The sequence below is a fragment of the Eptatretus burgeri genome, chromosome 2 (genome assembly GCF_056783735.1).
Source record: "Eptatretus burgeri isolate ZD-2024b chromosome 2, Ebu_testis_v1, whole genome shotgun sequence".
In the NCBI taxonomy this organism is placed as follows: domain Eukaryota; kingdom Metazoa; phylum Chordata; class Myxini; order Myxiniformes; family Myxinidae; genus Eptatretus; species Eptatretus burgeri.
In genome coordinates this window covers 153,720,877-153,792,965 of record NC_140962.1, presented here as the reverse complement: position 1 = coordinate 153,792,965, position 72,089 = coordinate 153,720,877, and the positions used below count along the sequence as shown (strand labels likewise).

Here is a 72,089-nt window from a genome sequence, read left to right as displayed (position 1 = left end):
CATCTTATACCGGGTGGTTGGTGCTAAAGTTCAATCGCACAACAAAAGGTCCAGATTTTTTTTATTATTTTTAATGATATTTAAAATCATTCTTGTATTAACAAGGACAAATGTGTCCAAGAGCCGCGTCCTAAAGGTTTTGTCTTCACCAGAAGAAGAACAAGAAGAGGAAGAAGAAGACAAAAAAAAACACAAAAAAAAACAACTTCTGATATTTCGTCACGTGCCTTGATTAAGCGAGATCACGTGCCAATAGCGAGACCCGTCATAGTGCATTTACGTATTCACGAAATATCGTGTATTTACGAAATATAGTGTATTTACGAAATATAGTGTATTTACGAAATATAGTGTATTTACGAAATTACAATACATTAAATGGAATAATCTTTAAATAGTAACGTGAACTTTTCGAAACTTTAAAGCAAACGTCCGAATATATTTAAAAGTTCATGATAGACGCTCTCAAAAGGCACCGTCAATGCGAGGATGTGTACAGGTGTTTAGTATTTAAGGAGATACGGATCCTGTATATGAAATAGTCGAGTCCTAAAGGATCTGTCTTCACCAGAAGAAGAACAACAACAACGCAGAGCTCTCTTCGAGCCACGTTCGTTACGCGAGACGTGGCTAAAATTTGAGGTAAGGCATTTTGTGACCTCTCGAGTTACATCCACCTCTGAAGGTTACGTTTCCATTCCCCGTCTGTCTGTCTGTCTGTCTGTTTGTGAACATGATATCTCAAAAATTTGCGGACGGATCCGGATGAAATTTGGTGGGTAGGTTGGGTGTTTGACAAGGACGAACTGATTCGATTTTGGTTGAGGTCCGAATCCAGATCCGGCCCGTTTAGTGGATACAAAAGGTAAACCGTTCGTCCCGGTACGAGCTATGTAGTGTACCGAGTGCTCTTGCCGTTCCGTGGTTCGAGACGTTCTACGATTTTGATGGAAGAAAGTAAAACACGTTGATGAACTGCGGGTTCAAAGTTCAACATAACTCACCGTCACCGGTCTCCGGGTCTCTCCCCTCCTCTTGACGATCAACCGAGTCCGAGTCTTCAACCTTCTTCCGCAGGACTGCAGCGAGTCCTTGACCCTCATCACCGGTCCTTCCCGATGCTCGCCCCGCACGGCACGACTCCATGTACCGACAGAGCTCCACGTACATGGTGTACGTGAACCTCCGTGCGGACAAAGAACACAGTTGATCCCTCACGGTCGGGGGCTCGGCCCGGGCACAGAGAGCTCCGAGGATCTCGATCCCGAGCTCGGTAACCGCGGCTCGTAGAGACTCCTCCGATAGACCCTGGATCTCCAGCCAGGCCGGGACAACACCGGGTCCACCACGATCTCTCGTCTCGTCCATCCTCCGTCACGATTCACCAAGTCCCAGAACCCGAGTTCACAATCATAAAATTCAAATCTTGAACGTTCTTCTCTCTTTTCGGTAAAAATAAAAATGACGTCTTCACGTCTCGGAGGATCAATGGATCTGCAGCAAAACGAACGGTGCACGAAAATACATCGATTTCGGGTGTGGACGAAGATCGTGCAGCGGTTACACGCTCGACCTACACCGTCATGGCTTTAACAACAGCATATATATAAATATATAAATATATAAATATATAAATATATAAATATATATATATATAAATATATAAATATATAAATATATAAATATATAAATATATAAATATATAAATATATAAATATATAAATATATATATATATATATATATATATATATATATATATATATATATATATATATATATATATATATATATATATATATATATATATAAATATATAAATATATAAATATATAAATATATAAATATATATATATATCGATTTCTATCCACATTTATATACTCGTATCGTGATTTGGTGTGCTTCATTGACACTATGCAAAAAAAATAAAACGGACATTTATTTATTCGGATGTAGCTGGAGCTGCTGGTTGCATCATTTCCTGGTGGCATGGCTGTGCCCCAGATACCAGTGTGCTGTTGCTCATTTTTTTGCCAACCTGAGTCGATCAATCCGGTGTTGATTCAACAGGGAACAGGGCTTTGAACTCAAGACCGTAATATCTTTGTGCAGCCACCCGAGCCGTGAAGCCAAAACCAGGACACTGAGCCAACAGGAAGTGGGTTTACCAATCAAGCCTGTGGTGAGATGTGTGCTTGGTGGTGTCATCTGTCTTACATATTTAGTTTGGTTCCGGGGCAGGGCCACAAGAGAAATTAGACTAGATTTTACATATGTTGCTGAGAGAGAGAGAGAGAGAAAGAGAAAGAGAAAAGAGAGAGAAAGAGAAAGAGAAAGAGAGAGAGGAGAGAGAGAAAGAGAAAAGAGAGAGAGGAGAGAGAGAGGAGAGAGAGAGGAGAGAGAGAGGAGAGAGAGAGAGAGAGAGAGAGAGAGAGAGAGAGAGAGAGAGAGAGAGAGAGAGAGAGAGAGAGAGAGAGAGAGGAGAGAGAGAGGAGAGAGAGAGGAGAGAGAGAGGAGAGAGAGAGAGAGAGAGAGAGAGAGAGAGAGAGAGGAGAGAGAGAGAGAGAGAGAGAGAGAGAGAGAGAGGAGAGAGAGAGAGAGAGAGAGAGAGAGAGAGAGAGAGAGAGAGAGAGAGAGAGAGAGAGAGAGAGAGAGAGAGAGAGAGAGAGAGAGGAAAAAAAAAAAAAAAAAGAGTTTTGAGTTTTTATATTCTTTTATTAAAAAAGTATAAAAAGGTGTCTCACCAATGAGACAAAGGCGTCAGCACAACACTTAACTGTTTTTCACAGCAAGCAAACAAAATATATAACAAACAAGAGGGTATTTATAAAGGTAGAAAAAAATATTTTACCAAAACAGATGAACAACCAATTATTAAAAAAACATTTTAGGTTGATTCCTACATTTTAAATCAGAAAGGAAATTCAAGTGATTCATTTACAACAAAGCAAAGAACATTTTTTACACACCATTTGTCAACAAAATCCTGCATTCTCCCATACTTGCAACAGAAAAAGAAATCAAGCTGGATGCGAGACACAACTAAAGTTCTAAAGGTTAATAAAACACAAGAACAAGCATCCGCAGATTCCACCTTCTTTTTCCTTGTCTTATAAATTGCCATTTTTGCTTCAGCAACCAAAAACCTGGCCAAAGCAGTCTCAGATTTGAAACTAGAGGAAATAGGGAAACCATAAATAAATTTCACCAAGGAAAAAGAAAGACCCATCTTTAAAATAATATCATGCAAAAACTGAAAAAGAGGGACAAGTCTTATGCAATCTACATATGCATGACAAAGCGTTTCATTGTTTTCACAAAATGGGCACAATTCTGGGATCTCATTGGAAAACTTGTGCAATAAGATATTATAAGGGAGGATGCAATGCACTAATCTCCATTGCAGGTCGCCCGAACGTTTAGAAATTGGGGGGGTATATAAACCTCTCCATGCAGGGACAAGAGGGGTCGAGGTTGGCAAATGTTCTTTCCATTGAATCCCGAAAGGACTTTTAACTGAATCAGCAAAAATATACTGAATACAAAAGGAATACAGGTTCCCCTTCTCAATGGAATTTAAAGGTACAGATTTGCCATCCCAGTCCAAAAGCAAAACAGGGAAGGCATATTGATTGGGCAAATCCACAATATCAAAAGACTCCTGAAACCCACTCCAAAACTCATTAATGCCTTTAAGATAGCAGAAAAAAGCTGACCAATTATCCGAATTGATTTCAACCCAGTAATGGTGGAGATTTCATGACCAGATTTCCATCTTTCTTTTGAAAAATCCAGCAGATTGTGCACAAGAAGTATATTGGACCCCACAAAATGTTGCACAAAAGCCCGAGAGGATGGGATTCCTGTAAAACAGGGATTGTAGAAAACTGGTTCATTTAAGAACATCGAGGCAGTAAAGGAAGTGACCTCACGTTGCAGTGATAAAGCCTGCCAAGCATTGATCACACTCTGCATATGCAGAGGAAGTGGTGACACGTCGATCTTCAGGAGGTCGAGCAAAAAAAGCTCACGGCCATATCCTAGCCGGCCCGCTTGCTTTAGCAAACAAAGGGTCAAACTCTCCCAAGGCATGTGGTTATAAAGCAACTTTTTCACCAAAAGAATGCGGAAAGTCATGATCCTGCTGGTGATGTCAACAAGCCCTTGACCCCCCTCATTCCGAGAAAGGCTGAGCACACCTGGTCGAAGCCAGTGCATACCACCCCAGAAAAAAATCGATTAAGTGTTTTTGAATATTTTTAATTAGTTATGCAGGTGGCTGCAAGACAATAAACCTGTGCCACAAGATGGAAGAGACCAAATTGTTAATAACTAAAACTCTTCCATGATATGATAATTTGCACAGAAGGCCCCTCCATCTCTGAAGTCTGGAGTAGACTTTGTCTGTTAGTCCATCCCAGTTTTTCTGAATACTTTGAGCATCACCAAGGTGTACACCCAAATGGTAAACACTATTATTCTTCCAGGATAAATTGCCAGGTAGTGTTGGGAAGGAAAAGTGCATTGCGAATCCAAAAAAGGAGGCATAACTCTTTGTCCAGTTTACTCTGGCTGAGCAAGCAAGGGTAAAATTATTCATAGTTTTAAGTAGTTCAGATACATCTTGACATTGAATTGGAGTGCAGATATCATCTGCATAAGCAACAACTTTTATAGCAGGTATGTCCGGAGCGACAGAGAATCCCACAAGTTTCTCACGCAATTTAACTAAAAGGGGTTCAATGGAAAGAACATAAAGGAGTCCGGATAAGGGACACCCTTGCCTTATTCCTCTGGTAACAGTAAAGGGAGGAATCAACTCATTATTTATTTTGAATAAACTAGAAATATTGTGATACAACAACTGAATATATGATACAAAAATACGACCCAAACCAAAACCCTTGAGGATAGCAAATAGATAACAATGATCTATACTATCAAAGGCATGCTCTTGATCAACAAAGATTAAGCCAGTACTTTTATGCAGAAGATCACACACATCAGCAATGTCACGAACAGCGCCAAGATTGTCATATATTGATCGTCCAGGCACACAACAGGTTTGATCAGGATGCACCAAAGAATGGACTACCAATTTTAAGCGAGAGGCAAGGACCTTTGAAAAAAATCTTGTAGTCGGTGTTCAGTAAGGAGACAGGACGCCAGTTTCTGAGTAACTGGGTGTCTCCCTTCTTTGGTAACAAGGAAACAACGGCTCGCCAGAAACTTAGGGGGAGCTCCCCAACTTGAAAACTTTCCTTGAGTACTTCCAAAAGTTCGGGTCCGATAATGTCCCAAAAGGTTTTGTAGAATTCACAGGGGATTCCATCCAGACCAGGAGCTTTCCCGGACGCCATACTGGAAAGAGCAAGACCCAACTCCTCCAGCGTGATGGACCTCTCCAAAGAGGCTCGCTGTGACTCAGACAACTTGGGTAAAGGTTCAATAAAGGCTTTTGCAACATTCAAATCAATCTTTTTTGCACAGAATAAAGAAGAAAAATAATCGACTACAATTCTTTTAATCATCTTAGGTTCACTTACTATCTCTCCTTCAGGTGATTGTACAGATAATAGTTGTTGTTGAGCTTTAGTTTTCCTCTCCAAAGAGAAGAAAAACTTTGATGAAGTGTCAAAAAGACTCAAATTTTTAATCTTAAGCCGCACTAAAGCCCCTTTAGCCCTTTCGTTGACAAGACTGTGAAGAAGTTCTTTTTTAGTTATAAATTCTTTACGTAATCCTTGATTTCTGTTCAACTCAAGAGGATTTCTTTGCAATTCTAAAACCTCTTTTTCTAGAATCGTTATCCTTGAAAGACTATCCCGAGAGTGATGAAGTTTATACTGCTGACAAAAGATTTTGATGTGGATTTTTACAATATCCCACCATTGTAGCTTGCTATGAAAAGTATTTTTCCTTCCGTAAAGAGAAGTCCAAAATATTCTCAAAGCATTGCAAGAAACCATGTCTTCCAAAAGACTAACATTTAGAGCCCAATAGGCACTCCTACGTTGAAGCTAGGGAAAAGTTAATTTTAAAGAAACTTGGTGGTGATCCGAAAAGCCAGAGGGAGAAATTGCCGTAGACAATATGAAGTTCCGAAAATCATTATTAACATAAAATCTATCTAAGCGAGCGAATGATACCCTGTTATTGGAAGCTTGACACCACGAATATTGCTTAACTTTGGGGTGCTGCAATCTCCAACCATCAACCAAATTATACTTTGCTAAAATGGTCGCAAACCCTTTTGCACTCTCAGGGTGAGGTTCTGAGCCATTACGGTCCAGAGCTGGCTCCAAGGTACAATTAAAATCACCAGCGAGGCACACGAGACCACTAAAATCAATCTGGGATAAACAATCATCAAGAATGGAAAAATATTCGTTTCTTTTTGCAGGATTACTTGGGACATAAGCATTTAATAGTGTGATTTTATAGCCTCCATAAGAAAAAAACCACAAAAGCCAAATGACCTTGCATGAATTCGTGAAAAACAATTTGGTCCGATGAAAGACTTGATCGAAACCAGAAAGCAACTCCTGCACTGCAGCAATCAAAGGAACTGAAAAACCAAGAACCCCTTATTGTGGTTTGCCACTCTGCAGAACAAGTCGGTCCACAACGCACATCCTGAAGAAGAGCTACATCAATATGCTTTTGATCAAGTAACAGTCGAACATGTGTTTTACGTATAGGGGCGCGGCCCCCATTTATGTTTAAACAAGCAAGAGACAGAACCATTTTAGTATTTTATAGGTGGGTACTGGTTACTGAAGTTCTTTCCTTGCCAGAGTTACATATTTCCTCAATCTGTGTACGTGGGATTCATTGGCGCCATAGGCTGCCGGATTTTTAGTAATAAGGGATGCGGTAAACATAAATTTATCGAGTTCTGGAAAGAAATCTGTTAGTTTAATTTTTTTCCGAAAGGTGTTATGGAGGAACTTGATCACCTTCGCAGGAGCAGGGGCATTTAAGCCCTTGCGGTCTTGTGAATCTCCAGCTGCACCATCCAACTCAGAAGAATCTGATATTGAACAAGTATCATCGGAATCACATGACTCGTGTTCAATTTCAGCTTCCTTTTTCTTTACAGATATAGCAGACATTGGAAATGGTTTCACGAAAAAGGAATCCTCAGGAAGCAGATTTCCTTCTAACTTTTCAGGTGTCTGCTTCAAAGTCACTGAGGTAATGGGTGTGGCTGTAGATGTGACAGGCAGTTCTATGGTACTCGGTGCAATTACAGTTTGGTGAGATTGTTCTGTGGTGTTAGGCACAACTATAGTTTGGACAGATGGCTCTGAGTTATTAGGCTCCACTGTAGTCTGAACTGCTGGTTCTGAGGTATTAGGCACGACTATGGTTTCAACAGTTGGTTCTTCGGTGTTAGACACAATCTCCGCATGAACATCCTGCTTCAGTGTATGACTACCTACTGTATGTCCAGAACAAGTTTCGTCTCCGCCTGGGACATCTACTGATGGTTTGTTTTGAAGCTCCATAGTCTCCTCGTCATCACATGTGAGAGGGCAGGCATAAACATCTGAAGGATTTTGGTTACTCTCTTTCCGATTGAGTGAAACCCTCTTCACAGCGACTGCTTCGGCGAATGAAGAAGGTTCGACTAAAACTGCACTTTGGTGCCTCCGTTTTCCTCGTGTCACCCAACCAGACTCATTTTTTGCATTTGTTTGATTTTCAGAGTTTTCCCCTGCCTCAGTAGACACCCCAATGACCTCAGGTTCATTTACATTTTCAACTTTACTTGATTCTTTTTCAATGCCCCTTGGGCATTCATTTTTAATGTGACCATACTGTCCACATTTGTAACACACTAAAGTTTGTGATGTAGCAAAGATGCGGTAAGTAAGCTTTTCATGTTCAATTTTTAACATCACGTCAAGCTCACGAATGTTTGGCTTCGGAATAATAAATAGTTGACGTCGAAAGGAAAGAATATGTTTTGTACTGTGGTCCTTAAAACGAACAGGAATGAAAGTTATTTTTGAAACAACAGTGCCATACTGTTCTAAAGCAGCCTTCACCTGCTCGTTTTTTATGAAGGGAGGAATATTTGACAGGAGTACCTTCATCGATGGAACATCGAGGGGTGATATGAAGAGGAATATATCCGGCTCCACAGTCAGTCCTGACTCCACAAGCTGCGCCACCATTTCCTCTTTAGCGACGAAGATAACAACACGCTGATTCATTCTCGATGCAGCTATTGCACGATGCATGCCGATTAATTTTCCGACACACAAAACAGCTTTTTCAACTGAGATTTCGGGTGGTGGCGTACACGAAAACCCATTTTTCCGACTTAAAGACTCTAACAGCTCAACGGTCGCCATGATTTAGGCGTAATAACACTCAATGCCTCAGGGTATAAAAAAAAAAAATAATAATAATAATAATAATAATAATAAAAACCAATACACAAGCAAAGCTGGCGAATGGAGGAAAATAATAATAATACTAATAATAATAATATGGACGCAGTCCAAGAATCGTTTAAAGGAGCCAAAGCGATGGCAAAAACTAACAAAACACATCGGATGGAAACCAGGCCTCAAAACCGGGAGGGGTTCTGAGAAACCCGAACACCACCTACCGTGCGCTCTCTTTCTCTCTCTCGCTCAATGGAAAAGAGAAAACAAGGAGAAAGGGGTCAAGAGAAAACGAAAACTAAAACATTTAGACGATGAGAAGAGGGAAAGGAGAAAGCAACACAGGCTCCGTGCGTACCGCCAGGAACTGAGCAACAGGTCTTCGCGATTGCACGCACGTGCCAAGCGAGCAACAGCTGTGGAGGGAGGGAGAGAGAGAGAGAGAGAGAGAGAGAGAGAGAGAGAGAGAGAGAGAGGAGAGAGAGAGAGAGAGAGAGGAGAGAGAGGAGAGGAGAGAGAGAGCGAGAGAGAGAGAGAGAGAGAGAGAGAGAGAGAGAGAGAGAGCGAGAGGAGAGAGAGAGCGAGAGGAGAGAGAGAGCGAGAGGAGAGAGAGAGAGAGAGAGAGAGGAGAGAGAGAGAGAGAGAGAGAGAGAGAGAGAGAGAGAGAGAGAGAGAGAGAGAGAGAGAGAGAGAGAGAGAGAGAGAGAGAGGAGAGAGAGGAGAGAGAGGAGAGAGATGAGAGAGATGAGAGAGAGAGAGAGAGAGAGAGAGAGAGAGAGAGAGAGAGAGAGAGAGAGAGAGAGAGAGAGAGAGTCATTGGTTGTTATCTCCATATACAGGCTCCATAAGGTGGAACAGAGCCCTCCCAGGTCTCAAAGTACCCACCCCATGTTGCGCCGCCAACCACCACCTCCACGTGCAGTCCCCAGATGGTGGGACGGACACACTCCAGGTCCCAAAGCATCCACCCTCGTGCATGCATGTGAAAGTTGCTGTTGTTGGCTGCTTTCTGCACGTGTGCGTGCGTGCGTGCGTATCATGTTCAATCACATATTAATGTGTGTCTTCGCTCCCAAAGCCACACCTCATCCAAGAACCATAAAAGCTTGAGGATTTTAGACATCGGGGCTGTTACGCATGTTGGGAACAACGCACAAGCTGCTCCGCGAGAATGAGCCTCGACGGGGACAAACCTCTGTGTGGACGAGCAGGCCGGTGCCACGATGTACTGGAGGTTTCTTGGATGCAGTGGCCAAACACACTGACTTACACTATCTTTCTCTCATATCCCTGCACCTAATTGATTTACTTGAGATGTACAAAGAGCTTCATAATTTCCCCTATACCTGTTAGAGCAGGGTAACTAATTTGCACCGCACAGTTTCCTCTCGTGCATACATTGCAAACACCTGCACCAAATCCTCCGACTGGAAATCCTGCATCGTGCAAAGTCCTTCCTCGGCCCACCTGAGCTCCTGACCACATAAAAAGCTTTCGTCCGCAGCCTAATGGAGTATTGTTCTCCCCTCTGGGCTGGTGCTCCTGCCTCCCACCTTTCTCGGCTTCACGCTGTGGAAACCAAGGCATTTCGGATCATTGGTATCTCCTGCGATGAGTCTGAGTCTTTTGAGCCTCTCACCGCAGGCAGGTCGGTGGTCTTTCTGTCTTTTACCATCTCCTCTGTGGTCTTGCCCCGCCTGCTCTGTCTGCGATTTGTCCCCACCATATTTCCGCAGGATGCTCAAGGTCCGCCAACAACCGCCTTCTGGTAAAACTACCAAAATCACGAATCACTGCTCACCTTCACTCTTTCATTCCTCTTTTTCCCACCTTTGGAATAAACTCCCTCACTCTGTTCAATCCCATTCTTCCCTCCAGGCCTTCAAAACAGCTGTTCCCCACCATCTCTTATCGTCCCCCATCGAAATCCTCGATCTTTTCTACCCCCGTTAATCCACCCCAAACGCACCTTCTTCAAATTCCCTGCCTTCCTTCCTGAAAGTCCCTGTCATGTCCATATTGCATTCCCCATGTTCCCCGCCCCATCCCTCTCCCTTCTGCAGATCTCCGAATGTCTCTGTTCCCCACTGTTTTATCCTTCCCTCTCCCACCCCTCTTGTCTCATGCCCCCCTTGCTGTGTGTTGGTGTTAGCTCTCATACGAGCCTCGACAAGGGATACAAAAAAATAAAATCCCTGGGAACATAAAACTAATTCATAATACAGTATCAACTTCTGTCAGTGAAGCAATGGGTTCAATGTTGGTATTCTTTGAAACCACCATGTCACTTGTTTCCTTCCTCCTCCCCCACCCTTATCTTGTGGCTGTTATATCATGATCCTTCACAAGTGGAGCATGGATTCCTCCACAGTAGTCGGGCCTCACAAGGTTATAATCCCATGTGCAAAAGTGACAATGCATCTTCATTGGATGTAAATGCATTCATTGTAGCTCGTTCCCATCACAACAATGTTTACATATCGGCCTTGAAACACAATGCAAGCTCCTTCCAGATTAATATCATGGATTTCTTTCCTCGTACTAAAGGGCGGGAATGTACATGACGTGGCAAAAGTCGACAGGACAACTTAATGGCTGAAAATGTAGTTGCTATTTCCAGCACAAAACTCGCAGTTTCCGTTGGTGGCACAAGAGGATAAAAAAAACATAACACGAGAACAGCACTCATAGAGCACATAGTCTCACCATCCATCCATCCATTGGGACCATGCTCTGTGCAGAGTCGATGCTGCCGAAGCAGTCTCCTGTGCTATTGGGCGTAATCCTGGATGGGTCGCCACTGCAGCGCAGGTTACTGAATGCCTTAATCATCGCAGCATACCACGTGACCTATGACATCAGAGTTAGCAATAAAATATACCCTATGGGGAGTCCCTCCAATGTTTGCAGTTTTGTATCGATCGGACAAGCAGTTGCAGAGAAAAACATTTTTAAAGCGAATATGTGTGTGTATATATATATATATATATATATATATATATATATATATATATATATATATATATATATATATATATATATATATATATACACACACACACATGCGGACACGGACGGACACGCACACACACGGACAGGGGCTTTGCAATAGTCTCGCATCTGTTTCAGGGTGAGACCAAGAAATTAAAGTAACTAGATCTTCACCATAATTGAATCAAGGCCTCCTTGTCACATACCCAATCTGTCCACCAAGTTTCTTCCGAATCCTTCCATAACATTTTGAGATATCGTGCTATATATTGTTTTTGGCCCCGTCTCTCAATGGTGAAGAAACACTTTAAAAATTCTAGTATCCGGATATTCACCAAAATCTTATCAATTCGTCCTTGTTACACACCTAACATGTTCCCAGATTTCGTCGGAATCCGCCCATAACTTTTTGAGAAATCCTACACAGACAGACAGACAGGGGTGAAAACATAGCCTCCGCCCACCTTCGGTGGCAGAGGTAAAAATGGTCAGAGTTATCTGCCATGAAGGATAACAAGGTGCAGACATTCAGGGCTTTACCCTTCGTCAGAACAAAATAGAGACAAAGGCAACAGGAAGTGGTTATACAGGTAGATGTTGGGTGACGTGGGTGGGCATGGGTGGTTATACGGGGTGGATGACATGACTCATCCTGTAATCAACCACTTCCTATAATGGATAACTCGATGAACTAAACTGCTAATTAATGCAAACCATTGCATTTACAGTTCCCATTGAAAGTGTACACCCCCCCCCCCCTTTTCAAAATTTTCACCTTTTGTTGCCTTATAACCAGGAATTAAATTGCATCAAATCAGACTTTTTACCAACTTTACTTTACACATCATAACGCACAACTACTAAGACAAAACAAATTCTACAAATTTCGGGAAATTAATGAAGGATACAAAACTAGAATATCTTGGTTAGATAAGTTTATATAATATAAATATAATCTTTTTTATTTTTATTTATTTATTTTTAGTCTACCTTGTCAAGGCTCGTATGAGAGCTAACACACAACGCACAGCGAGGGGGGCATGAGACAAGAGGGGTGGGAGTGGGAAGGATAAAACAGTGGGGAACAGAGACATTAGGAGATCTGTGGAAGGGAGAGGGATGGGGTGGGGAACATGGGGAATAGAAGATGGACATTACAGGGACTTTCATCACAGGGAAAGCAGGGAATTTGAAGGAGGTGGGTTTGGGGTGGATTAGCGGGGGTAAAAAAAAGATTGAGGATTTGGATGGAGGATGATACGAGGTGGTGGTGAACAGCTGTTTTGAAAGCCTGGGGGGAAAAATGGGATTGAACAGAGTGAGGGAGTTTATCCCAAAGGCGGGGAAAAAGAGGAAAGAAAGAGTGAAGGTGAGCAGTGATTCGTGATTTTGGTAGTTTTACCAGAAGGGGGTTGTTGGCAGTAGGGTAAATATACTGATTCTGGCTCACTTTCCCCCATGTTAAGTGAATGGGGATTCTCAGCGATTCATATTTTTTTCCCTAAAAAAATAAACCTTTTTATCCCAACCTGTTGAATTCTCTGCTGTTGAAATATCTAAAACATGGAAGTGAATGGAGATTTTAACAGCCTCCCCTTTTAGCCGAGGAGCACTTTTTTTCAAATAACCAATGCATATTGTTTAGCTCACTCATTGAACCTATAAAGATTTGTTCATTCTCAAATTCCTTCAATAGTTTAATTTTCTTTGCACAATAATCCCCATCTAAAATATTTAAAAATAAAACATTTGAATATTTATATTTTTCAAGATACCCCTTTTGTGTCATTATGAAATGATATACTTCTCTCATTGATCTCCTCTGACCACCTCCTGAGTCTCAGATTATTTTTTGCATAAGCCCCGCCCAATTTTCTTAAGCCACGCCCACGTTTCCTAAGCCACGCCCACTTTACTAAGCCCCACCCTCTTTTGTGAGGACCACCTACTCTTACATCATTTCCACTTAATCTCTTTTCCAAAGAATTCACCAGTAAATTCTAGAATGTTATGTTTTAGAAAATTTCTGTATGAAGGCCTGGGCCTTGTTCAGAGAATTTCCAAAGGAAACCACACCTACCAGGCCTTCTGTATAAAAGCTTGAAACCCAGACTTCATTTAAACATATTTTTACTTTTGCTGAGAATGGACTGACTGTGCTGAGCTTGAGTGGGATGACTTTGGAGTTCCTTGGAGTTCTATTACTTGTGTGGAACTAAACCTTCAAGTTGACGAACTGGATTCAAACCTCTTATCTATTGAGGTAAGATTTTATTTTCCTATTTACAGAGTTTGATTTAAGCATATAATCATTTAACAATTAAATCACTTAATTAATACATTATTATTTTCTCTCACAGGAAATTGTATCTGAAATACAAAATGAAAATACTGCTTTTGCCACAACTTGGGGCGAAATTGTCGGTTTTGTTGAAGACCTTGTGAGCGACCAAGACCCACAGAACGAGCTCGACCTTGATGACCCAACCAAAGAGTTATACCTTAGAGACCCGCAAAATCCTGAAAAAGAGTTTTACATCGATGGTACTCATTGTGAGTTATCAAGACAATACCCACTGAACAAGTTATACCTTGATGAAACAGAATCTGTTTTACCTCGGAGACTCACAAATTTTGAAAAAAAAATCAGTAAATGAGTTCTGCCTTGATGGTTTAAATAACTACCTTGGAGACTCGGGAAAAGGGTTCTGCCAAGATGGTTCTAAATATGGAGCCTACCTTGGAGACTCACAAATTTTGAAAAAAAAAAAAAATCAGTAAATGAGTTATCCTTGGTGGTTTTAAATATGAAACCTACCTCAGAGACCTCACAAATTTTGAAGAAAAAAAAAATCAGTAAATGAGTTCTGCCTTGATGGTTTATATAACTACCTTGGAGACTCAGGAAAAGGGTTCTGCCAAGATGGTTCTAAATATGGAACCTACCTTGGAGACTCACAAATTTTGAAAAAAATCAGGAAATGAGTTATCCCTTGGAGACTTTGTAAGTTGGTTTTGTTTTGGAGACTTGAAATGTGGGTTCTGGCTTGATAACTCAGAATGTGATACATATCTTGGAAACTCAACAGGAATGTGGTTATACCTTGGAGACTTGGAAAGTTGGGTTTATTTTGGAGACTTGAAATGTGGTTTCTACGAAGAAGAATTTTGGGGATCTCAACCTATCGATGTGGTTCTTTGTTGGATGGTGCTTGATGAGAGCAATATCAAGAAAGTTCTGGGAAGAAAGTGCAGGAAAGTTCTTACTCCCCCTTTCTACTTCATCAAACCTGAAAGCCTTAAAAGCCAGAATTGAAAGAAGAGAAAAAAAAAAACGAAAAAATATATATTGTTAGTTCTGGGAAGAAGATGCAGGAAGGTTCTTACTCCCCCTTTCTTCTTCATTAAACCTGAAAGCCTTAAAATACAGAATTGGAAGAAGAGAAAAAAACATAAAAAATATATTGTTGAAATACGTATTTTAAAAAAGATATTGTGTTGGGCGAGGGTTGGGTTGGGGTTGAGATTTTGAATGTGAGGGTTAGGGTGGGTTTGCGTTGGTGTTGAGATTTTGAATGTGAGGGTTAGGGTGGGCTTGCGTTGGGGTTGAGATTTTGAATGTGAGGGTAAGGGTGGATAAGGGTTGATTATACTCCCTGTTAAATTTTATATATATATATATATATATATATATATATATATATATATATCTCTCTCTCTCTCTCTCTCTCTCTCTCTCTCTCTCTCTCTCTCTCTCTCTCTCTCTCTCTCTCTCTCTCTCTCTCTCTCTCTCTCTCTCTCTCTCTCTCTCTCTCTCTCTCTCTCTCTCTCTCTCTCTCTCTCTCTCTCTCTCTCTCTCTCTCTCTCTCTCTCTCTCTCTCTCTCTCTCTCTCTCTCTCTCTCTCTCTCTCTCTCTCTCTCTCTCTCTCTCTCTCTCTCTCTCTCTCTCTCTCTCTCTCTCTCTCTCTCTCTCTCTCTCTCTCTCTCTCTCTCTCTCTCTCTCTCTCTCTCTCTCTCTCTCTCTCTCTCTCTCTCTCTCTCTCTCTCTCTCTCTCTCTCTCTCTCTCTCTCTCTCTCTCTCTCTCTCTCTCTCTCACACACACACACACACACACACACACACACACACACACACACACACACACACACACACACACACACACACACACACACACACACACACACACACACACACACACACACACACACACACACACACACACACACACACACACACACACACACACACACACACACACACACACACACACACACACACACAAAAGTTAAGCCTTGACTGACTATTCAGTTGAGGATTCTGTGTTTGGGGTTCACAGATCTAAGAACATCCCCCATTGCACACACACCAACAAACAAAAGTTAAGCCTTGACTATTAAGTTGAGGATTCTGTGTTTGGGGTTCACAGATCTAAGAACGTCCCCCATTGCACACACACCAACAAACAAAAGTTAAGCCTTGACTATTAAGTTGAGGATTCTGTGTTTGGGGTTCACAGATCTAAGAACGTCCCCCTTGACACACATTATATATATATATATATATATATATATATATATATATATATATATATATATATTATTAAATTTAACCCTCGGCAGATGCCACCTGTTATACACCTCGGACTGGGTCCTCGAGTGTCCATAAAGGTATATAGTAGAGGGGAGTGAAGCGCCAACCTATTGCTCCCATGAGTATTATTTGCTTAGTTTTGTCTTTTTTAATTCCTGTGAATAAAATGAACCAAAAATCTCTTCCCCCTTTAAATCATATACCTTATAAGTCCAAGGAGCTGTATGGAGTACATCAACGATTTTAAAAAGCTCATTTGTCCATCGTTTAGTATAACCTTTTTCAAAATGAGATTTCCACCTATATATTCTTACGATATCACCAACTTTGAACTTAGGCTTTCTGACATTCATCTCTTTATCATATTTCAATTTTTAAAATGTTTGTGTTGGTTTCATTTTCGTTGAGGTGTGAATCGTATCATGATACTTATCTACAATGTCCTGAAGTAAAGACACCCATTTTTGAGAACCGAGTTGTGTGAATTTTTTATATAGTTTCTCTTTTAAAGTGTGATTGAAGCGCTCAATAATAACTGCCTTTCCTTCATTAAAGGTACTGTATAATATAATGTTGTTATTTTCAGAAAATTCATAAACGTTTTATGGTAGAACTCTGTACCCTCATCGGTCCACAATTTTTTGGGTTTTCGCTTACTTTTATTAAATATCTGTTGGAAGGCCAACATAAGAGTATTACCTGTTTTGTTTTTCAAAGGTACAACCCATGTATATCTACTCCTAAAATTAATAACGGTTAAGGCATACTTGTACCCCTTATCATTATCGAGTTCAATCAAATCAGCGGACCAGATATAATCAACCTCCTTGGAATAAACCTTCCTTCTCTGAAACTTTGTGATAATTGGTTTATGTAATTCATTAGCTAATTGCTCTTCAATCTTAATGACATCATTAGAGCCTATGAGTTTTTTTGAATTTCCAAGCCTAAGTTTCAATTTAGCACTGATCATCTTCTTCACGATAAATCTATCAACTTTTTCTCTCAAGGTTGGATTTTCTATCAGAGACAAATTATACAACATTTCTCTATCGGCTTCATGCTTTTCTTCCAACGTTGTGGTATTCCCATAATCAATATCGTCCCTCATGCACACTTCATCAACCCTATTGATGGGTTTACTCCATGGTTTAGGATTGTCTGCCTCATCTAATCTTTTATCCAAGTTTGTGCCTGGACCACAGAAAGAATACCCTGGTAGATGTAATTCCCCTGGTATTCCAGGACTGTAGTTGTAAATTTACTTCCTGATAAAAACTTTTGTATATCTCTTCCACGTTTGTGTTACGAGATAAATTGACACTTTTTTGAACCACACACCGAGATATACCTTTTTGCCTTTTTGTATAACCACATATGCCTTTTTGTATAACCCTGTTATTTTTAGTTTTAAAATACGAGATATTTTTAGTATTAGTTTTCTTTTTACATTTGAGACAATAACTCATTTATTTATGAGAAAAATTCCGACAGAGTGCAAAAACCTTTTTAGTTTCCAACATGCACGTTTGAATCTTAATTTTTAAAACATAAAGAATCCTCAGAAATGTCTTCACTCTCTCCTCCATTTATTTAAGAAAAAAATAAAAAACTTTAATTAACGTTAATATCTTTCCCTTGAAACGATGACAATAGTCTTGTCGAAAATATTGCTAATAGACTTGTCAATTCTTTGTTTTCCTCCTCGGTACGTTGAGATTTATTTAGTTTCTGTAATACCCCCAATCTTTTTTTAATCTCACCGGTTTCCATATTTATTTATTCTCTCTCTTTCCTCCCTCTACTCCTTCTCTCTCTTCTCCCTCTCCTCCTTCTCTCTCTCTTCTCCTTTTCCTCCTCTTCTCTTTCTTCAACTCCTTCCTCGTCCCTTACTATCCTTGAATCACTTACACCCCATAGAATATCATACATATATTCATCGGGATTTCTTGTTATTCCTGTATCCAAAATAATTTTTTTTACAACAGGAAACCAATAAAATTCCATTTTGAATTTCTAAAAGAGCCTTACGTTTTCTTAACCTTATAATTTTTTCATTATTTATCATTTTAAATAAATCCAAAGTTGTTGGTTTATCAACATCAGTAAAAAGCCAATCTTTTATTGAAAATACCTCATTCTTATGTTGTAGAACATATTTATTAAAATACCGAATATCCTTTTCTTGAAGGTATGCTTGGACACAAAAATGATAATTTTCTTGAAGCCTTCTTGCTGTCATTTATGTATAAGAAATATATGACTGAATAATATTATGACATGAAACACCTCCCCATCTTCCTATAGTTAAATCATTTTGTATTTCCTTACTTATTATATATAATCCTGTTTTTTTCTGTTTTCATGATATAAACTAGGGCAAAACCATTATTATATTTACGCTTATTAAATTCTTTTATTTGTTGTTTACTAATCGTGCTTCCACAAAACTCATTCTCTATACCAAGTGGATAATATTCTTCCTTACGAGACTGATTTAATTGTTCCAGGTTTTCTAGGTCAATTTTAAATGACCAATTATACCCTAAATCATTCATATCATACCCCCATTGTTCTATTCTCATACAAACGATACACCCTTCTTTATAAAAATTTATTTCAAATGGAACTGTGAATTCTGTATGACCTGGAGATAAAAATCAACACTTCTGTATCTTTGGAATACACGGCCGTTTTGTTTCAGGATATATATTGTGATAAATCGCTTAATCTCACCAAGTCATTCGCCTCAGTCAGGCTTGGATAATTTTTTAATTTATAAGCATTTTTCATATAAGTATTTTTTGTTACACTATATTTCTGTCGTTCAGCCTGTGCCTTTGTGTAATAATTTGATGAATCAATATCCAGTTCTTGGGATACACCAAAGATAGAACCATCTTTACCAACATTAGTCATTTATATTAGATTAAAAATAATGTCATAAATTTTTTTATTTTTGTTGAGTTGAAATAACACATATAGACATAATTGACCACAACAATTGGAATTTAATTCTTGGACTTGAAATGTTTGATAAACACCATTCTGTAAGAATTTTATGACTTCAACAGGTGGTGGAAGACCAAAACTATCAAAATAACATTTGTCTTGACTATTAAAAATACAAACCCAATGAGAAACTTTCCCATTATTATCTTCTAAGTTCATAATAATATTCTTTGTATGTTTAGGCACGTTTGTTAATTCATCTCTCATACAAATAACCACATTATGAATTTTTAATTTCTTACAATATCTGACAAGTTGTAAATTTGATGTTGTATTCTTTCCAAATTCTTTAAACCACTCATCAATGCTCATTTATTTATTAGAAAGATATAATCCATTGCCCCTTTAAGTTAATTTCACACCTGCTTGTGCGATAGAAGAAAGCATATCTCCAACTAACAATCTCGCTTTATCAGGCACACTTTCCAGTTTTTCAGCAAAATCTACAATTACACTACTTACACAAATTTGTTTCTCCAACTCTTTGTTATGTCTTTCCAATTCCTTTTGAGCCCGGAGTTGAGCCTTCCTTTCGTTTGCAGTTTTCACCGCTGTTGAAATACCACCCGTCAATGCTCCAACCGCACTTAAACCAGCAAATAAAGGAATTAGAAATGGGAGAAATCCTCCACTCATATCTCTCATTGAATATTTTTTCAACATTGGTTTTGTCATTTTAATTTTAAGTGAGCCAGTATCATTCAAGATTTTAACCTGTTCTCTTGTGAGCAAAACAGCAATTCTTACTGCTGCTTTTCTCTGAATTGTATTAACGTTAATTGTACAAGGCTTTTGATTTTGAACACAAGATGATAGTTTATGAAGATTGATTTGATTAACAAATACCCCAGTTGGTACTTTGCCACTCATTTATTTCACAAAAAAATACATGAGACTAATCATAACACCATTATCTGTATTAACCTGTAATTCTGTTTCTTCCAAAAGCAAACAATATGTATCAACTTCTTCACTCTCTCCTCTTTCAATGTATAAGGAAGTATCCACTCGATTCGACTTTATAGTTTCCTTTTGAGCACTCAGGTCAAATGCATAGATTGTATACAAACTTTTAAATGCTGTCATATCCAAAATAGGTTCTTTATTTCCATTACTTTCACACACCATTTGGTAAGACTTGTATGCTTCAGCATAATCATTTTTTCCCAATTAATTTCCAATCTATCTCATGGATAAAATGTTCCATCAAGAGAAACACGAAGTTATTTCACTTTTGCATCATCACTCAATGCATTATTCTTATCTGTAGCAGTATCACCATCTGTTTTTTGAAAAATAATCCACAGATATCGTGGCTTTCCTTGCAGAACATCCAAATTCCACGCGTAAGTGGTTTGGTTTTGTTTGACGTGTTGACATCTTCTTTTGAGGTATGATACACTGAGTGGTTTATTTGAGTTAAATCCTCTATTCAACATCTCTTCTGTTTTAAGATTAGGAGTATATTCACTAATATACCAACTCATTTCATCAATGACAAATTTATTCTGCTCACCAAAAGCACTAGCAACACCAAGAAGTAATCTATTTTAATTATCATTCCTTTGTAGTTGAAATCTAATTTTAAGACCATACAGAACTTTATCATGATCACAAAATCCAAATATACCTTTAAGAGGAACTGCCACACTAAAACTATTAACTGCTTTTGTATCATCATTATACGTTCCTTTCCTTTGAGTATATCCAGGGTCTGTGTTTGTTCCCGATGACATATCAGGAATAAAACCTTTGACAGCCCCCTTTCCCATTCTATCACTGAATGAATATAGTGTAAATTTCATCATTTCAGATACAGCAGAGACATAATCAACCGCTTCAACTTCTTGTGTTCCAATGTATAAACGAACACTATCAAACATTTTCCAGAAGAAATCATTGACGAGTGTAGTGTTTGTATTATTCCCAGCCTTAGTGAATTTAAATTTACACAACAAGAAACTTTCGGATAGATTCATATTAGTTTGTTGATTATTTATTTCAAAACTTTTTGTACCATTTGCATTCCAGTCTGTTCCAGTCATTGCATTTACCTTGAAGTAATCTTCTTTTTTAGTGGAGTTTGAGATGATAATAGTATCATCCAAATCATAGATACTATCAATTGCTTCCATACTTGTATTTATTTAGGAAAAATGATGTTAAAACTTTTGAAACCCTGACCCAAGTATTTGAATTATTTTCTGTCGTTCTTGTGGAGACAACTGAGTTTTGCCTTTCTTAATTTCTTTTATTGCTTGTAATTTATGAGATTCCTTTTGGGCATCTTTTATACTCTTTATAGCACCTGCTACATTTCTCACAGCAGAAGCAGTTGAACCAATTAGGTCTTTATGTTTAAGAATAGTTGAACCGATACCCATTAGAGTATCAATTATCCCATCTCCTCTAAATTGATGTCCGACACCCCTTTTTCTCTTAGGTTTATAGTATCCTCTACCAAGATACATACCTTCACCCCTGTAGTATGGGGAAAGGAATATCCCATCCCCTGTAATTATTTTATATTTTCCCAACTCGTGTTTCCTCACAATAACCATCGTATTTATTTATTGGAAAACTTCACGTAGGTGAATTCTGATGGATATAACTTCTCCATTAAAAGAAATCATACGATTATTTTGGTCGGTTATCCTAAAATTTACTCTGTATATCATTTTTCCTGACACGGAGATAAACCAGATTTATGGGTTCCATATTGAATTTATAACCAATTGGGGTTGAGTATGCGCTGAATGAAAATATTGTATTTGTTCTTATTCCATCATTATAAGCACCATCAATCAAATCACAGTGAATTAATACCAAATTTATTCCTGAGGATATTTGAATGACATCATCACTGTAAAATGTCCCATTAGTTTCAATCTTTTTTGAGGAGAAATCCAATAACTCTCAAAATGAATTATCAATTGTGAAATCAACCTTGTAGTTATTTTTACGTTTAATTGTTGATTTTGAAGTACGTTTTTCAATATCTATGACAATACTTTTGGTTCATCACCCTGTTCTTTCATAAGACGAACAATTTCGGAAGATATTTGAAAGATCTCATATGCTCCGTGTGAGACTGTTATCGTTTTGTATCCACTTCCCGAATTATAACTAAACTTGTCATTTTTCTCGGTTATATTAAATCAGGTATTATAAGTTTCCATGGACAATAAAGACGCCTCATATTCGTTTGTTGGGTCAAGTTGTAGTGGATATGGGAATGAAGATGTGTGGTCGCTTATTGTGAAATTAAAACGAAGGATTGTGCTTCTCATCTTATTTAATGAGATAAAATGTCTTTATATTGGTATTTATTAATTATTTTAATGTTCATCAACTGATCTAAAATGGCTGATGCTTCATTAAAACAATTGTTATTTCCAGTCTTCTTACTACCTAACAACAATAACAGTGTATTAACTAATTGTGATGGGTCATTTGGAAGAAAACTAACACCTGAACCAAGGATACTTAAAGCCTGAATAATGTGTTTCTCCTTCTCATTCTTCTTTTTTTACCAGAAAGACTAACCCTATAATTAACAGAGTCCAGCAGATCAATATATACTCTATCATCATTATTTTTCTTGTCCAATGGTTTATCAAAATACTTTGATTCATCCCTCACAGTTGAAGCTTGTCTTCCATCTTTTGTGAGAAGAAACATTAATCTCAGAGTTAGTTTAACAGGAGGTTGAGCATAACTCAAGAACCTTAATTCATCATTAAATATCAATACCTTTTCTTGAACAAGATGAAATATTGCTGGTTGTTTTGTTGGAATAATTCCTGCTTTGGTTTTTGAATCCGCTGAATATTCATTTTTTAGAAGAGCATTCACAAAATAATCAGGGGGTCGATTAATCTCTTCCAGTTGTTGAAATAATCCTTCATCATCGTATTCTAATTCTCCTATAAGCTCTAATTCTTCCTCCGTCGTTTGACTGAAATCTTTTAATATTTGAAGTTTTTTTAGGAGTATATTCTTTTGTGGGAACTGTGAAAACATCTATAATTTTTTCTTTGGAAGTTTTTAAAAGTGGTTTAAAAATTTTCTCTTGTTTTCTTTCAAATGCTTCTTCACCAGTTAGTTTCTGTCTGCGTTTCTTCTTTATGTCTTCCTGTTGTTTTACAACTTTTGAAACCAACTCTTGATGTTCCTTAAATCTTCTTGCTCTTTCTTTCGCATCCATTTATTTATTGGAAAATATCATTTAATATCTCATCTTGTTTCACAACAATATATTTATATTTTTCAGTTGTGTGCTTCATGTAATCCCCAAATTCGTTTTTACTGCATAATGTGGAACAATTATCTCTCCAAAAATTGTTTATATCTATTGAATTTAACTTGAATAAAATAAAAGTATTAGCATTGTTTCTGATGGAACGACGAGGAAGTTGAAAGTATGATTGACTAAGATAAATACAATTACAAGAAGAATGTCTCCCTCTTGTGTAGTAGCTGTCCATTACCATTTGGTTTCTCTCATAAACACAATCATCAAAGATAACGAGGTTCTTTTTTGATTTATCCAAATCTTGGGGAGATGGTATATCATCCGTTTTATCGCTAAGAATAAAAGTTATCAGTTTTGATTTCTTTTTATATCTCTGTGTATCAAAAAATAGTTGGATTATATCTTCAATGCTATAATCAGAGATTGTTTTGAACTTCAAATAAACCGATAATATCTTCTTTTTGAAGACCAGCATTAAAAGCTTGTGAGAATAGTTGATACTCAGGTTGAAAACTTGACTTTATGAAAATTATTAAATTATCATAATCTAAAAAGTTGGGAGTCAGGAGCATCTTCAAAAGTAAGCAGGTTTTTCCACATCCGCTTGAACCAACTATGAGACATCTTAATGAATTTGGAAGATTTTTATGATTGTTAAATTTTACCTTATTTTCCCAAATGGGTAAAAAAATCATTCATTTACATATTTCGAAAACAGGTTATTTAATTTATTATTTGCTTTTTTAGAAACTCTATATTTTAACCAAGTTCAGGTTTAATGTCAAGATAATCCATTATTTTATTTATACAATATCTTGTGTTGATATATCCCTGAAAATGACAATCGTGAATAATATATAACAACAATCCTTTGAAAATTTATCTAATACGTTCAGTTTCTTTCCTTGTAAGGAAAGGTATGTGATCGCCCTCATACTTTACATTCATTTTTCTAATCAATCTTGTGAAGTAATTAATTTTTGGTGTAAATCTAAAAGAATTATATTCCTTTTTATATTTTTTATTATCATTAATTAGACGATAATCACAGAATATACATTGTTTATAGACTTTTGACTCTGTGTTTAATCCAAGTCTTTCACACGCAGGAAAATTCTCAAATATGTCATATGGAGAATCAGAGAATTCAAGAGGCTCAAAATCTAGCATATTTATAAAGTAAAACTTTACTCTAACTGAAATTCATCTTCGGTGTCATTTTCAATACTTTCAGAATCATCTATAAAACTACTTTCATAACTATCGTTTGAACACAAACTCTCAGTATCATAATCACTCTCATAATCTTCAAAATCTTCAGCTGAAAAATGACTCATATTTAATTAGTAGAAAAAACATTACCATCTATAACTATATACTTTTTTTCATTAACAAATTCAACTACTACATTTTTAAGATTAAAGGTAATTTTAAAATGATCCTTAACTACTATTGAACGAAATGTCATTTCCCCTGATATATTAGCATCCTTTATTTCATCAGGATTTACATCTTTAGGCTTGTTGAAAAAAAATACAAATTTCTCCTTGCATATTACAGATGGTCTTATCTTTTCTTTCTAAAGCTTCATCCATAAGGTTTTTTATTTTTCTATACTTTTTCTTGTTTCATTGCTTTTTCTAGTTTTGAATATATTGCCAGAAGGAGAAGAGAAACTTTTGTTGGAGATACTTTAATTGATGTTCTTCCAGGTATACTAAAAGCCCTTCTACTGAAGGAAATTGAAGAATTCATATTATTTACCATAATCGTTATATTTATCTTTATTCAATTTTACATCCTTGACATATTTCTCAGTATCTTTAACAAATGAAGAGATTGATTGAAACTTGTCTTTTGTGTCTTGAAACATTATATTTATTAAGTGAAAAAAGTTGGAGGATAAAATGGTTTTAAGCACATATTCACCTATAAATTAAACTCGATTTTCATCAAGAAAATTTTAGTTTAAGCAAAGTTTTATTATATAAATATGGTGAATACAACGTCCTGCGATGTGTGTAATCATGAATGTAAATATTATTAAAAAAACACCTTCAAACCATCAAACACACATTTAATCTATTTCATCAAATATCTCTTCTTAAGTTGGAAACAAAACATTGTGATATCTGCTCAAAGGATGTTTTGAAGAGTAGTTATAAGAATCACCTTCAATCACAAAAACACAAGAAGAATGAGTTTAAAGTAGAGGGAGACTATTATATTGAAAACACTGATGGAGCTTTTAAGAATAATATTAAAATAAGGATTTTTCATTTTGGAGAACCCGGTCCATCATCAATAGCTGAATCAATTGAAATAGTGAAACCTGATGTTGAAAAAGTTATCAAAAAGACATTAAAACTTTAAAGTTTTATATGGGAGTGAAAATGAATTTGAAAAGACAAGATGAAGAACAAACTCCTTATATGAGAACAGATCTTCATTTTATAACATCATTTCAAGACTTTCTGAATAGTGGGGTTTATGAAGAACTATCGAGACAAGAGGAGGATGTTGATAATACAGTGGTAGGAAGTGGATTTAATATTTTAAAAATCATCTTTTTAGATATACACATTCTAAAATCAGACCCTCTTAAAGCTTCTTCATATATTGAATTAACGAAAGAAATAAAACTAAAGAAGGCAGTTGTTAATATTAAGAACAATGATAATAAATGTTTTCTCTGGTCTGTTCTTGCTCACTTACATCCACCAAATTGTAATTCAGAAAGAGTAAAACAATATATGAAACTAGCGATACCCGTGCACATGCACGGGATAGCAGTACAACATAGCTGGTAGCAGATGACAGACCGTACACGGGGAATGACAAAAATACGCATTGTGCAAAATGCAAGTGGTACTATGGAACGCCAAGACTTCCCAAACATTGTCGGCATGTCTGCTAAGTGCCACAGCAATTTCATAGGGATCGTGTGACGGCGAGCCGAGTTTTTAGTGTGCAAGCTTGGTATTATAATAGAGATATGAGAATACCTTGGACATTAAAGATTTTAAATTCCCAATGCCACTAACAGATATTCCTAAATTTGAGAAAAAGAATAATCTTTCTATTAATGTATATGGATTAACTAGAGAGAATAAAGTTCATGTATTAAAGATTACAGAGAGAAACTAGAGGGGGAGCACTCGGGAGAGTGCAAAACCTCCGCCGCCAATACTGCTGGGTCACTCAAGTGAACCTTATATCTTATTCATTAAATATGATGTCAACAGTGCTGACAGTTATAGTTCTTTTCTCCAACATTTTTTTTTGGGGGGGGGGGTGTTGGAAATCACTTAAAATATGTAGAAGTGCAAAAAAAAGAAATCGAAATTTTGTTGAAAAAAAAATTTCAAAAATTTTTTTTTTCTCTAACAAATTTTTTTTTGGGGGGGGGGGTTGGAAATCGCTTAAAACATGTAGAAATGCAAAAAAAAAAAATTCCTTTAACATTTTTTGGGGGGGGTTGGAAATCACTTAAAACATGTAGAAATGCAAAAAAAAGTTTCTCTGACAATTTTTTTGGGGGGGTAACTATTTTTTTGGGGGGGGGGGGTTGTAAATCACTTAAAACATGCAGAAATGCAAAAAAAAATTCTCTAAATTTTTTTGGGGTGGAGGGGGGGACCAAGTCCAAAATTTAATGGCATGATCCTTGATATCGAACCCCCCCCCCACCAAGTTTCGTCGAAATCCGTCGAGTTTTTCTGTAATACTGTTCACAAACAAACAAACAAACAAACAGAAACAAACGGGTGAAAACTGTAACCTCCATCCATCTTCGAAGACACACTTTTATATTTTAGTGTTGGAAAGAATTCACATTATACATACATCAATAATAATTTATCAAGATTAATCTCTTCTCAGGTATTCAGAACAGCAAACAAAATATATCCTTGTAAGCGATGTCTTCATTCATTTCATACAAAAGAACGATTAGAACAACATTCAAAATATTGTAGTAATCATAAATCAGCTATAATTACAATGCCTAAACCTGGTGAAAAGATTTCTTTTGAAAATTATAATAAATCAATCATGCACCCATTTGTGATATACGCTGATTTTGAATGTATCCTTAAAAAGATAAATACTGCTTCTCCTAATCCAAAAGAATCATACACAAATAAATATCAAAAACATATTCCTTGTGGTTTCTGTTATTATATCAAATCATCTGTTGGAGAAAAGTATAATAAACGAACATTATAGTGGAAAAAAAGCTTCACAAGAGTTTGTAAAACGATTAGAAAAGGATTGTATAAGACTAACTAAATTAATGAAAGAAACAAATGAACTGATGAAATTAACCGAAGAAGAAAAAATAGAATTTAGAAAGAACAATATCTGCCATATTTGTGAGGAGGAAATTGAGGGATGAGGTCAAAGTTAGGGATCATTGTCATCTTATTGGTAAATATAGAGGTCCCGCTCATTCCTGTTGTAATCTTAATTATAAATTTCCTTCTTTTATTCCAGTCTTTCTTCACAACAGCGCCAACTATGATACACATCTATTTATAAATGAACTTTCAAAAACACCAGGGAATATTTCTGCCATAACAAACACAAGTCAAAAGTATATTTCATTTACAAAAATGATATTCACAAAACCTTAAACTCGTATTAGGTTTCGAAATTCTTACAAGTTTATGGGAACACCACTAGCCTACCGAGCATCAAATCTAAGCTCCACAGGGTCTTTTCCAAATCTTAATTCATTCTTTCCAAAATAGGAAATTCTAACTAAAGAGGAAATTCAGATTAAAGAGAGAATTCAAAGTAAAGAGGAAATTCGAATTAATGAGGAAATGAATGAAGAAATTCTAACTGAAGATGAAATTCTAATTATAAAGAAAATTTGAACAATGAATGAAATTCTAACGAAAGAGGAAATTCTGATTAAAGATGAAATTCTGATTAAAGAGGGAATTCTAACTCGAGAGGAAATTCAAACAAGGAATGAAATTAAAAGTAAAGAGAAAATTCTTACAAGTAAGGGAATTTATCCTTATGATTAAATGGATTCATTTATGAGATTTAAAGAAACACAACTTCCTTCAAAAGAAAGTTTCTATAATAACCTTTATGAAGAAGAGATAAGTCATAAGGAATCTAAACACGCACAAGAAATTTGGTAAATATTTAAGATAAAGAACCTTGGAGAATATCATGATTTGTATCTAAAAACAGATGTTTTATTGTTAGCTGATGTGTTTGAAGCTTTTAGATCACTCTGTCATAATAAAAATTGTTATGGATTAAATCCTGCCCACTATTTCACAGTTCCTGGTTTAGCTTGTAGTGCAGTTGAAAATGACAGAACAAGATATAGATTTAATCAGTGATGTAGATATGCTTTTGATAATTGAGAAGTCTAAGAGAGGTGGAATATCACAAGTATGTTCAAAAAGATATGCTAAAGCAAATAATAAATATCTTCCAAATTATGATCGTAAAAAAAAGTAATTATTTGATGTATTTTGATGCTAATAATTTGTATGGATGGGCAATGAATGTCTCAATCTCTGCCTTAAGGCCCGGTCACACCTTGACGTTTTAGCCAACGTATGCCGATTTTTGAATTTTTTTTCTAAAACACTGGCACACGTTGTATACGTTCTGGGTAAGTTTTGATAACATTGAGAGCACGCTGAAAAACACTGCCATACATCGTTGTACGTTGGCTTTAAACGTTGTACTTTTCGGTTGTCCTCAAATTTTTTCATGCTTGAAATTTCACGACGTATGCCGGCGTATGATTCACACGTTCCGCTATGCTGGCCACAAGTTGTATGCACAGTCTGCGATCGTTGACAGACGTCAACACATGCTACTTGTAAGTTAATCATAAGTTGAGACACGCCGAGGTAATGTTTAGCGTACCCGAAACTTATTTCTAACCTATGATTAACGTGTTGTTGGCACGTTACGCGATCGTTGCCACACATCGACAGACGTTACTTTTAAGTTACTCATAGGCTGAAAGACGTCGGTATAATGGATCGTCCTTGCGTCAGCGTCCACGGCCACGGCCAGGACACTTATTTGCAGCATTCTTCAAACTTTTCTTCGGCATGACGAGGATGTTCACACTTCTATGTCTAGCTTGGCTATGATTCCAATTGTCCATCGGCAGCGTCTATTTAAAATAGTCGAGTTTGAGCGTTTTAACACGTTCAGAAGAAACGCTTCAAATTTCCAAACCCAAGCGTCAAAAAAAACAAAAAAAAAAAAACAAAGGCGAGTGACAGCAATTTAAATCGTTCATTGTAAACAATGAAAATAGCAGAGTGGTACCGTTTAAAAGTCGTTGAGTGTAAAAAAAATCGAATTGTTGAGCGCAAGCGTCTCCTTTCAATTGTGGGGTTTGAGCGATTTAGCACGTTCAATAGAAACGATTAAAATTTCCAAGCGCCAGCGTCAAAAAACAAAGGCGAGTGACAGCAATTTAAATCGTTCATTGTAAACAATGAAAATAGGTGAGTGGTACCGTTTAAAAGTCATTGAGTGTAAAAAAAATCCAATTGTTGAGCGCAAGCGTCTACTTTCAATAGTGGAGATGCAGCCATTTAAATCGTTGAGTGGCAGCCTATGAACCTACCCGTGGACACGCGGACGCAAGGACGATCCATCATAACCCACACCCTCCCCCTCACACTCACCTACTACTGCCAACATGAACAAACTACTACTAATACTAATACTAATACTAATACTAATACTAATACTGATACTGATACTGTTACTGCTGACATGGACATCGACTCAAAAAGGAACTCGAAAACACTGTTGGGTTCCCTTTTATGAGCAGCATTTTTATATACCAATTCCCAAAACCGCTGGGAACACGTCTTTATATGGCAGTTGTAAGCTAGAAACACATTCATTTTTTTTTTGTCGACCGGAAGACGTCATTGGAATACGTCTACATACGTCGATGTGTGTTGGGACTACGTAAAGAATTGGTTCAAAGCACGTCAAACATAAGTTAGAAATAAGTTTCGCGTAAAAAAGACATTACCGCGACGTGTTTCGACTTACGAGTAGCTTATAAGTAGCCTTTGTGGACGTAAGCGTCCGCATATCGTGTGTAAAACTTATCCCCATTGCATGCGGAACGTGTGTCATACGCCGAGTACGTCGTAAAATTTTGAACATGTTTAAAATTTCTTGACGTACTCTACTTACTACGACGTATGATAGCATACTTTAGCGTTCTACTCACGTATACCAAACTTACTCATACCGTATTTGACATGCCCCCAACGTTTTAGACACATTTTTCTTAGGTCGGCATACGCTGGCAAGATCGCCAAGGTGTGACCGTGATGTTGTCACTTCCATTTCTATGGAAGTTATGATTCGAATCGTTTTGAGTCAGCCTTTTAATAGGCTACGTCACAACATCGTCGGCGATGCGTGCAACACGCTATGCCGAAGTTAGACTATCGTTGGCCATAGGTTGTGTAGGCCAACAACAGGTTCAGCATTCGTTGGTATAAGTTATCTATAACACAACGAAACGTTCTGTGTCCATTACTAATATGTTATGCATATGACCAACTCGTTATGAATACGTCCGAATCTTAAAAAAAAAACATCAAAAGTTCAACGTCAGCCAGCGTTTTACATACATTTTAATACGTTGCCATCGCTGGCTAAAACGTCAAGGTGTGACCGGGCCTTTATGGTAAATTAGAGTGGGTGGAAGAAAAGGATTATGAAAAGGTTTTGATGAATATTGTTATTTCTTCCCAAAAGGAAATGAATGAGGAAGAAGAAGGTTATTATTTTGAAGTTGATTTGAAGTACCCAAGTGATCTTCATAATAAGCATAAAGACCTTCCTTTTGCATGTGAGAAAGAAACCCCAAAGAAAGAATGGTTGTGATTATCATAAAAGTTTTAATATTAAAGGCAAATCAACAGAAAAGTTATTAACAACATTCTATGATAAAGAGGGATATGTTTTGCATCAGAGAAGCTTGAAACAGTTTTTGGGAGAAGGATTGAGAGTAGCTAAAATTCATAGAGTTTTAAAATTTAAACAAAGTCCTTGGATGAAAAAGTATATTAAATTCAATACAGATATGAGAACAAATACGAAAGTAAAATTTGAAGGGGAATTCTATATATTGATTAATAATGCTGTCTTTGGAAAGACAATGGAGAATTAGAAACAGGCAAAACATTAGATTTGCAACATCTTGGAAAGAAGCTTCTACATTGATAAATAAACCAAGTTTTGAGAGAGAAGAAGTTTTTTTCAGAAAACTTTTCTGCTATTCATATGGAAAAGGAAAGTATTGTAATGGATAAACCAATTTATATTGGAACAGCAGTTCTTGATTTATCAAAGATGTTGATGTATGATTATTTGTATAATGACTGAAAGAAAGAGTATGGTGAAAATGTTTCATTGTTGTATATGGACACTGATAGTTTTATTCGAGATATAAAAACTGATGATGTTTATAAAAATATGAAGAAAAATATTGGGGTATATGATACAAGTAATTTTAGTAAGAAGAGTGAGTTATTTTCAAAAAAGAATGAAAAGGTTATTGGTAAGTTTAAGGATGAGTTGGGTGGAAAAGTAAAGAGTGAGTTTATTGGATTGAGAGCAAAGGCATATGCTTATAAGTATGGTGATCAGATTGATAAAAGGTTAAAGGGAATAAAGAAATCAATAACTTTTAGAAATTATTATAATTGTTTGATGAATAAGAAAGAAGAATATAGGAAAATGAATACAATAAGAAGTTATAAACATAAGATATATAGTGAAGAAGTAAATAAAAAGGCATTAGGAGCCTTTGATGATAAGAGATTTATTTTAGATAATGGAATAGATTGTGTTCCATATGGACATTGTATGATAGAGTGAATATTTAATCATAGAGTATATAGAATAGATTCTGTTCCATATGGATACACGTTTAAACTAAATAGAATATGGGTTCGGGGTTTTAAGGGCTACCGCCACCTTTTTCACAATATATAAATGGTCGAACCAAGTATTAATCAAACTAAAGAGTGGAGAAAATCTCAGTCTTGGTATATAAATGGAAAACATAATGAATGTGAAAAATATCAAATAAGTCTTTTTGAAAAAATAACTAAAACAAAGGTAAATAAAACAAATAAGCAAATCAATTTAAAAACTAGTAAGTTTGAGGATGTAAAGAAAAAAAATTAATATCCTTGAATGGACTGAAAACTTTGATGGTTATCAATTGAACAATGGAAAAATAATTTACTACAATCTCAATGATATGCAACTCAGGAGGTGGTCAGATGAGATCAATGAGAGAAGTATATCATTTCATAATGACACAAAAGGGGTATCTTGAAAAATATTGAGATTCAAATGTTTTATTTTAAAATATTTTAGATGGGGATTATTGTGCAAAGAAAATTAAACTATTGAAGGAATTTGAGAATGAACAAATCTTTTGTAGGTTCAATGAGTGAGCTAAACAATATGCATTGGTTATTTGAAAAAAAGTGCTCCGAGGCTAAAAGGGGAGACTGTTAAAAGCTCCATTCACTTACATGTTTTAGATATTTCAACAGCAGAGAATTCAACAGGTTGGGATAAAAAGGTTTATTTTTTAGGGAAAAAAATATGAATCGCTGAGAATCCCCATTCACTTAACATGGGGAAAAGTGAGCCAGAATCAGTATATCGACCCTACTGTTGGCGGACCTTGAGCACCCTTGCGGAAATCTGGTGGGGACAAATCGCAAACAGAGTGGGGGGGGGGAGGTCGGAGAGGAGACGGCAGAGAACCACCTCAGCGGTTCTCCACCGCTGAGGTTGCCGTGGATCCATCAAATTGTCCATTTCATTGAGATTTAAATTGACAATCTTGATCAAAGCTCAGGTCAATCAGATAAAAATTGATTATTTTTCAGATTTAAATTGATTTTAGAAATTTGACCTTTAGTCGTCAAAAATAGTTGGTTTCCCCAATTCAGTGACACAATATGCAAAAATCCTGTTCAACTTGCAAGTCATTCGGATGAAAAATGACGATTTTATAAATTTGACCCCAAGATGACCTTTGACCTCAAAATCAATCGGCTTCTCAATGGAGACTTACCTCTACAACTTCGTGAAGTTTCATGACGATCGGTTTAGAATCGTGACCTGTCGGCAATTGACAAACAGACAGAATAACAAAATGGACCGACCGTTAAACTTAGAAAATCTTCGATTTTGCAAATAACAGACAGACAGAGACAGCGGTGAAAACATAACCTCCTTCACCCTTTGGTGGGCAGAGGTAATAAATGTCGAAGTGCAATCTTAATATTATGATTTTAAAAAATGAAGATGGCACCAGTTCAGGCAGGATGATCCACTGGTCGGAATGACCTCCAAACATCATCTTCTTCTTATTCAGATGTCCGTCATGAACGAAAGGTTACTGTGGAAGCATACGAGTTGCATCATAAGATGAGAAGATGCGCGATGATGAGAAGCAAGACCAACATTCGATGGAAGGCCTCTGCTGTAATAAAGGTAAAATAAGTTGGTCAGTCAGTTGTCGTTGCTGAGATTGTGCCACTGCAGATGACGTCGCTGGTATTCATCCTCTCCTTGTCGCTTGATCGTCTTAACAGAGTCACAGACAAAAGTTCTCCACCGTTTCTAGTCTCTGACACATTCTTCCCTGTTCTCGATGTTAATGTTTGCTTTCTTCAGTTACCTATTCATATCATGTCTCTGCAGCATAACTTTTGTCCGCCAGGTTCATGTTTGCCCTCCTTGAGCTCACCATAAAAATAAAATCTTCCAGAGCTAATGCTCTGACATACAAATGACATGGCCTGTCCATCTAAGTTGAGTGGATGTAATGAACGTCTCAACAGTAGACATCCCAACTCTCCTTAGGACTGTGGTACTGTGGACTCGGTCTTGAAATTTGATTCCCACGGGTTGCCGCAGATGTCTGAGTTGCAAGCTCGTGGGTTTACCAATGTGGCACCTGTGGAGTGTCAGACCTTCCACTACTGAGTACTAGAGTGCAGTCGGCATCACAGCATGATACACCTTGATCTTAGTTGCGGCTCTGATGACATGTTGGGTCCAGAGACATTTGCAGAGGCTTCTGAAAACTTTTGATGCCCCATGCATGCAGTATGCAACTTCTGCATCAGGTGAGTTGTCATGTGATACCGTACTCCCAAGATAGCTGTACGTGTTAACATATCACAGACGGGAGGCCCGATCAAGGCATTCATCATGGAGGATCACCGTTACGGTCTCAGAAAGACAGATCTCTCAAAACCTCAGCACACACGACTGGCAGCAACGGCTGGCACCGTGCCGTGAGCGTCTCGAACCATTCAATGCAGATCCAGTCAAACTTATCACGTGTCGTGTAACTGGTGACAAAACGTGGCTTCACCTCAAAGACCCTTAAACAAAAATGGGATCCATACAATTGAACCCTCAGCTGGAAAGATCCTGGTCTCATTTTCAGGGATGCTGCCTCATAATACTACACTCACAGGGGAATGTTACACCAGCTTCGTACAAAATCCACAGCAGCAACTGGACCCCCCCCCCTCCCCCCGTGCACAATCCAGATCATGTCTCTTGTGACTTGTCCGAGGAAAGGACCGCATACATTTCAAGATGACTGAATGAGCAAGAAGAAAACACGAATGAGGCCATAGAACACCTCGGGTCCGAGGACATCTTTAGTGGACAGTTGGGATACCGTCAGTGGACGTCAGACATCGATGTATCGTGTAACAATTTTTTTTTCCAGAATATCAAGACCTCCAATTGCCAACAGCAACGCTGAGCCAATGACGTTGTTCAAAATGAAAAGTTCGACAAGAAATATTTTTCAAGCATCTTTCTCATGGAGCTGCAGTTCTTGAGTAAAATGCACAACACGACACCAACAGCACTTGTAACCGATATTATTATCGCTTTATTAGCATTATAACCATTCAACCAGTTTTAAGAGAGTTTCAGAACCCTTTCCAACAATTTAAATATTTCAAAAAACAAACAAACAAACAAAATAACCCACAAGGTTTTGGTTTCCCTCGGCGTACCATGTAATATCTGATATGTACGTATATTCAGCTACGCTCATGACACTACTTGCACATTTTCCAGAAACCTATCACGGAAGGATCGGAATCCATCGCGGATGAGCTCAAAGGCAACTGAAGTAGAGAAAAATGGCATCCACGAGTTAAGCATAATTACCGAACCGAGGTTACTTCACAAAAGGTAAGCTCAACATTCGAAGGTGAAGAATGTGCAGCCACCAAATGAACTCTCTGGTGCAGGTTACAGTCCAAAACATCACCGAATCGAATGTCCACAGACGTTGGATGTCTTTCGCGATTCCTCCCTGCCCTGCCCCCTCCCAGGCTGGAAAGTCCTCCATTAGAACCTTACTAGGTGAAAGGTGAAAGGTCGTCGACACAAAGTCAGAAGCACTCAGAAATCCCCCACCTATCAATCTACAAAACAAGTTGAAAGTTATTAATGCATGTCAATATGTTAAGAGGTCACAGCTATGTGGGCACAGCATATATATATATTTTTTTATATATAGTTTCAATGACTCCTTTCATTGAGACAATACACCCAACTTCAGCCATCACAATAGTGTCAATTGCTCAGATGTTGGGGTTGATATCCAACTTTATTTATAGATAGGGGTGGGGGGGAATCCAAAATAAGGAAAATTCTAACGTTTCCGGTCACTGGCAAAAGTTTTCAAGACTTGAGGTGAAGCAACTCGTCCGTGGCTCAGTGAAACACCATCATAACTAACCAATCGACCAGCTAATCGAGCTGCCTTTCCCATCAAACGAGCTAATCGAGATAGTTAAATATTTTGGATAAATTTGAACCTTCCAAGAAAAAAAATAATAATAATAATAAATTGAAGGAAAGTAGAAGTGCTTTTATCGCGGCAAGTGCCGTACCCCACTCGCATGCATCGACCAAAGTAACCAACGCCTTCCCCGACAGTGTCAGTGCAGGGTTTCAAGCAGTACAAGATGGATGAACAAATCATATTTATATCTGAACCACATAGTCAACACAAAACTACCATATGGAGTCAACCAGACCCCAAACCAATGAGAAAAAGCACTTCCCAATACAGCACGTACTGGCTGTGACGCTCTCAAATTTTTCATCTCGACTCAAGCCGTCCACAAGGGAAGCCTCGACTCAATGAGCTTTAACCATTCATCTTATTAAAGAACAATGGGCCTGGTCACTCCACCAACAGTAAACTCGCATTGTTTCACACCTGCACGACTCCTCCACTTTATAAAGAGACACTGTGACGCAATGGACAACCGCATGACTGAAAACAAGGTAATCCTTTCTCATGAAGGAATGATCCCTCTCCTCACAGAACGGTTTTCTTGTTTCCCTGGATACCGTAAGTAATTGCATGTCCGTCAGTGTGCTGTTATTCAATTCAAAACAAAAACACCGCGGTTCAACCGGACCCTCCGTTAAAGCATTCCAGGACTAGGACAGCACTCTGGAGAGCGCATACCTCCACCGGGCTGAACAGTTTACGTTTTGTATCCCATTGACAGGCCGGATCTGCATCCGGATCTGAACTAAAATCTGATCGGCTTGTTCTCGTCAAACTCCAACCTGTCCACCAAGTTTCGTCCAAATCCGTCCATAACTTTTTGAAATATTGTGCTCACAGACAGACAGACAGGGGTGAAAACATAACCTCCATCCACCTTCACTAGTGGAGGAAAGAGATCTGAGCACAACAAAGGCGTGTCTTGTTTGACCTGCAATCGCTCCTCTATCGCCAAGCAATAGTCTTTGGAGGTTGGGGATGGGGGGACACTGTACAAGCTCATCCCAAGCAGCGTGCTGTTCCTCCAACCTATACAGAACAACAAGAAGGTTTCGTCTGTGTGTTCACAAAAAAAGACGAAACAAACTTTTACATGACAGTATGATCACTGGATCCATAGCACAGGAAAACGGTGGTTAACAAAAACCACAAACTCCTGAAAAACAAAGAACATGAATAATGGAAAACGTTAAAGAAAATTGGGAACACAGCAGAACCCGAAATAGCATCTCAAAGCTTCTATAACACTGATCATCTTACCATTCCTTTTCATTGTAATGTTTACCAGATATATTTGGCTCAAAGATTTGTCAACTCCACACTCCGCCATTAAAAAAATTAAAAAAAAAAAAACTGAAAACCTCATTGTTGTTGATAGCAGAGATAAATGCTGAATAATTACATGTCCGTTTCATTGTGACCGAATCAGGTAACGCTGCGTTGTGCCGAATGTTTTCACGCAAGGATCCAACATGCAAGTAATCTCAATACCAGGTATGTCCACATGCGGCGGCAATCACTGCATCGCACCGTCATCGCATTGATCATATGAGCACTCTCGAATCCGAGCCGAGGGACTAGCATTCCATGCCTCAATCGGCTCCTGTTCCAGCTCAGAGGGTCTGTGGCTGTATTGGCAAGCTTCAAACGTGATGATCAATTGGATTCAAATCTGATGGGATGGCAGGCCAGGGTGTCATGACGTGAACATTGGCATCGACAAGAATGTTCCTCGCTTGAATGGCCTCCTCACATTAAAGAGGTTTGCAACAAGTCGAATGGAAGACCCAGCTGGAAGGTGTCCGATGATATGATTCCTCTCATTTTCTGACAAACTTGACATTGTAATTGATTGTTAAATAATGCGATCAGTGTGTTGTTTGGATTATATCCACAGGCCGGTGTCGAGGAAAGACTTTCAAATTTGCTCGGCATGCCTTGCCACCTCAAAAAACCTATGCGTGCACGAGTTGCGCGTGCTGAGCAATTGATGCATGAGGAAACTCGCAAGCAGTTGTTCTGCACATCCCTCGTGCCATAAAAGGCACTTGGAATGACCGAAGTAACAGTCGACGGTTGCATTATCAATTTTGCATGTTTTTTTATTATTATTTTTTTAATGGCGGAGAGCAGATTTCTTTGCCAATCACCTGAGTTAGTTGACTTGCAAACTAACTCGACGATCTACTTTTGTATCGACTGAAACATCGGTTTCACAAATGGAAAGCTTCAACTACAACCAAAGCATTCACCTGCAGAGTTGAATGAAAAGGCACAGAATGAAATAAAAAAATAACAAAAGAAAAAAGACAAACCAAACGACAAATAATCCTGTTTCAACAAACAGGAAAAGTGCATCAAATAGCGAAAATAAAAGTCAGGTTCTTGTCCAGAGAAAATGTGGGGTGGGAATGAAACTTGATAAGGCATCGGATAACCCACGTTACAAATGGATATTCATGTGCCTCTTACAGTTTGAATGGGAAAGGAATCCTTTACCGCACACAGTGCACATGTATGGAGACATCATGTTGTGGACCTGAGAGTGGTCCTGAAGAAGGGAAGAATCGGAGAACTTTTTTGCGCAGACCGTGCACGCACAGGGACGCTCCTCCATGTGTATCCGCGAGTGCTGCCGGAGGGTCGAAGAGTCGGAAAACGTCTTCCCGCACACTTTGCACGTGTAGGGGCGCTCTCCCGTGTGGATTCGCGCATGCTGCCGTAGGGCCGACGAATCGGAGAATGTCTTTGCGCACACCGTGCACGTGTACGGGCGCTCGCCCGTGTGAACTCGCATGTGTATCTGACAATGGGATTTTTGACGGAATCCCTTCCCGCAAACGCTGCAAATGTACGGCTTCTCTCCAGTGTGTATCCGCGTGTGCTTTTGCAGTGTGGATGAATTGGAGAACGTCTTCGTGCAAACCTTGCAGGTGTACGGACGCTCGCCCGTGTGAATTCGCATGTGAATCTGACAGTACGACGACGTACTAAATTTCTTACCGCATACGTTGCAAGTAAATGGCTTCTCCCCCGTGTGGACCCGAGTGTGCGCTGTGTAGGTCCTTTTATTGCACGTACTATAGGGGCAAATGTTGCACTTGTACTTTTTATCACTGGAATCCATGCACTGCCCCTCCGTGTGCATGCGCAGCGCTCCCTTAGTGGTGAAACTCTGAGAGCACCAGCTGCAGGTGAACATCTTCATCAGCTTCACTTCTCCCCCTGTGAAGTTCATCCGTACAAAGCAACAAATGAATTTATCCTGTTGAGTTTAACGTTCACGAACATTCATTTTAACGAGACTCCACTTCATGATATGTGACAAACAAACAAACAACACTCAGCTAGCTCATCATGAAAGTATATCAATCAATAGATCGTCACATATTGGCTCCAAGTCCAATGACTTACCATCCTCTGGATGCCTTTCTTCCTCCTCAGGATCAGCGGAGTAGTCGTCGTCTTCAATATTCATCCAAATATCTCCAGCAGATCCTCCCGTTTCAGCATCCTTTCCAGATTCAGGAATAACGAGCTGTTCCAAGCCAAGTTCTTCAAAACACGAGTCCATAAAGTGACAGAGCGCAGCGTACATGGTGGGGGTGAACTTCCGCGATGCTAGAGAATCCAGTTTAATTCTCGCCGGAGTGGACTCGGTGTAATCGCAGAGAGCCATGAGGATCGCTTTCCCCAACCCGATAACCACGGCTCGGAGCGCCTCCGCCGTCAAGTCCCGACTCTCCAGCCATGCCGGAATTGGACCAAAAATACCCCGCGCTCTTGTCGAGCACATGGCCTGTCGGAAACCGACACACACATTCAAAGTAAACAATAAAGGTACTCGGTAGAGCACGTACCTGTGTCATGCAACGCCTGATCCACGCGAATATAATCAGGCCTAATACATTTTTGAGATATCATGCTATATATCATTTTTGGCCCCATCTCTCAATGGTGAAGAATCAGGTAAAAATTAAATATTTCTCGTATCCGGATCCGGATTCGGATCTTCACCAAAATCGAATCAATTTTTCCTCGTCACACACCCAACCTACCTAACAAATTTCATTCGAATCCGTCCACAACTTTTGAGATATTTTGCACACAAACAGACAGAGAGGGGTGAAAACAACCTCCTTCCACCTTGATGGCGGAGTTGGCTTCATGACTCGAACGGTGGGCTTGGGATCCTAGGGTCCTGAGTTCAAATTCCGCTTGGCTGTTGAATTAATACTAGGTGGGGTTGACTCAAACTGTCAACCTTCCAAGGTCGGTGAAATCATTTGCTGCAGGTGCAGCTTTGCCACTGATGCAGTGCCCCCTGTAGGTGAGGTCAGGAATTTGGTCTGGGTCCCAGTGATAGCTCGGCTCACCTATTCTTCATGAAAGACGCTTCAGGATGGTTAACATCCACCAACTAATGTTGGCAGACGGGATTGCCCAGGTTAAACTCCGTCCATTGGACTCACATGGCACCCCAAAAAACAACAACAACAAAAAAAACAGGACGACAGTTGAAAGCTGGGTCAGGGATTCCAGCAAATTGCTCTGTGCTCAACCCCCTCCAAATAAGGTGGAAAATTTCGAGAAAAAGGAATCCAAAACTTCTTCATTTTTGATCATACACCAATTTTACTTCCCAAAGGAGTAACCCCATGATGAGCAGACAACTTAGGTAAGCCAATTGGGTGAGACGTATGTAGATTCAAATGGGTCGAGAGCACGTTCCTGTGACGACCCGTTTTTTTGTGTGAATATTCATTTATCGATTCCTAAAATCAAGCCTGGTGTTGGCTTATTGGCTAGAGTGGTGGGCTTGGGATCCTCGGATCCTGAGTTCAAATCCCGCTTGGCAGTTGAATTAATACCAGGTGTGGTTGACTCTGCCTGTCATCCTTCCGAGGTCGGCAAAACGAGTGCCAGCTTTCTGGTATCCTGTGTCGGAGTGGCGACCCGTTCAGGATTGTGCCCAATAGCCAAGGAGACTGCTTAAGCAGCACCAACGCTCTGCACAGTGTGAGATCCCAATGGATGTATGGATGGATTCCTGAAATCGTTTGATAAATCATAGTCATCAAATTCTCCACGACCCAAATAATAGCAGCCTGACGAGTAAAAAGACAACTGACCCGAATGTCATCGCAGCAAATGGAATCGTCCACTCCGTTTTTCTCGAGGAAACAGCACTCGTCGTGTTGAAACTCTTCGGGTGAGAACTTCTGGATGAAGAGCTCAGCTCCCTGCTGCAGCTCAACGCAATTGTGGGCCTCAGCAACATCCCGGATGGCCAGGCAGTTTGAGGGATCAAGCTGGCTCTCGAGGAACTCGCAGCAAGCCTGCTTCATACCTGTTCCAAAAAAAAACAAGAAGTTGTGGTGGTGAAAAGGATTTTTATGGGGTGGGTTGGTTAGAATGAGGGAATTACATCTCATGACTCACAGACACCCGTCGGTTCACATAAAGAACTTCAAAGATAAGTGGTTTTGTTTTTCTTTCATAAGGTGTCCAACGATGTGCTGCCTTTACCCCTTTCATGCCATGTTTATTGTGGTTGTGCCCTTCACTATGGTGGTCACTGTGCACATGGGGGCAGCCAAGAAAGCTAAGTGCTCGTCGAGCCCAAGCCCAAGTCCATCCATCCATCCATCCACTCTCCCTCTCTCCGCTAATCACCCCATACTCCCCGATACCTATCCCTCTTCAGGAACACCGATTCATCCTTCGTAACAAGCTCAATTTGTTTACAGTAGTTCTTGCATTGCTGGTGATTTCACAACTCGATATCCATGAAAATGCCTTAAACGGACTCCCGATGGATGTGAGCTTTACAGCCCTAAATGTGGATGATGAACATGTTAATACGAGCAAAAAAGTCATCGTTTACCGAGTTCCTTAATCGTGCAAATTTGTTTTTGCCGCTACCTCTCTTGGGTTTCGCATCATAGAAGCAATTTCAACTTGAAAGTACCTGAAAATGCAAAGCCCATCTGTGTTCGCTGCTTTGTATTTGGACTTCTTCATCTTCCGGATGCTAAACATGACAAAAACAGCTAAAGACTAGAAGGGCACTTGGTGGAGTGCATACCTCCGCCACGTAATGCCTGATACACGAGAACATATCGGGCCCAATACATTTTTGAACAAGAAGAGCAATCAGAGATTGCAGCCCCTCGCCAGGACTTGTTTTCTGTGGTGCGTTGTGTGGTGGTTGTGTACTGGTGTGTTACGTAATTAATAAAAGACATAAAATTTGAACTGCCACTTTGTAAATGCTGGCAGTGATGACCGGTACAACCATTTCAGAGATTTTTGAAGGTTTAAAAAAAAAAGTAAAATTAAAATATGGCTGCCGAATTACGTGACCGATGATGGGATAAAATGATACACAAAATGTTTTGATGACGAGACGACCCTCAACAATTTTCATACTGATCGGATGTGGCGTTCTACATATGTGATTATGACGTCATAATGAAGGCACCTATGACATCATTTTAAAAAAATCACAATTATTCCCCATGAGGAGTACAACCAATGTGCCAAATTTCAATTTTTTCCCTCAGTGCGGTTTCAGAGATACAGAGGTCCAAAGTTTTTCCCTATTTCCAATATGGCTGCTACACCACATGACCTATGAGGTCATTGTTGTCATTAAAACATTCTCCATGAGTAGTCGCACCAATGGTGAAAATTTGGTCTCACTCCAACAAGCGGTTGCAGAGAAAAACACAAAATAAAAGTTCTGTGCGGACAAACAAACAAACAAATGAAATTGCTCGTTGAGCAAGGAATTGCCGGAATAACTTTATCATATCTCCATGATCTCTGAAAAAACAAAAACCTGGAAATCAATTTGGTTCTTATTAGTCGATAGTGTTACTGTTTAATGAGTTAGAGCACTTAGTTTGGTCATGATCATAACTTGGAAGTCAATCTGACTTGAAATGGCGATTTTATCACAATTTGAAAGTTTTGACCCAACCTCCCCCGACATTGGACCCCCGACCGCTAATAAGGGTGTTAGTGTAACACCCCAATGAGACATATGGTTGGATGCAGAATTGGAAGATGCACATTTTGGATTTGGTTTGAAATCGATACGACCATTTTAGCGGACGTTATTGCGAAAATAAGAATTTCGGTTTTTCTGGTAACCTTGACCGTGACCTGTGACATAGAGTCACCAAAAATGACAAGTGTCTAAGTTGGACCATGGCCGACGTCTGTACCCAGTTTGGTCATGATCGCTGAAACGGTGTGGCTGCTACAGGGTAAACAAACACAAACAAACAGACAGACAAACAGAATGACACACACAACCGACCAACATAATTGCCGAAATCCGAAGGATTCCGTCAATTAACAAACGGAGCCAAATGCAATCCCCTCTCCTTCGGCGAGGGTAAGTATCGTGTGATGTATCGTTTTTGGCCCGATCTGTCAATGGTGAAAAAGCACTTTAACAAGCTCAAATGAGCTAAGATCCTTGTCCTCTTAATGATGACGTCATAAAAACGAATATGACATCATTGTGATGCATCAGGTTTGCGATAAATTATCTGTGCTAATGCCCGGCTTGATTCCCGCAAACAAAATTCAAACAGGTTGCCCAGTTTCGGAGATAATGGTAGAGGTGATTTCCATTCGCGGCGATATTATGACGTCAACTTTTTTTCTCGGAAGAATTTCCAAAATCAGAGATGGTTACTGCCTGCACGTGGGCTTTCTGCATATACATGGCAAGTTTCACGAAGATCCGATGAAAACTCTGGGTTGTGAAACAAAAAATGTCAAAAAATAGTAATGACATCATGAAAAATTCATATGACGTCATTAGTCCAGGAGCAATACCCAGGTCCAACATGATGATGTAGCCTATACAGTACTTATTTCTCTTGTCTTTTTTTTCAGATTGAAAAATACCTTAGCAACCTACCCAGGCCTGTTGTAGTCATGAATTGTGGTATAAGTAATTTGCAAAATGGGTTAAAACATACCAAGTGGAGGTGACAATTGTATGCATTTTCGCTAAAGCCAATTTTAGGAGTTTTAATGTTCTTATACATGCGTTAGCTGATATTTTTGTATCCATGGTGGTTAATATATCATAAAATAATAGCATGAACCAAAAACACACATTTTCCAATGATTTTCCAACCATAACCATATTCATCATGTGCACTTCAACCAGAAAACAAGTTTGTATGACAATATTCATGAGCGGTTAATTGTACTAAAGTTGGATTCATTCTCCTGAAATAGAAATTGTATCCTCCTGAAATATAAATTGCAATGATCTTATATCCTCTTTTTATATTATGTTTATGATAATCTGTAAAATGTATTGCTTATACAGTGAAACCTATCGAGAGGTCCCTCTCATGAGCCACCACCTTCTCCTGAAAGGCCACCTAATTTTGGCTATACTGGCACTTTTACATGAAAGCAGACTGCTCATGAGAGATCACCCCTTCTGTATAGTCAGTCTTTTGTGACATTTTGGATGACTTCTCAAAAGAGTTTTCACTTTAATAATAACACTGGTCTGCGTCATTTCAGAGGTCGAGGTTTTCTCAACGGTTCTCATATGTTTTTTGCATGCTGAATTTAGAAATGTATCTCATTTCGCTCAAGCAGGTCAAGTTTTTATGCTATCTCAATTTTAAGGAAAAAAAAATAATCAAAATTTTTGTTTTTTTAATTAGCATTTTTTAAATTCAAAATCAGACTTACATTGACAGAAAATGTACAAACTATCAAAAAATGATGCACAAGTACCGTTAATGTGAAATTCAACATTAAAAAGACGAAGGAAAACAGCGACTGCTGGAGCGACTGAAGTTGGTTGTTGCCAGAAACAACGATTTATCGATATTTTTCTGAAATTTAAATGAAAGTAATTGAGAAGGCACTTTCTTCCACATTAAGTGTACTTGTGTGTCATTATATGTATAGTTTGTACGTTTTCTGTCAATGTAAGTCTGATTTTGAATTAAAAATAATAATTACCCCCGCGTGGGGGTGACGGTCATCTCTATAATACCACAAGTTCTCAATGTTCAGTTCAGGTAACCACGAAACAGTCCAAACTAACCGTTTCGATTGAAATAGTTCACAGAGATACACTAGGATACTACTACTAATTACATAATTAATAAATATGTATTGTTCATTTAGTACCCGGATTAACACATCAGAATCACCAGTAAGTGCAATACGTGGTTTTCCGGTCCATCCACTCTCTGGGGAGATTTCACTTCCGGTTGTAGGAAAAAAAATGAAAAAATAGGCTTAGCTCTCGGAGATTATGATAATCCTGTAGATTATTCTTCACTGATTATAATGCAACTTTCAGAATGAAAATTGGTCAAGTATTTATAGAGATATTGAGGTTTGAAAAATCGTTAGAGCTAGCAAATTCATTAATTATTAATTCCACAGAAGTTTCGTGACACTGCACAAAGTAACATGTCAGGTATGAAAAAACATTTTGCATGCCAGATTCATTAATTATTAATTATGGAATGTACTCATTGATATATTAATCAGAAAGCCCGAAGCATGTAGCATAATTTATCACTTATCCCCTCATCCGGGATCCGTGGCCTCGCCCCACAGCCTGCAGCCCTATGTCCGCCGGTGATTATGTTAGATATCGGCACGATCGAGAAGAGCCTGCGAATTATCCCTGCTGATGCACTGAATTGATGCAATCGTTTGGCCAGAATATTCGTTGTCAAGATGTTGTGTGATTAAATCACCAATACTGTCACTCAAATTTATACCGCCGACATACTTCTTAACAATCACCTTCGCCCCAGAAACCACAGTCAATCTGAACCACGCTGGCCACTGCTCAGATGCCATGACCGGACTACCGGACAGTTCTACTACGCAGTTTGGTTAAAGATGACCCGGCATTTTGGCGCGCGCGCACGAAATTACATTTTGAAAATAAATGCCGACGTTTACATTTCAGGTTTTGAAACTTTTGCACCTTCGGTGGAAAATGTATAAATATAAAAGGCTAAAAATGCATTTTATATTTACATTTCATTTCTCCTTCCTTCCTTCTTTGCGAATCGCATCGGCATTTTTGGCCATCTTCCAGATCACGTGACGATCAAACGGGAAGGAAATTCAAAAATCTGTCCGGTTAGATACAAGATAATATTTTTTACTATCAGAATCAATAAACAGTTGCCGAATATCTTGTAGAATGGCAGACTAGATAGGTTTTGAAAATGGCGACTTTTATAACTTACGTGACGTCGTGACCTCGTCCCTGACCTTGAACCTGGACAAAAGTTATATCGTTGTGCAACACTCATCGACCTCTACCCACATACTAAGTTTCATCAAGATCGGAAAGAAAAATTGTTGACGGACGAACGGACGGACGGACATTTGGTCCGGCTTTATTAGGTCATCTCGGTAGAGATGACCTAAAAATGCTAATTAAAAAAACAAAAATTTTGATTACATTTTTTTCCTTAAAATTGAGATAGCACAAAAACTTGACCTGATTGAGCGAAATTAGATACATTTCTGAATTCAGCATGCAAAAAACATACAAGAACCGTTGAGAAAACCAAGACCTCTGAAAAAAAATATTTCAAATGCAGCCCAGTGTAATTTTTATTGTAAGATTTGTAATATATTGTGGTCAATCAATTTTGTCTTGATCAATTTCCACAGACCAGATTGTGAAAAAGATCACTGGTAGACAAGACGTACCTATTATCTCCAACACTAATACTGTACCTATTTACTTTCCAATGATATATTTTTACCTTCGCAAACTTTGTTGCGAAGGTTATGTTTTGATCGCTGTGTATTTATTTATTTATTTATTTATTTGTGAATATGTGTGTTTGTTTGTTTGTTTGTTATTCGCATAACTCCAAAAGTATTGAACTGAATCGCAGCAAATTTGCTGGGATGATTGGTTATTATCCGAGGACCATTTGATTAGATTTTGGGAGCGATCGGGTCAAAGGTCAAGGTCAAGGTCATGAAAAGGTCAAAATCGTTTTTTTACCATAGCGCGGTCAATTTGTATCCAATTTGCATGCAACTAATGCCAAAATGTTCAGAATTCAATGCCCCATCTTGTGATATGTGAGATAACACAATGACGAAATAACCCTTAGCGGTTGGGAGTCAAAGGTCAGGGGGGGTCACGACATTGCAAAATGTGCGGTTTTAGTCATAACACGGTCAATTCTTATCCGATTTGCATGAAACCAACACCAAAATGTTGACTGTTCTGTTCCCCACACTCTAATACCAATTACAAGGTTGAGGTCATGAAAAGGTCAAAATCGTCATTTTACCATAGTGCGGTCGATTTTTTCCAATTTGCATGCAACCAATGCAAAAATGTTGTGAATTCAATGCCCAATCTTGTGATATACGATATGACAGGAAATTTAATGTTTTTAAGCCATCATAACACATATGAGATGGCAGATGTGGTATGGGATTAAATACCCTCACAATCAACGGTTTCTGGGGGGGGGGGGGGCAAAATGTAGCGTTGGCGAAGGTATGCGCTCTACTGAGTGCCCGTTCTAGTTTTTCAAGGGATTACCCAGTTTTTTTTTCAGCTACTAATTAGTACAGCATATAATTCTGGAAACCAGGAAAGCAAAAAAAGATGGAATCTCCCATAATGTAGATATCCATAGCAGTGGTAATTATACATTTTATAACTTACAATCTTTCACGACAAGGAATACACCTATAGTACAGTTATTTAAGATTTTCAACTAACATTAGATAAGTTAATTATTCTCTAGTTTTTCAAAATATCACATGCAGCTAAATTAATTGAAATGTTACATGCATCTTTGTAAAAAAAAAAGCATGTTATTAATACTTATATGTTTTTCAGATAGACTCATGGTGGACAGCCACAGCAGTAGTGATGACCAGTCAACTCTTTGCCTTCTTCCAACAAAGTGGGTGAAAACAACTGACTGGAACAAGTGTGTGATATGCCAGACTTATAACTCTGAGACTATTACTCTCAGAAACTGGCATTTGATCAATAAGTTTCAAGATGCAATGCAGCAAAGACAGGATGACATCAGCGATAGACTGAAACTAGAAAACATGTTTGAGCTCAACATTGTCTGGCACAGAAACTGTTATGCTAAATACACAAGTGCACAAAATCTAAGGTATGTAAAGAAAAGACCCTTCAAGCAAGCATTGGAAGCCAATGTAGAAGACAACTAGAATGGGCACTCGGTAGAGCGCATACCTTCGCCTCCGCTACTTTTTTGTTCTTGGCATGAGAGTGGGGGGAACAGAACAGTGAACATTTTGGTGTTGGTTTCATGCAAATCGTTTTGATTTGACCGTGTTATGACAAAAACCGCATATTTTGAAAGGTCGTGACCCCACTGACCTTTGACCCCCAACCGCTAACAAGGGTAATGACGTAATTGTGTCATGTCGCCCATCACAAGATTGGGCAATGAATTCTGAACATTTTGGCATCAGTTGCATGCCAATTAGATCAAAATTGACCGCGCTATGGTAAAAATACGAATTTGACCTTTCCGTAACCTTGACCTTGACCTTTGACCCGATCGCTCCCAAAATCTAATAAAATGTTCCTTGGATAATAACCCATCATCCCATCAAATTTCAAGCGATTTGGTTTAATACTTTCTGAGTTATGCGAATAACAAACAAACACACACACATATTCACAAATAAATAAATAAAGAAATATACAGCGACCAATACATAACCTTTCGCAGAATGCGAAGGTAATGACAGGCAGGATGATGAGCATCAACAATGTTTGTCTATACTTGGAGAGAATCTCAATTTGTCTTCATTGTGTCAAGCTTCATGTGAAAAGTTTGTTTGTGCACTATATTTCAAAAATGGTTACAGTACAGCTGATGATACTAGATATTTCCTATTCTGCCAAAAGCAGAAACAAAATGAGAACTTGCCACCAACATCAAACAGTCTTGGGCATCATATTGAGAGGGCCAATTTTCAAGCATATATTTGGAAGAAATCACTCTGTGCCATTCAGAACTTGCCATCACCTGCTGGACACGGTTGGGAGCTTGTCAATGGCATACTAAAACCACTTCTCATGTCAAAAGCACCTGCACCAACTGCCATTCGAGAGCTCATTTCATGCAAATGCAAAAAGTCTGCATGTAGGCGGAATGACTTGTGCCGATGCAAAGCAAATGGCTTAATCTGTACAGAAGCTTGTTTTTGTGTGGCCGATGAACAATGTGAAAACATCCAAACCCAAGTATATTCCACTGATGACTGACACTGATGAATAATTGTGAGCAAAACCAGAAATTCTTGAGTCTCATGGGATTGACTTTGATTTTATTCAAAACCTCTACCTGAGCTGTTCCACGTTCCAATCTCTCATTCTATGGATAACTGAAAATGTTTCATATATATATATATATATATATATATATATATATATATATATATATATATATATATATATATATATATATATATATATATATATATATATATATATATATATATATATATGTAAAATTCATGCAAACTTATCCAATAACTAAGAACAATAACATTGTATTCATATAGCATTGAATCTTTTTTATGCACGTCTCAGAAGATAAAATAAAAGAGGATCTGATTTTGATACTGTTTCGCATCTGCGTGTATCCCAAAAATAACTTTGGTAACCCTGTTTTCTAGTTGATTTGAACATAACAAATTTTGTAGAGCCATTGAAAATGTGTAAAATCTGTTTTTGCTAATAACTGATAATATATCAGCCATTTCTGGCATCCTAAACATACACTAAAACACTAGAAATCCTAAAACTTGCTTTCACAAAACAAGTTAAACTGCAACCTACCCCTGGTATGTTTCCAGCCTCACAGCAAATTACTTGTACCACAATCCAGGACTACAACATGCCTGGATACGTTCCTTAGGTATGTCCCAAGCTGGAAAAAAAAATAAAAATAAAAATAAAAAAAAGAGTCAAACCAAATAAGTACTAGATGGGCTACGTTTTCAGATTTCTAGGCCTTGTATGAGATTTGGCTCCTGGACTACATAGTGATGCATCATATGTGCGGCAATTCATCTCTGCTAATGCCCTGTTCGATTCTCGCAAACAGAATTTAAAAAGCTTGCCGAGTTTCGGAGATAATTTTTTAGGCGATTTCCATTAGCGGAGATATTGTTGCGAATCTGGAAGCCATGAGTACACAACATACAGGTCCTTTAGATCAGTTATATCGGTAAGTACATGTTGCCAGTTAGGGGCCCCGTCCCTGCTCTAATGGGTAATTAAATTTCCTGCGCTGTGGAGTTATTTTAATAGTCAGGTTTTCTATTAGTTTATTTTTACACCACCGACATCAACACCGACGACACCGCATCGCCCTCACCGTCACTTCGCTTCCTTCACCATGCTCTGGCCGACGTCGGGGGAGGGGGGGCTGCAGAAGCATGTTGCTCAACTTCCCCGACTGTGTGAGGGGCGGTCCTTTGGAAGAAGGCGGAGTTCGGGGAGGAGCCGCGAAGCGACCCTCGACCAATCGGCGTGCAGCGGGTGGGGTGACCGCTACTCAGCCAATCCGGGACTGCGACAGGAGGAACGGGGGCCGCGTGATGTCACCACGCCCCTGGGCCAATCGAGGGGTTTGCCGCCTGTTTTGGTCAGTGAGAGGGACGGTGAGGATTTTTGCGCCAAAACTGGCCAGTGAGAGAGATGGAGAGCGACTTTGCGCGCCAAAACCAGCCAGTGAGAGAGGGAGGGTCGCGAGGAGGCGCCCCCCCCTCCGAGGCGGGGGGTATAATTATAGGCATGGTCTGCGCGTTCGCGCGATAGAGATCTGGGTCTGGCGCAGTCTGCACGTTCGTGTGGTGGTTGAGTGACTCTCCTGTCATTCTGGTTCTAGTTGGAGTGTTTCCCCTGTCGTTCTGCACATTGTTCTTCTGCGCATTCGCGCGTGGTTCTCCGGCTGTACTGGTCGCGCACGAGCTCTGGGAAGCGTCTGCGGACAGAGGGTCTTCTCCCGCCAGTCCTCGCCCTGCCGGCTTCGCAAGCTCGGATCCTCTGGATCGTGCAATGGGTCCAGTTCGGCCCCGAGGACCTGGTCCTTGAAGACCGCACGAGACGGGCAGGTCCGAGTTAGATCTCAATAAAGACCAACTGGTCCGGTCATTTGTTGGGTATTTGTGTGTGCGTGTGTGTGTCTGGGACCCCGTCTTCAAATAGAGAATTGTATAAGTGCTTTTGCTACATATTGTTGCGAATTCGCGTCCGCCGGCATGCGAACGGCCATGTAACTCGAATCGCGGCACGTCGCCCACCGGACGGACAATTCAGTCGTGACCCTCTCGGACCAATGCTGGGAGCTAGTCATGGGTGGGGGTTGAACCTCACCATGATCGTGCCAATTGCCCAACCGTGCAGGATAGGGTTGCTCGCCAAATTTGATCTACCCAAGTACCTGCGCGAATAGTCGACTGGGCGATCGTACCACGCCACAGGCCGACTCCGGACACGAACCGCTTAAGCGGTCCGTTCCGTGCTACAGTGATAACCGAGCGGTGTTATTGTCGGCCTCGACGGTTCCGATTACTTACCGGGCGTATTAAACCCACTATGAACCCCTTACGTGAAGCAGGATGGAGAGTCAATTAGAGAAAAGACGAAGCGAAACGGAAAAACAGTTCACACAATGCACATTTATTTCCCGGCACACGGAAAGCACGTATATACAGCCATACAGTCAAAATGCACATAAAGCAACCAAAACAATAAAAGCAACAACGACGCAGAGTTAATACTGACTACGCGCACCCACGGCAACACTTATATAGTTCTACTTCACAGATGGTGCCAACACACATTTACACAAAAGCAAAAGAAAGAAGCCACCCTCACAGACAAGGAGGCAGACAGGCCCGTAGGCCAAATGTGCGCGGGACCTTGAGGAGCGGCCAGATCCGCGAGACCGGGTGGGTCTTACCCACGTCCTTGTGACGCGTTGGCGGGCCAGCCGCAAATGTGGCCGCGCGGCTGTGCCCCGGCTCCGTGCTTCTTGGCGGGTTTCGTTGGCACCACGTGTGGAGTGGGGTGGGAACAGGGTCCCCTTTTGCACTATCTCAGCGGGGGAAAGGGAGATTGTTGATGCCCTGGTGGAGGGGAGTGGCTGGCTAGCTTGGGTCCTGCGACGAGACGAGCAATCCCACACCGCAACCTCATTGCCGACCGCCTCGAACCCGAGCTCCCTTGCCTGCAGTTCCATCGCTCTCACTCGCCCGACTCTCTCTCTGCAACTCTTCTCCGTTCCACACTCTCCTCACCCGACTCTCTCGATGACACTCTCCTCACCCGACTCTCTGGACCTGACTCCCCTCAGTTCCGCGCTCTCCTAGCGACTCCATTTTCGCCTTGCGCTCGCCTTTTTATCGGCGGGCAGGAGCAGCCAATATGCAAATTTTGGGATCAGAACGCGATTGGAGGCGGGGCCACACCGCCCCCCCCACCCCCGGTCAGCCATTGGTCAGGCAAAAATGGGCGTGAACCTCTCCTGATCCTAAAATTTGCATATACGGACTTCACATACACACGCTTGGAGGCGGGGCCAAGGTGCCCCGCGCTCGCTAATTGGATGGAGGAGAAGTGGGCGTGTAGCGTTTTTGATCCGAATTTTCCCCTCTGAAAGGCCGCCATTCGCGCTCGCGGCTCGGTGCGCTCGGCACCAACCGCCGAACGGGCCCAAGACAGCCCGACGTTCAGTGTTCACAGGTGGTGTGGGAATGGCCTGAGAAGGAGAGAGGTGAAGGTGGTGGAGGGTTTTCGGTGGTGGTTTGATGGTTATGGTGCCGTTTGGGAATGGCGGTGATGCGATGATGTGGGAGTATAGATAGTGGCGGTGGTGTGGTTGTTGTGTGATGGCGGTTGAGATGTGGTTGGTTCAAAATATAGATAGAACAGAAAAAATGGCTAATTCAAAGCGTCGCAGCCCGGATGAATCACATAAATTCCCTCGATACAAAGGGTTTGGGCTAACTACACATGCACCTACCTACGCGACCTTTATGGTGTAATGCGAATTTCCACAGCCGTAACACTACCCCTTCCCCTTTTTACAGACTCGTCCCGAGTCGTCAAATTCTCGTGTGCCATCATGTGTAGTTCTCCCCGAGTACGTTTTACCTTCGGATCCCTGAGTGCGACATTCATGGTATTCGTGTCCCCAAAATAGATAACCTACGGGCTGAGTAACTAACTAAACAAACCCACTCATTCAGACGACTTAAATAAAATTGCCGGCGCTAGACAGACATGCCGGGGGCGCACTCATATACAATACAACTTTATAAATTTTACACTAAACCATGGCCCAGGATCAATGGACTCTGCAAAGAGAAAGCAGTTAGCAGGGAGCCAGGCTGCTCGCATGCAGTCTCTGGCTCACGCAATGCAGGTGACAGGGAACGTGGCCGGCTGCTCACACGCAGTCCAAGGCCTCCCCCTTTTAAATGGGCGCAGCGAACAACGGCGCATGGGCTGCACAAATGCAGTCTCCTGGCGCAAATGGCACAGTGAACGGCGGATGGATGGATACAACACGGTGCACGGGCCGCCACTGCAGGCCCGTGTTGTAGCTGCCAACAGGGCAGTCCTCGCAAACTGCGCGACGATCCTGGCACACATGGCAATGAACAAGGGGCGGGGAAAGCAAAATTGAACGGGGCTGGTGAACAGGGGCAGTGGGCATGGCATAGGCAGCAGGTAAACACAGCCTGCAGAACAAGGCCGTTGCAGGCAAACACAGCCGGCAGACGATCCGACCGACACAGGCCTTGAAGCAAACAGCTGCAGACGATCCGGCTGGTACAGGCCTTACAGTAGAAACAGCCGTCAGACGGTCGACCGGCACAGGCCTTAAAGCAAACAGCCAGCCGATGAAGTGGGCGGGCACAGGCCTTGAAGTAACACAGCCAGCCGATGAAGTTGGCCAGCCTTTTGCCTTGAGATGGAGGTTGGTGGAGGGAGTGCCGTGGTGCTGGCCACTCAGAAGGCGGGCTCGGACCTACCTACCTGTCTCCATCCCAACCTATCGTCTTTGCCTGTCACTGTCCATACCCACTCCCTTAATTTGTCAAAAACCAATTTAGCCCCAACTTATTTTTTTGTTGTTTTTATGTTTATCCTTACTTCCCCACTATAATTCGTCCCCTAACCCCCTTTATCGTCCTTGTTCGGCTAACCTATCGTCTCCTAGCCTACTCCCAACCCCTACGTTCCCTTCCCGGAGGGGAATGAGGGAGGGCTAGCGTCCTCCCTCATTGTCGAGGCGTTGTCGTTGTCATTCGTTGTCGAGGCCCAACGAAGCCTCAGGATGGCCTCCTCGGACATCAGCGATCTTTAACCCAAAGTGGGTCCAGCGGCCCACAACGAGAGCGAAGGGATGGATGATGCGTAGGGGTACACTTCCTATCTACCCTAACCATTTAACTGTTAAACTACCCCGGGGCTTCCAACAAGCGCCTCTCGCTGAAAACTATTGGTTCTAACAACCCAGATTCCCGTCGCCTGTGTTGGTGTCCTCGCGAATTTCGGGCCATGCCCTCCAATTTTCCGCCCTTGCCCTCACACGGTTTCGTGGCTGGGACGCGTGGCTCCCTTGGCAGGCACTACCCTCTGCCGATTCCCCGACGATGGCACCCCCGGGCACTACACTGCCTCCGAGCCTACCAGCTCCCTAAACACCGGGGAGTGCCCTCCCTGGCAACTCCCCTGAAACGCTCACGTGGCAAGCTGGCTTCCCGGGCCCCTTTCCGTGGGTCACCCGTGCCCACAACACTGCCCACGCGGCTAACGGCGCTTTGGGCCCCTGCATCATGCAGGCGCACCCGTGCCCACTACGCTATCCCGGCCCCCCATGGGCCCTTGGCCTACCACGGCCGACCAGCCCGGTGCCCGGGGTACCCACTCAGCGATACTCACCTTTCGCAGCCACGCTCCCAGCCTGTCAACAGGGCTCCTGCACCCCTCCTAACGGGTTTCGAGCCTACTTTCCCACCAACAACAAAACGACCTTCATTTTGTCAATTTGACTACCCCACTAACTCACTTTACTCTGACCCCAGGGTTCCTTGGGCAGGAGTCACTCCTCCCCCAAATCACTCATTGCACCATGCATTCCACATTCGCTCCACTCACACAGACCCGCTGGCCTCACTCACTCACCATGTCTCCACACAACTCACCAACTTTTCAACACACACACACCGCTGAACTCTGCCATCCTTCTGACTACATCCCCTAACTAACTCGTGCTCCCACGTCATCCCTTACACTATAGCACGTTCCTTTTAACACTACGTAGCTAAGCTACATCCCCACTACACACTCAAAGTCTGTCTCTGTCTTCAAAATAATCAAAAATCAGTTTCCCAACCTAAATCTGACTACACTCCCTCTAACTAATCCATTCCACGGACTCCATGAGGACTTACCCCTGCCCCATGAAGTCGGTCTAACCAACACTAACCCTTCCCCCTAACTAGTTGTCATCCTGTGCCCTGGCCAGGGGGTCTTTCACCGCTTGCCCGGGAATCCTGTTCACCCGAAAGCGAGGCTTGCTTTTTTTTTTAAATGCGCAGCACCAGCGCGGCAACTCGCAACTTGCGCTCTTTGCACCTGCCCGCGACGTCATGCAGCTGCACACGTACCTCGTTCCTCTTGGACGGTACCATCCGGCAGGGATTCACCCTCCTGCCGGATTCCAACCACACGTGCAGCCATGACGTCACCGTGCGCACCACAAAAGCAAACCTCGCACATCGAGGGGTTCCCCACGCGAACACATGTGCTCTGCCTATTAGAGCTTATCACACACGCCCGCGTGGAGAACCCGTCCGGTCCGAATCCGTTGTCCTGCCTAACCTTTGTCCGTCCGCGGGATCGGCAACATCCACCGCTGGCGTTTGCTGACCGGATTTCACTCCCGCAAGCGAGCACGTGGTGGCCTCGTGCTTTGCACAGCACGGACCGCGCGCTCGCTGCTGGGCGAACCCGGTGCGGTGCTCAAACTTGCTACGGCCGCTACCCGGCCCTTGTCTCTCTGTCGCCGTCTCCGTCGCCATTTAACCCACGCACACCTGCGTGTTACAACGCTCACACTCCACTCCATCACATTCACACCGGGAGATGCGGCTGCGTGTTCCCGCATGCCCACAGTCATCTCCCTCACATACGCTGTCCCTCTCACACTCGGCCCCTCACTCACTCGTTCCAGCCATCCTCTTGCACATGTGGCTCCTTCCACACACGGTGCCTCATCCACAGACGGCATGCTGGGAGGCACGCACTTCGGCACACTTGCCACCACACCACTCACACCTGGGGTCTCATCCACACACGGGGTCTTTGTCACCCACCCGGTCGCTCTCACACACGCCCTTGCACCCGCGCTATGCGTGCGTTGCAGCACGCATTTCGCCACACTCGTGAACACACACCTCGACACCACACACACCGGGACAATCGTACTGGGGATTATTGCCAACATTCTCGCCGTGCCCGCCTGCAGGCTTGGCCTATTTGCTGCATCTCACCCCGCAGTTCTTTCATTTCTTCTTTCATTCCGTTTTTCATCTCGTTAGTGTTTGTTTCCATTTGTTTGTTCACTCCATCTATTTTGCTTCCCATTTGTTGCATCTCCCCCCTCATTGCTTGTGTGATCATCTCCATCATTTGTGTGATGACTAATGGCGAAAGCAGGACCGATCCGCCACCATCGGTCTTGGTTTTGCTGGGAGCCGGGGAAGGGATTTGACGGAGGTGGGGAGGGGGGGTGTCATACCCCGCGGCCTCTGCCGCACCCATTTCGGGTTCTGGGTTCGGTTGGGGAAATTCATCCTGTATCACAAACATTTCTGGCACGGGGTTCCGTCCTGGACCATGGATTCTACCAATTCTACATCCATCTCCAATACCCCCAGCTCCCGCTCGCCTTGAGACTCCATCTTATTTCTCGTAAGAGGTTAATTTGGCTCGCTCGTAATTTGGAGGGAATTGGGGGTTGCTCCTCTCACCCCTGAATCGATTCCCGTGAATTTAGTTGGAGACCGAGGTGGATTTGAATCACACTCCTGTACACCAGTGTTGCGAATTCGTGCCCGCCGGCGTGCGAATGGCCACGTAACTCGAATCGCGGCACGTAGCCCACCGGAAGGACAATTCAGTCGTGACCCTCTCGGACCAACGCCGGGAGCTAGTCACGGGTGGGGGTTTAACCTCACCACGATCGTGCCAATTGCCCACCCGCGCAGGATAGGGTTGCTCGCCAAATTCGATCTACCTAAGTACCTGCGCGAATGGTCGACCGGGCGATCGTACCACGCCACAGGCCGACTCCGGACACGAACCGCTTAAGCGGTCCGTTCCGTGCTACAGTGATAACCGAGCGGTGTTATCGTCGGCCTCGACGGTTCCGATTACTTACCGGGCGTATTAAACCCACTACGAACCCCTTACGTGAAGCAGGATGGAGAGTCAATTAGAGAAAAGACGAAGCGAAACGGGAAAACAGTTCACACAATGCACATTTATTTCCCGGCACACAGAAAGCACACATATACAGCCATACAGTCAAAATGCACATAAAGCAACCAAAACAATAAAAGCTGAAACGACGCAGAGTTAATACCGACTACGCGCACACACGGCAACACATATACAGTTCTACTTCACAGACGGCGCCAACACACATTTACACAAAAGCAAAAGAAAGAAGCCACCCTCAGACAAGGAGGCAGACAGGCCCGTAGGCCAAATGTGCGCGGGACCTTGAGGAGCGGCCAGGTCCGCGAGACCGGGTTGGTCTTACCCGCGTCCTCGTGACGCGTTGGCGGCCAAGCCGCAAATGTGGCCGCGCGGCTGTGCCCCGACTCCGTGCTCCTTGGCGGGTTTTGTTGGCAAGTTTGGGGTGGGGTGGGAACGGGCCCCCCTTTTGCACTATCTCAGCGCGGGGGAAAGGGAGATTGTTGATGCCCTGGGGGAGGGGAGTGGCTGGCTGGCTTGGGTCCCGCAACGAGACGAGCGATCCAACACCGCAACCTCGTCACCGACCGCCTCGGACCCAAACTCCCTTGCCTGCAGTTCCACCACTCTCACTCGCCCGACTCTCTCTGCAACTCTTCTCCGTTCCACACTCTCCTCACCCGACTCTCTCGATGACACTCTCCTCACCCGACTCTCTGGACCCGACTCCCCTCAGTTCCGCGCTCTCCTCGGGACTCCCTTTTCGCCTTTTTAATCGGCGGGCAGGAGCAGCCAATATGCAAATTTTAGGATCAGAACGCGATTGGAGGCGGGGCCACGCCGCCCCCCCCCCAGTCAGCCAATGGTCGGGCAAAAATGGGCGTGAACCTCTCCTGATCCTAAAATTTGCATATACGGACTTCACATTCACACGCTTGGAGGCGGGGCCAAGCCGCCCCGCGCTGGCTAATTGGACGGAGGAGAAGTGGGCGTGTAGCGTTTTTGATCCGAATTTTCCCCTCGGAAAGGCCGCCATTCGCGCTCGCGGCTCTGTGCGCTCGGCACCAAATGCCGAACGGGCCCGAGACAGCCCGACGTTCAGTGTTCACAGGTGGTGCGGGAATGGCCGTAGAAGAAGAGAGGTGAAGGTGGTGGAGGGTTTTCGGTGGTGGTTTGATGGTTATGGTGCCGTTTGGGAATGGCGGTGATGCGATGATGTGGGAGCGTAGATGGTGGCGGTGGCGTGGTTGTTGTGTGATGGCGGTTGAGACGTGGTTGGTTCAAAATAAAGATAGAACAGAAAAAAATGGCTAACTCAAAGCGTCGCAGCCCGGATGAATCACATAAATCCCCTCTATACAACGGGTTTGGGCTAACTACACATGCACCCATCAAGATATCTCACCTGCGGGACCTTTATGGTGTAATACGAATTTCCACAGCTGTAACAATATATTTGTATTTTCATTTCTTATAATCGGTTTCGCTCTGCTCTTGCGTGCTTCCCTTCATTCCCCCAATTGCATATAAATAAACCCCGATCGTTAAATGTTTTCAGCTCGTTCGTGTCCATTCTTGCATTGACTGAGCGTGTCGCGTGTGAGGGATTATCTGGCCATTTCCGTTGTCACAGGATAATTCGGACCGGCGGTTCTCGGCGATTAAACCGATTGGAATCGCACACGGATCGAGGGTGCTAAGCGGCTCGTTTCCGTACGAGTCCCGTCGAGGGTGTAAAGACTCGGTAGGTTGCCACGTGATCTCGAGGTATTTTGAAGATTTGGCAAATAGCCCTGTACCACGTGGTGGAAACATTGACCCTTCATGGTCCAAAACAAGGACCCGTCGACTCCGGACTTATCCGGGACGACGATCTGAATTCCGGGCGATTGGTCGAGCCGACTTGCGGCTCCATCCAGCGGATGGACCGCGGCCAACGTCCCGGCTCCGCAACAATATTTTGATGTCATAACTTTTTTTTCTAGGAGGAATTTTCAAAATCGGAGGTGGTTGCTGTCTGCGCAGGGTATTTTTACATATATATGCCAAGTTTCAGGAAGTTTCGATGAAAGCTGTAGGCTGTGAAACAAAAAAGTCCACAAGAAGAAGATGAAGAACAACAACGTGAGTAAGACTTAGAGATCCTCCATGAGGATCTAAAAATTATCGGATCCGGATTTTCACCAAAATCGAATCAATTAGTCCTTGTCACACCTCGAACCTGTCCACAAAATTTCATCTGGATCCATCGACAACTTTTTTGAGATATCCTGCACAATGGCAGACAGACAAACAAACAGAGACTGGTGAAAACATAACCTCCTTCACCTTTAGTGGCGGAGATAAAAATACAACAAAAAATTATTTTAGGTGACCTTGACATTTTTTGACCTCAAAAGCAATTGGGCTTCAGTGACCCAATATGCAAACCCTGCTCAAATGTAATAATCGCTCAGATGGAAATTGATGATTTATGCGACCTTGACCTTTGACCTAAGAAAAACAAAAAACAATCAGCTTCGAGCTTTTGATCGAACCAATTTAGTGATCCAATATGCAAATTCTTCAAATTCCAGGTCAATTTGATTTCACGTGAAGTTGACCTTTGACCCAATTATCAATCTATCTTCTCTTACATTCTCGTAATGAAGCTTCGTTGAAAATTTGACAACAAAAGCTCAAATGCTAAAGAAACAAAAGTTATGGCCAGGCCTGACATTTGACTGGAGCCGTTTGAGTACGTCGATTTAATTTGTTCAGGGTACCGGCGATAACTCGCCTACTCTTCACGAAAGACACCGCAGGATCTTTAACGTCCACCAACGACTGGTGCTGGCAGACGGGTCCTCCTGCCCAACGTCCTTCCGACGGGTGACGTGCACGTCGACGAATCGCCCTGCATGCAGAACACGAGGACGGGTTTATCGGTGGGTCGGGACTCGAACCCAGGCGTCGACACGTTAACCTTCCATTCCGAGCTCTTTATAAATTGTAAGACCAGCAGTGTGGGCCGTGTGGGAGAAATACATCAGATTGGTGTCAAAATAGGACAACAGGAGGTGACCTCGAAGCTGGAGCAGGCAAGCAGCGGACAGGAGTTCCTGAACGTTCTCCACCGAGACGTACACGGTCTCCGTGTACATGAAATCCAGCAAGATCTCCACGGTAGGAGCTGCGAGTCCTTCGAGGTCCACGTGGGGCCGGTCTTTCTCCAGCTGTAAGAACAGATGTCGTCAGTAAGAGGAACTTTGCAAGTGTCACCCAATGAAATGTTTCTAATTATTATTAGGCAAAGGCACCATTGACCTCATTTGTAAACAGGGCACAGAAGTAGTCACTGCAGGCGGCGAGCACGACGCGATGGGCCGGGAAGTCCTCGTTGTCAATCCGCAGCGTCACGTCACATAGGACGTTGCTTTTCCGAAGTGAATTCATGGAATTCAGGATGGACTTGGCGTTGGAGTTTGTCATGACGTCTCTCGGGGCCATCGCTGCGAGACCACGCCCAGGCCTGCAGCGAGACCACGCCCAGGCCGGCTGCGAGACCACGCCCAGGCCGGCTGCGAGACCACGCCCAGGCCGGCTGCGAGACCACGCCCAGGCCTGCTGCGAGACCACGCCCAGGCCGGCTGCGAGACCACGCCCCTTTATATGTACACAGGGACAGCCGTTTACATTCGGATCAGGGAGAAAAAAAATCAATATAAAAGGAATAAATTATGAGAAGAGCTGAAACTGAACACTCGTGAATAAATGCACAATGTGGAGAGATGTAAAAAACACAAAAATATACCTTTCAGTCACAACGTTCAGCGATGACCCGAGGAGGTCTCTTCGAGGGCCCGCCAAACCGAACGGCTTGCCCGTGCAGCCAGAGCAGCTGCATCGGCTCAGGGTCGCGGGACAAGGCGAGCGGCGACGCGAGCCCGTGAGAGAGGAGGAAGAAGCGGCGTCGTCAGTGAGCGCGAGCCGAAGCCTTTCCCTCCATCTCCATACAACGGGCGAAGACCCCAAGCTCTGAGGAGAATCGCCCGCACTACCTCACGGATTCGCTCACGGAGCGGAGGACCGCCCGCAGGATAATAGACGCGCACCACACACCGCTCAAGGACGAAAAGGTTTACTTCGTAACTCTTCACGAAATATGATTGATCGAAATTATTTATAATGATGTTCGTTTTGTTTTGGGACATTTTTTTTTGTTGCTTTTATCTTTCGTTCATTGTTTATAATGTTGCTGAGCAAGTGAAGGATTTCGAGCGGTGAATTTACTGGTTGGTTGTTGTATGTGCAGGTTGCAGTTGGACTGGTTCGATGAGTTTCCGGGGTTATTAAACCTTCTTGTTGATAATAAAAGTGATGTGTGATATTAAATGAAATGTTTACTTACTTTAGTTTCAGAGAGATAATGTTTTAATATCGATATATTGCCGAGGATGAAGGATCGTGACCCGAGAGCGTGTCCGAATTTTAGGATTCAGTAACGATTGTCCATGTCGAAGGGAATCGATGGGACGAATAGTAAAGGTCATTGTAGAACCCCCTCAACAACAAACCGCCTTCCTCACCTCGCCCCCTCCCATTTCCACCCCCACCCTTCTTCACCCCTCTCCCCCCCCTTCTTCACCCCTCTCCCCCACCCTTCTTCACCCCTCTCCCCCCACCCTTCTTCACCCCTCTCCCCCCACCCTTCTTCACACCTCTCCCCTACCCTTCTTCACCCCTCTCCCCCCACCCTTCTTCACCCCTCTCCCCCTTCTTCACCCCTCTCCCCCACCCTTCTTCACCCCTCTCCCCCACCCTTCTTCACCCCTCTCCCCCACCCTTCTTCACCCCTCTCCCCCCACCCTTCTTCACCCCTCTCCCCCCTTCTTCACCCCTCTCCCCCACCCTTCTTCACACCTCTCCCCCACCCTTCTTCACCCCTCTCCCCCTTCTTCACCCCTCTCCCCCACCCTTCTTCACCTCTCTCCCCCACCCTTCTTCACCCCTCTCCCCCACCCTTCTTCACCCCTCTCCCCCACCCTTCTTCACCCCTCTCCCCCACCTTTCTTCACCCCTCTCCCCCCTTCTTCACCCCTCTCCCCCCTTTTTCACCCCTCTCCCCCCACCCTTCTTCACCCCTCTCCCCCCACCCTTCTTCACCCCTCTCCCCCACCCTTCTTCACCCCTCTCCCCCACTCTTCTTCACCCCTCTCCCCCACCCTTCTTCACCCCTCTCCCCCACTCTTCTTCACCCCTCTCCCCCACCCTTCTTCACCCCTCTCCCCACCCTTCTTCACCCCTCTCCCCCACCCTTCTTCACCCCTCTCCCCCACCCTTCTTCACCCCTCTCCCCCACCCTTCTTCACCCCTCTCCCCCACCCTTCTTCACCCCTCTCCCCCACCCTTCTTCACCCCTCTCCCCCACCCTTCTTCACCCCTCTCCCCCACCCTTCTTCACCCCTCTCCCCACCCTTCTTCACCCCTCTCCCCCACCCTTCTTCACCCCTCTCCCCTACCCTTCTTCACCCCTCTCCCCTACCCTTCTTCACCCCTCTCCCCTACCCTTCTTCACCCCTCTCCCTAACCTTCTTCACCCCGACCCTTCTTCACTCCTCTCCCCTACCTTTCATCCCCCTACCCTTCACCCTTTCTGCTATGGCCTACTCTTCACCCATCTCCCCATACTCTTTGGCTTCACCACCCTTCTCCACACCTCTATCTCCACCCACCCTTCCACAATCCCTCCACCCACTACCCCTACACTTCCCCGTACCCCCTCCTACTTTCCCCACACCCCCCTCATCCTACCCTTCCCAAGACCCCCCCTTTTTCTTCTAGCATTCCTGACTCCCTCCCTCCCACCAAAACGATCCTTCCAGACTTATTTTTGTCCCAACACTCACCAACAATCACAGCTTTCTCCTCCATCTCTCTTCCTTTTCTCCATGACCGTTTATAGCTGGGTCGGGATTCGACCCCAAGCAAGACAGCTCAGAGTGAGTGTGCATATCTCAGTGGTTCTCACCCTATTTACCATAGTGGCCGTTGATACGTGTTGTCTGGGCCGCACTCACACAACTTAGTTGCTGAATATTCATTCAAGAAATATTTTGTATCTGTCATCAGACACCAATGCAAAGAACCCTGTAAAAAAAAACAATTTCAGGAAGAAACAATTCTTAGGGATCCTTATTTTTGAGGCACTTGCACCAAAGTCACATGACTTTTTAAAAGCACACTCATTGGTTAGTACACCATTTCTGGTTACGACACAAAAAATGGCATGAGTACTCTTATTTATTTATTCGAAGCTCGAGTTGACAATCCCGTATTGCCAAGCGCACATCACTCGCCGCACACGCCGGGTTTAGTGCTCGCCCGGGAACGAGAATCTCTGAGCAGCAGATCCCTCACCGCGGTGCCACACGCGCTGGCCTACAAGGCGCACGTGGCTGATTTACCTCAGGAATAATCAGGAAAGAATAAGAGTGGGGATGAAATGAAGGAAAAAAAAACGATTGAAGCAACCCCAGCTATTAGATCATCACAACGCACTCCATTGTTGTCCCGCTAAACAAAAGGAAGGGGGACTATCTACACATGTACAGTGGGGAGAACAAGTATTTGATAGACTGCCGATTTTGCAGGTTTTCCTACTTACAAAGCACGTAGAGGTCTGTAATTTTTATCAGAGGTACACTTCAACTGTGAAAGACGGAATCTAAAACAAAAATCCTGAAAATCACATTGTATGATTTTAAAAATAATTAATTTGCATTTTATTGCATGAAATAAGTATTTGATACATCAGAAAAGCAGAACTTAATATTTGGTACTTAATATTTGGTACAGAAACCTTTGTTTGCAATTACAGAGATCAGACGTTTCCTGTAGTTCTTAACCAGGTTTGCACAGACTGCAGCAGGGATTTTGGCCCACTCCTCCATACAGATCTTCTCCAGATCCTTCAGGTTTCGGGGCTGTCGCTGGGCAGCACAGACTTTCAGCTCCCTCCAAAGATTTTCTATTGGGTTCAGGTCTGGAGACTGGCTTGGCCACTCCGGGACCTTGAGATGCTTCTTACGGAGCCACTCCTTATTTGCCCTGGCTGTGTGTTTCAGGTTGTTGTCACGCTGGAAGACCCAGCCATGCCCCATCTTCAAAGCTCTTGTTGAGGGAAGGAGGTTGTTGGCCAAGATCTCATGATACATGGCCCCATCCATCCTCCCCTCATTACGGTGCAGTCGTCCTGTCCCCTTTGCAGAAAAGCATCCCCAAAGAATGACAATTCCACCTCCATGCTTCACGGTTGGGATGGTGTTCTTGGGGTTGTACTCATCCTTCTTCTTCCTCCAAACACGGCGAGTGGAGTTTAAACCAAAAAGCTCTATTTTGGTCTCATCAGACCACATGACCTTCTCCCATTCCTCCTCTGGATCATCCAGATGGTCATTGGCAAACTTCAGACGGGCCTGGACATGTGCTGGCTTGAGCAGAGGGACCTTGCGTGCGCTGCAGGATTTTAATCCATGACGGCGTAGTGTGTTACTTATGGTTTTCTTTGATACTGTGGTCCCAGCTCTCTTCAGGTCATTGACCAGGTCCTGCCGTGTAGTTCTGGGCTGATCCCTCACCTTTCTCATGACCATTGAGGCTCCACGAGGTGAGATCTTGCATGGAGCCCCAGACCGAGGGAGATTGGCTGTTATTTTGAACTTCTTCCATTTTCTAATAATTGCGCCAACAGTTGTTGCCTTCTCACCAAGCTGCTTGCCTATTGTCCTGTAGCCCATCCCAGCCTTGTGCAAGTCTACAATTTTGTCCCTGATGTCCTTTGACAGCTCTCTGGTCTTGCCCATTGTGGAGAGGTTGGAGTCTGATTGATTGAGTGTGGACAGCTGTCTTTTATGCAGATAACGAGTTCAAACAGGTGCAGTTAATACAGGTAATGAGTGGAGAATGGGAGGGCTTCTTAAAGACAAAACTAACAGGTCTGTGAGAGCTGGAATTCTTACTGGTTGGTAGGTGATCAAATACTTATTTCATGCAATAAAATGCAAATTAATTATTTAAAAATCATACAATGTGATTTTCAGGATTTTTGTTTTAGGTTCCATCTTTCACGGTTGAAGTGTACCTATAATAAAAATTACAGACCTCTACGTGCTTTGTAAGTGGGAAAAACTGCAAAATCGGCAGTGTATCAAATACTTGTTCTCCCCACTGTATATAATAATGGAATAACTGTCTTGGGACACCTATCTGTTGTATGCATGCGGTTCTGAGAACCGCAACAATATCAATTGGGCTATAGTTGTGTTCTGATTGGGTTGAGAAGCACTGCTGTCTAAGGTATCGTTAGGTGGTGCCATGCATTGGCCTGGCTACATGAGTGATTATTAATCACCAATAATTTGGTGCAACGTGTTGCACGCAAATTCAAGAACGGTTTGAAAAGATCTGTAATATGAAGTGTAAGAACCATTTGATTATACGTGAGGCTGTGTCGAGCAGGTGAGGGCTTCTTGAATAACCCCATCCCACTGCTTGGTGGATTGCAGTTGCATCACTCTCTGCTGATCTGGAATTGATGAGATACTGGTACTTCAGTCCTGGAATATTTCACAATCTCACCCTGTCGCTCTGAAGGATCATCAAACTAACACACCTGTGGTCAGCCACTGGAAACAGTGCAGTCGATTGAACAGGCCTCACCGTCAGCCATGACCTTTCCAAGAAAAGCTGGCCTCCAAAGCCAGCAGCAGACTGGCCATCCTCATCAATCCAAGACTTTACTGAGAAAAATCAGAGCTACTCAGTCTACAAAGCCCTTGTCCGTAGCTCGGCGGAGTACTGCTCTCGCTTATGGGCTGGTGCCCCAGCATCACATCTGTCTCCATTGGATTGTGTGGAATCTAAAGCTCCTCCATGAAAATGCTTGCTTTTATTCTCGTTCACGTTCTCTCTGTCTCACTCTCTCTCCGATGTACTATACTCTTCACAGAGTGTCAGTGCCACCCAATAAGCTTCCTGAGTAGTGGTTATACTGGGTGATTTGTCATTGCCTTCCCAGCAATAGTTAGGACAGGAATGTGGAATTTGTTCAGGGTGCCGGTGATAGCTTCCCCAATCGTTGTGAAAGAGACCGTGAGGTCTTCAATGTACACCAACTAATGCCGGTAGACAGGGTACCCGTTTAACGTCTATCCGACGGATGGCACACACCTCGATAAATCACCTTGCCTGTGAAACACTGGGATGACCAAAAATAAATAAATAAAAGAAATAACGACCTTCAGTAACCTCACATTGTATATCAAGTAATGTATACCTGCCCCTCATCTCACATTGGCTCGGGAAGTGTTGCATCACTTACTCCTGTGAGAGGGACGGAGCTTGGACTGCACATGCACCATCAGTAGGTCTGGACCTGAACCTCGCCTTGCAGATTGTGATTGAATCTTGGCTAACAACAATCTTCTTGATGCTTTCTGAAAATCTAAATAACCCGATTCTGATCGGGTGACTCATATTGTTTGAATTAATAAAAAGGAGATGATTTGTAGTACTTGTACAGTACGTACGTACAATCAGCTTTTTTTTACAATGTTGAAACATTGAAAAGTGTGAGATGAGCACCCTTGAAATCTCCAGTCGCCCCGAGGTGAAAAGCGCGAGGACCCGATGATTCAATTCGCTGGATCGCCTTGCAGCAGGGTGGATGTGGAGGCACTCGCAGCATATCAAGAGCATCTAATGAAGCGTCGAGTGGAGGCATCATGGAGATGAATGAAATCCACAGATCAGCAATCACTTGATTGGCTTATTGAAGCGTGTGAATGTGCATGTGCTCGACCAAAGCCGATCGACATGAGAATGCCTTTCCGCAAACGTTACACCTGTACGGACGCTCTCCCGTGTGAATGCACAAGAGCCTTATTGAAGCCGACCAGTCCGAGAAGATCTTCGTACAAAGGTTGCAAGCGCACGGACACTGCCATTGGTTGTCATCTCCCTTTCATTACTGAAAATCCCTTATTATTACTTATTATTAATAAGTCATCTCCCTTATTATTACTCATATTACTGAAAATCTCCAACTCCTCCATAAATCAAATCGTGTTCATGATCTTTCTCCTTCGCCGTTGGTCCCCCATGCTTCATGCGTAGAATACGCTCTGCAGTGGAGGAAGATTTCCTTCTCCTCAAAGCTCCATCTCTGGAGCTTGTTCTCATCACCTAACCAACTCATTCACCAAGTTTTGTCGAAATCCATCAATAACTTTTTGAAATATCCTACTCACAGACAGACATGGGTGAAAATATAACCTCCATCCGCCTTCCCTGACGGAGGTAATAAGCTGAAAGAACTGGAAATAAAAAGTGCAATCACAGCAAACTAAGTCAAACAAATGGGTTCGTGCATGCAACGCAGGCTCGTGGCACAACGGTTCGAGCATCTGCTCTAAATCTACGAGGTCGGAAATTTGAAGCAGACTTCGGCCAAGTCATACCAAGGAACTGAATAAATGGTACGTGCCGTTTCCTTGATTGACACTCAGCATTTAGAGATTAGAGCACAGAAGAACCCCATGTGTTTGCATCCCAAGGGGAGGAAGAAATTTCTCCTGGATTAATTGCCTCAATGATTGCAGAGAGAAAAGGAATGTCACAAAGATGGTGTCACAGGTACCCAGAGTGCCCTGGAAACTTACATCACCTCACCCCCCCCCCCCACCACATGGTAGAATAAAGATTGATGTTAGTATTTGACTTTGTTTCCTTCAAATACCTCAACTTGTTTGGGAGAACAAGCATAGGAGGCATTACTTTCCAACATGTCCTCATACAATGAAGGTCTTGCGTATTACGGTTGTGCGATGGACCTCTGATAGCTTGTACATGTTGCTGCGTAACTGCTGAAATCTGTTTGTCCGGGTTCTTCCCGACATCTTTATCTTTGTTCTTTGCTCCTTTCACATTTCTTTCTATCTTTTTTTTCACAATTCTCTTTATTCATTCTAATTCTTGCTTTTTCTTCTCTTTAATCTTTTTCACTCTCTATTCCCCTCTTTCGTTTTCTATCTCTCTAAGAAAAAGTGAATTCTTGCAGAATTTTTTTCTCTAAGGCTCACTTGGCTGCGCCTGGATGGGTTTGAGGGTAGTGGAGTAGCGGCTGAAACTCGAATCCTGTCCCGGTTCCTCCTGATGACTTCGTCTTTGCTCTTTACTTCTTCTGATTACTTCTTCATCTTCCGTTTCATCGTTATTGTACTCCCTCCCCATGTGAGTCCTGTCCCAAGCTTTACTTGCCCTTTGTGCTCTCCCTTTCTCTCTGATCCTGATACTTTCTCTCACCATGCTCATTCCCGGGTTCCCTTTTCTCTTCCTGGACAGCAGATAAACCCAACCACAACAACCAATCATGCAGTTTGGTGCAACATCCCTCCAAGCATTCAATAATCTCATCCTTCCATCACGGTTGTGATGCGCGTCAATGAAAGACGTTCAAAAACAGAAACTACCTCAAGTAGAAAATTCATAGAACACTTTACCCCAAGCAGTCTTAAGAAAAAGGATATTGGAAGGATCTTTTCAACTCTTCGCGGAGAAACTGAAGATCTCGGAGAAACATTTTGGAAGCTGTTAACTCTGTGGTTGCGTCGCGACACACCGCCATTTTTGTCTAAATCTCGCTATTACTCATCCCTCAGAGCTCGTGAAAATTCTGATCGATAGAAACAGCATCACATTTTGTCCAAGTACAACTAAACTGATGGTTTTGGGAAGTGCAAACAAGGCGATTTGTGTTGTACCGTTAATGCGGCGTATTTTACACCACCTTATTTAAAACACGTTAAATTAGTTATTCGCGTCTTTTATGACGTCCCGAAAACAGCAAGTTTCCTGTTTGGAATTATTTTCAATTTTGTTTCACTGGCAGACAGAGCTAAAAAAATTTAAAAAATTACCTCGCACTTCTCTGCACATGTGCAATCGTGAAGAGATTCCAACCAATTTAGCAAATTCAGAGTCAAAGTACTGCAAAACTGCAAGTTCATCTTCCGATTGGTGTTCTAGAAATAAAACTTCTAGCTTAATCCCGTTTTGTGGTACGCGTGCGGGGTAAATATGTAAAAAAAAAATTAAATATAGGAACGAAGGCTCATGGAAGAGTGCAGCGACAGGGAGCAATGGATCAACGGACAAAATGAGGCACAGGGAAAACAGTATGACAGCAATGAAAAGATGCAATGCAACGTAAGGAGAGGTAGTTTTGGAGAAGGGTGAGAACAGGGTCACAGCGGGTGTTGTACATCCCACTAAACAATGGGGGAGGCCATTAGGTGGTGTTGCGTGGCAGACTTCTGAAATTCTGTCGGGAAGAGCTTGGGACAAATGAGCCAGGAAGACAATTCCAAAGGAGAGAAAAGGAGGGTGTGACTGAATGCTCACCTCCTTTCTGTTTTGACTTGGGAAGGAGAACCAAGGAAGATTTTGTGGCAGAACACGTGTGACCTGGACGTGTTGATGCTGGACAGAGAGGGAGGAGGGCAGGTGCAGCATAACCGTAAAAAAGTGCTATGCCACCAACCTTCCCATGGTGAGCAAGAGGCAGACCCTCGGACTCAGCGGGATTCAAATGACACAGTGGAGAGGGTGGGGAGAATAATGAACACAGAAACACCGGGTGCACCTTTCACCCTCAACCTCCTCTGGGCTGCTCCCGTCTCATCACCACTTACTTCACCTCTTCCTCCCCCCCTCTCTTTCTCTTTATTTCTCTCTCTTACCACATCACCCTTTCCACTCACCCAGCTATTTGCAAAGAACCATCCATTTATGCTGTTATGCCAAATCCATTAACATCAAGCTATGCGCCAAAGTGGTGTTATGGTTGTGCCCAATTCATCCCAGCTCTTCCACGAACCTCAAACAGCAGATACAGCACCAAGTCGCACCGTTGATATACAGTAGGCACACCTGAAAATGTACTTTCTTGTCATGGATGCAACTTTGTACAGGTGGAGTGAGATCGGGGGGGGGGGGGGGATGAAATGAGAGAACAAAGGCCACCAATCTGCCTGCGGGAATCTCAAAGCAGGTCCTGGCAAGTATGTCACCTTCAGCCAAGCAATGATTACTCAGAGCTTCAGATGCAACCACTACCAGAGGAGGAAAATGGGAGACAACATTACTCTTCTAGGTCAAGGTATAAAATGGACTCAACGCTGGAAAGAAGGTTAATGAACAATAAGGCATTGATGAGCTTTCGAGCCCAGTTAGAGATATGCTCTGCCAAAGACACGTTTGGCTATGAAAAAAAAAAAGTATTTTTTCAGGGATCCATCTGTATCGTTTTTTTTAATTCAAAAATTTGATAAATACGTTTCTCGTGAAACGGCCAACATACGAGGGTCAGAATGAAAGTAATGCATCGTTTTATTTCACACTAAATATAATTACAATGAAAACAAGAAAAAGAGCAATCAGAGATTGCAGACCCTCGCCAGGATTTGTTTTGTGTGGTGTTTGTGTACTGGTGTGTTCTGTAATTAATAAGAAACATAACTAGAACTACAACTTTATAACTGCTGGCAGTGATGACTGACGTCCCGCTTTGATCGGACACCTGACCCTGACCCTGACCCATGATGTTTTTCATTATTATTCAATTTAATTTAGAATGGGTTTAAAATAAATTCAATTCCAATCAAATGGAAGAACAAATAGGTACAGTCCCACATCGGAGTAATCAGAACGAACCTGAACAAGCAAAAAGCAAACATGTCACCAGGAGGAACCTGGATAGGATTCACATTTCAGCTGCTAGTCCTCTACCCTCAAACCCATCCAGGCACAGCCAAGTGAGCCTCATTCAAATAAATAGAAAAATCAAAAAGAACCCAGATCAAAAATAATAATGATAATAATAATAAAACCAATTCTGCCTACTCGACCATGTGTCTGATCAGATTGAAATTTAAAACATATATATTCCCCATCATTATTAGATAATAAGCCTGGTGTTGGCTTAGTGGTTAGGGTGGTGACTTGGGATCCAAGGGTCCTGAGTTAAAGCCCCATTGGCCGCTGAATTAAAAATACACCAGGAGGTTGACTCAGCCTGTCATCCTTCCGAGGTTGGCAAAATGAGCACCAGTGTACTGGTAAGGGGGACACTGCATCACCAACCAGTGATGCAACCAGCAGCCACAGGCTGCACTTGATAGAGAGAGACTAGATAATAATTGTGGTTTCACGTCGATCGATGAAACAGGTCAAGAGAAACTTTTTTAAAGAATTTTGAGCAACCCAATATGGCTGCCAGACCATGTGACCTATCAATTATTCATGAACACCCTCATGTTCCCTAGGCTTGGGAAACACGTGGGTGAAGTCTCCCCTCGA

The 72,089-nt window shown here is 42.0% G+C and overlaps 2 protein-coding genes across 4 annotated transcripts in view; both read right to left on the bottom strand.

Moving 5' to 3' along the window:
• LOC147033611 (uncharacterized) overlaps positions 1 to 1,581 on the bottom strand; it is a 7,742-nt gene extending 6,161 nt beyond the window's left edge. For both annotated transcript variants that reach the window (XM_085857571.1, XM_085857562.1), the window contains exon 1: positions 1,005 to 1,581. In XM_085857571.1, the coding sequence (XP_085713697.1) occupies positions 1,005 to 1,368 (364 nt within the window). In that variant the 5' untranslated portion in view covers positions 1,369 to 1,581. The remainder of the gene's footprint in view (positions 1 to 1,004) is intronic.
• Positions 1,582 to 35,188: 33,607 nt separating this feature from the next.
• On the bottom strand, positions 35,189 to 62,146 carry LOC147033610 (uncharacterized). Of its 2 annotated transcripts, XM_085857345.1 has the most exons (6): positions 61,486 to 62,146; positions 60,999 to 61,337; positions 60,757 to 60,907; positions 41,272 to 41,489; positions 39,554 to 39,938; positions 35,189 to 39,364 (listed from the first exon to the last, which is right to left on the bottom strand). In XM_085857345.1, exons 2-6 carry the CDS (start codon positions 61,179 to 61,181, stop codon positions 38,583 to 38,585), a joined length of 1,719 nt encoding a protein of 572 aa, XP_085713471.1. In that variant the 5' UTR covers positions 61,182 to 61,337; positions 61,486 to 62,146; the 3' UTR covers positions 35,189 to 38,582. The 2 variants fall into 2 exon arrangements, with proteins under 2 accessions (XP_085713471.1, XP_085713479.1); XM_085857353.1 differs by lacking the exons at positions 60,757 to 60,907; positions 60,999 to 61,337 and having other exon boundaries at positions 61,486 to 62,142.
• Between the last annotated feature and the right edge of the window lie 9,943 nt (positions 62,147 to 72,089).

Bases quoted from the DNA above. Each gene is read 5' to 3' on its own strand.
- LOC147033610 (XM_085857345.1), bottom strand. From the start codon at position 61,181: ATGGCCCCGAGAGACGTCATGACAAACTCCAACGCCAAGTCCATCCTG. The intron at 41,490-60,756 runs GTCACCTCCTGT...TTTTTGGAACAG, and splicing joins TTGCCTGCTCCAGCTTCGAG to GTATGAAGCAGGCTTGCTGC. The intron at 39,939-41,271 runs GTCAGTTGTCTT...GGTTTCCGACAG, and splicing joins TTTGCTGCGATGACATTCGG to GCCATGTGCTCGACAAGAGC.